Source organism: Rutilus rutilus, assembly GCF_951802725.1.
Source record: "Rutilus rutilus genome assembly, chromosome: 2".
In the NCBI taxonomy this organism is placed as follows: Eukaryota; Metazoa; Chordata; class Actinopteri; order Cypriniformes; family Leuciscidae; genus Rutilus; species Rutilus rutilus.
Window position 1 is genome coordinate 37,024,208 of NC_140210.1, and position 72,089 is coordinate 37,096,296.

Sequence of the window (72,089 nt, forward strand, 5' to 3'; positions counted from 1 at the left end):
ATTTCTCTCGATCTGAAAGACGCGTACTTTCAGATACAGATAACACCCTGTCACAGGCCATTCTTGAGATTCGCCTTCGAGGGTCAAAGTTATCAATACACCGTCCTTCCGTTCGGCCTGTCTTTAGCACCCCGTACATTCACGAAGTGCATGTTCTCACTCCCCTGAGAAATTGGGGTTTGCGAATTCTGAACTATCTGGACGATTGGCTGATTTTGGCACAGTCAGAGATGCAACTTATATCACACAGGACAGTGCTTCTCAGCCATCTGGAAAGCCTGGGCCTCACGGGTCAACTGGACCAAGAGCTCATTACTGCCCAGTCAGTTTCTTTTCTGGGAATAGAACTGGACTCTGTAGCAATGACGGTCCGTTTGTCAACACAGCGCGCGCGCCGTGTTCAACGCCGGGCCGCATCTTTCCAGAAGGGCAGCACCGCTCCTCTGAAGAAATTTCAGAGAATGCTGAGCTGTATGGTGACAGCGGCAGCAGCACTTCAGCTGGGCTTATTGCATATGCGCCCGCTGCAACACTGGCTGAATGCTCGAGTGCCTCATCGAGCTTGGGCTTCCGACGACAGACGAATCAGAGTGACTCAGAGCTGCGTTTCAGCACTAGAGCCCTGGTTAGCGGCCAACTGGTACCAACGAGGAGTGGTGATGGGATCTGTCTCGTACCGAAAGGTCATCTCGACGGACGCCTCCAACTTAGGTTGGGGCGCTCTCTTCGAGGGCAGACCGGTCTTTGGCCTGTGGTCAGACCGAGAGAAACGCCTTCATATAAACTGTCTGGAGATGATAGCAGTCGAGAACGCGCTGAAGCGCTTCCTCCCATACATATGGGGCCACCACGTTCTAGTCTGATCAGACAACATGTCTGTGGTGTCCTACGTGAACCGCCAGGGCTGTGTCAGATCCAGGAATCTGAACGATGGCCCAGACAGACTGTCCAGGGACAACATTCCCCCGGGAGAATGGTCCCTGCATCCTCAGACAGTCCAGCTACTATAGCGCCTATTCGGCAGGGCGGAGGTCGACCTTTTCACGTCAAAAGACAACGCTCACTGCCCAAAGTTCTTTTCAAAGGGCCCAAACCTGGCCCAGCCTCCCACTGTATGCTTTCCCTCTGATCTCGCTGTTACCACAGGTAATCAAGAGAATCAGGGAAGCGCGCCACTCAGTGCCCCGCGATGGGAGAATCAGACTTGGTTCCCAGAGCTGATGCGGCTGTCACAGGTAGCCCCATGGCCGATCCCGGCGAGAAGAGATCTGCTCTCTCAGGCCAGCGGCTCAATCTGGCATCCCCACCCAGAGCGCTGGTCTCTGCATGCGTGGATAATCAACGAATACTCGTTGCTTTGCCAGAAGGGGTCGTGAACACGATCACGCAGTCTAGAGCTCCTTCTACGAGAAGGCTATATGCGTCTAAATGGTCTGTGTTCTCCTTATGGTGCACCGACATGAATCTAGACCCACGTACGTGTGGGGTTTCGTGGGTGCTCTGCTTCCTTCAGGAGCTGTTGGACAAGGGCAGGTCCCCCTCCACGCTCAAAGTGTATGTGGCGGCTATTGCAGCGTTCGCTATGCCAACGCACGGCCAGTCAATAGGAAGGAACGAGCTCATCATCCGCTTCCTCAGAGGAGCCAGGAGGATGAATCCCCCGCGGCCCCCTTCGGTTCCTATTTGGGATCTTTCTTTGGTCCTAGAGGCCCTGAAGACGCATCCCTTTGAACCATTAGACTCCGTGGATCTAAAATATCTGTCGCTCAAAACCGCGTTTCTGATAGCTCTGTCATCAGTCAAACGCATGGGGGATTTACACGTGCTGTCTGTCAGCGCCGCGTGTCTCGAGTTTGGACCAAATTACTCTAAAGTCATCCTCAGACCAAGACATGGCTATGTCCCCAAGGTGATTGGCACTCCCTTCAGAGTGCAGGTTATCTCCCTATCGGCTCTGCCAGCATCCGGTAGCGAGAGCGATGTTAAACTCCTATGCCCTGTCAGGGCGCTGAGAGTTTACATTACGCGCTCCGCCGCCTTCAGGTGCTCGGAGCAGCTCTTTGTTTCGTTTGGTGGGCGCACCAAGGGTCTCGCCGCCTCGAAACATAGCCTGTCCAGATGGATAGTCAAGTCAAGTCAAGTCAAGTTTATTTATATAGCGCTTTTCACAATACAGATTGTATCAAAGCAGCTTCACAGTATTAAATTAAAATAATACATCAATGTTTGTTTCTAGTGGAAAACGTCCACGTTTGGTAATGCTGATCAATAGTATTGTTGATTGATTAATTAAATTAAATATCCCCAAATATCCCCAACGCAACGGATAGTGGACGCTATCGCAGCAGCATACGCGTCTAAACACCTGCAGTGCCCGTTGGGCATCAGGGCCCATTCCACTAAATGCATGGCCTCGTCGTGGGCTTGGTCCAGCGGGATTTTTATTCATGACATTTGTATGGCAGCAGGCTGGCCCTCCCCCTCTACATTTGTCAGGTTCTATAACCTGGAAGTTCCCGCCTTGCAGGCTAAAGTTTTGTCAGTCTAACGGGATGTATGCTCTGCCCACTGTGTCTGTGCGCAGTTTACTCTCATGTGACTTAGCTCTCCTGGTTGAGCTGCACTATTAGGGTTGATGTTCTATAATAGACCGGCAGCGCTGCTCTGTATTCCCCCAGTGTGCTTATGTACTTGTGTTGGCCCGCGTTGCTGGCCACCTGATTCCCACTATTTATGTTCCCCGGGCTCCCCTGGGACCCCCTGGGACTCATATAGTGGATGCTCGGCGCGCACGGCGTTGACAAGGGGTTCCGGTAGCGTAAGCAACTTATGCAATACGAGAGAACCTCTCGTAAGAGAACGTACTCGGTTACCTAATGTAACCTCGGTTCTCTCTAGAAGAGGGAACGAGTATTGCGTAACCTGCCGTGCTCGCGCCTCGAGCTGATTGCGCTCAGTCGAATGAAAACCAGGGAAGCAGCACCCGAGCCCGTCCTTATATACACTACAGCCACGCCCATTCTGGCGGGCTCTGACGTGTTTGATTGAAATGCAACATCTATGCAAAATAATCCTTGAAAGATTTCTCATTTAAGGCCATTCCTGTTTGGAATATGTGATTGTGTATTGTCAACAATAAGCAGAAACATTTGTGGATCATTAATTTCAAAATGTATCCTCATTCTCTTTCTCATTAATAATCTGTTATCTGCTTGACAAATAATATGCTACTGCCCACTGACATGCTTTTAAAGCTATTGTTATCAAATTTGTTTGGCCTTCAAACACCTTAAAATGCATATGCATATGCATATGTAGGTCAGAGAAATCCAAATCCCCCCCAAATCAAGTACCTCACATTTGAATGCGTGTCTGTGGGGCAATGTGGGCTGGTGTGGCTACAGTGCCAGGGCTGAATTTCTGCCCCAGTCTGCCCCTGCAGGCCTACAATATACATTATTCTCTGTGTCGAATCATGTTATCTTATTACCCACCCCCAGCCCCTGATGTTTTTTAAATCTAGAAACGACCCTGCATACATCTCTCATACACATACATGGACACCCATTCCTGTTACCCATTGTTCATTTCTGTTACCAAGTGTTCATTCCTGTTACTATTTTTTTTTTTTTTTAATATAGTTAAACCACTGTTTTTATCAGTTTTGTTTGGTCCATCATTTATACAATTGTTTAATAAATTGAATTATTAAAAAAGATATAAACTTGAGTCTTCGGTCTTTTTTAAAATGAAGAAATGGCTTTGTGTTTTTTATTAAAATACACCTTGTGTCATGATTCTGCCTTCGTGTACCAGATCTTCTCTTGTCTTGAGGCAGGATCATGGCAGACTCATGTTTTATGTGTAAGCACATGGCCATTTGTTTGGGCTGTGTGCTTGCGTTGTCTTGTCACCTTACCCCGCCCCCTTGTTATCTCATCTTGTAATTATTTTATCATCACCTTCACCTGTGTTCTTGATTAGTTTGCTCCCTATTTAGTCCCCTCATGTTTTCTGTCCTGTGTTGGTACATTGTCAATCATTGTGTGTCAAACATTGTGTGTATAACTCTGTGACTGTCCTGTGAGTACTTTGTCTGAATCCTGTTTTCTGAGAATTGAGAGATTGTATTGCTGTTTTGTTTCCTGTCAAGTCAGAGTCCAGTCTTTGTTTATTATCTAGTCTTAGTCTAGGTGAATTCCCCTCCAGTCCTGTTTTGCCCCCTCGTGGGTTTTGTTTTCTGTTTTGTGTCATAATAAACCTTGAGTGTCTGCATATCGTCTGCATTTGGGTTCTCTCCTTCAACCACATGACACCTTGCCTTTATTTAATGTTTTACAAGGTTTCTAAGCAGAAGATGGACGCATGTTTTCTCAGTCCTGTTACCGAAACTCACGTGCCATTTTAAAAAGCATGTTTAAAAGTATGTCAATTAATTCCTTTGTTTTCCTCACAAGAAAGTGTTTATTTTAAAGAAATTGTTGGTTATATGTTCAAATAATTGATATTTGACAAAAAAATCACTATATATTAAGTTGCCTGAGATTGACCAACACACATTTTGAATAGTTAAATATGTGTAGTATTAGATTCAGTGTTGAAAAAAAGATGAAAAAAAATTAAGTTTCATTTTGAAGAGTTACAACAAGCAAATGTGACCCATTCGGTGGAATGGCCCATTTAATTCTCTATAGATCATTAGGTCCATGGACCTGCTGCATATTTAAAACTTGACTGAAGAAGTGGGAAAAGCTGTTGGCCGTTGTGACAGTAGGGGAGAGCGGGGCACAACGTAATGTAGCTGGTTTAAAAAAATTATAAAATGTAATAAAGACTATTAGTGACCTTCATCAGAACTTAATTTTTTTGTGTTTTCATATTTGTGTTCTGAGTTATAATCAGGTACAATGTACATAATTCTAGTGGGAACCATTCATGCAGAGTATTGTTTTGGGGTATGGGGCACGATATTGGTGACGCAAATGATACCTCGTTTGATGCAAGGGGGTAATCCAGCACCCGGAAAGCGTACCTTCTATGGGGGCCGCCATTGGTTTGCAAGCCATCACCTGCTGTTAGCATTCCATTGACTCCCATTCATTTTGGCGTCACTTTGACAGCGAATAACTTTACATCTGAGGCGTTTAAAAACTCCATTTGTCCATTGTTTATTTTTAAAGAAACAGGGCAATGTATAAAAGGCTCCATTACCTTGTATCTTACACTATGGCTCCGTAGAAGTTGTTTTTGTAAAAATAGGCTAACAATTGTGTCATAACCACGCGACTCTCTGTCGCACAGTAGAGAAATTACCGTATAGACAGGAGGAGAAGCTCACAAGCAATCGTGGGGTTGTGGAGGCATAAACACCGATAAAGTCAAGGGAGAAGCCTATAGAGAGTCATAAAGTTGCTCCTGCTCCTAGCTCATGGACAGCTCCTACTCACGCTCTCCGTCTCTGCAAGTTTCGGAAGGGAATGATTCAGATTTCTCTTGGCACAGCTACTAGAAGACAGACAGGTTGCTCACGTCAAATGTACGTCGTCAAGCTCGGTTTGAGTCTGCGCAGTATGCTCAGCCATCAGGAAGTGAGTGCTTCTAATTGACTTCTCTTTTCTCCGTTGAAGTCTATGGGGTCGCTGTGTCCATTTCTTTTACTGTCAATGGTTCGATGTGCAAACAGCGCCATCTTTAGAAGCACATTTGCTGCTGACGGGGTCGGGTGTGCTCTCCCTCGTTCTTCTAGCTGGTAGAACATCATACGTTCACAAAAGGATGTAGATAAACTGCCCACAGGTTGTAATTCAAGCCCTGTAAGTAGTAATTTATATGCACAATTGTTTCTATTCCCGTGTTGTTTTCTCCGAGGCAAGAGTAATGTTTCTTCAACAAAAAACAAATAAATTCTCCTCCTGAGCATCAGAAATCCATACATCTATTATAACTGTATTTTTGGTATTATAACCCCGGCTCTAAACCATCAGCCATTTCAACTGAAAGATGAAGGCTGTGATATTAGCATTGCCCAGAGGAAGCCATAGGATAAGGAATCATTTATGCCTAATGTTATTAATTTGGTTTCTATACATTTGAATGGAAATAAATGCATTGATTGGTCTATTCACAATGGTAAAATGAATGATTTTAATGAATGTAATGCATGCATGAATATATCCACACAAAACAAATGACCCTCAATAACTAAAAAATTGTCGATTTTATAGAGCTAATCAATATAAATATTGATTTAATAATGATAAAATATAGTTTTTCAGCCATAATTATTAATAACCGCCATTTTGCATAGCGCTATAGCGCTTATGTTAAAGTATTAAAATATTGGTAATTCTAGCTTCACGCTCATAGTTTTGATTAGAATACATCACATCCGGTCGACCAGTCGCATACGGTCTAGCCGCAGAAGTTCAGATATTTAATTTCAGCGCATCCAAAGCTCAAATCGTATCCGAAATTTCCGCATACGCACATGATCGGAACTCCCCGCAGCTCCCGTACGACTCTCCATTGGAAATTAATGACTTCCGGTCCGACGGCTGTCGTTTGTCGTGTGCAGTGGAAATCAGCTCCGTAATATGCAATACGCCCCCAGCAGACGTCGTACTACACCGATGAAAAGCGTTTTGGAAGAACAAAAATGGCAGAGAGAATAGAACGGTTGATTTTGTCAGTGTCAGAATGTACAATTCTGTATGATCTCTCTGATGAGGGTTATAGAGACATTAATCGGAAGGCTGCTGCATGGAGGAAAGTTGCCTAGGACGTTGACATGTCAGGTCGGCTAAATGTGATATAGAGCTTTTAATTGTATTAACTGCCCTAATAACGTTAGAAAATCATGAAAATTTTAAAATTACATGACAACTTATCGTTATAAAATCATTATTTATTTTATTAAAAGTTAAGAATTCAGGTTTGTTTATCAGTACCATAGCAACGCTTACTTCCACTTGAATTGTCGGATAGGAACCGTCCGTAGCCTTTTGCAAGAGTTAAACTTTTTGAACGCATCCAGATGACCAACTGACACGATTTTTTTTCAGACCCGGTTCGGACCCATACGCATGCGGCCTGCGAATCTCCATAGGAAATAAATGACTTCTGGTCGTTTCGAAGCCGTATCGGAGCTGATTTCAACTGCCAGTGTGAAGGCGGTGTGACACGATTTTTTCCGCACTGCACTCGTTCGGACCTGGTTTGGACCCATTCGCATGCGGTCTGTGAATCTCCATAGGAAATAAATGACTTCCGGTCGTTTCGAAGCCGTATCGGAGCTGATTTCAACTGCCAGTGTGAAGGCGGCGTTAGTGTCACGCGATGTGGTGCAATGTACCCCTTATCTCATGTAAAAATACACGGCGGTATCCTTCGGTAGGTAATCCAAGGCACTTTCCACAGCCATAACTGATGCTTTTCTGTTCTATCATGAATTTCGTGACACTTCCATAACGCGTTGTTCCCATAACAGAGATTTTAGCGATGTCAGAGCCCGTCTACGGAGAGCCTGCCCACTCCCTATTAAGCCCTATTGTACCGGATTTTGGTTGTAGTACCACCAGAGTTCCACTGGGGGCGATCGCCATGAGTGCAAAATGAATGGGAGTCAATGGGGCTAGACAGCTAAATTTGTCTCTTTCACCCGATTGCCGTTGAGAAATCTCAGATCTGATTGTAGATTTTGCAAGTTCAACATGGGTTTTAGGTCGAAAGTTGAATGAACGAGTACTTATGTCCTTTTGATTTCTTACAGGTTGAGTTGTTGTTGCCCATAACACGCTAGCATTCTGCTAATGACGTCAGCATTCTGACGTCATTGACATTTTGAAAGACTTTTTAAAGCAAATAAGTGACTCTAAAAAATCTAACACCCAGCAATGTGTAATTTCTTTGCATCTCCTTTCGAATACAACATTCAAATTACTAGACAAAAAATTATATCCTGAGAAAAGTGGATTTTGAGGGGTATACCGCCATTGACCTCCATTCATTCTGCACTCGTCCTGTGAGCGCCCTCATATGGAATCAGAGTGGAACTGCAACCAGTTCAGAAGCCGGAAGTGTAGTGAGAGTGAAACTTCTCGCCATATTAGACATTCTCTGGCGATGTTTAAAAATGTGTCTTGGCTTGATACACAGTCTAATGGTCTAACGAAATCCATAACTCTAACGAAAACCAAATTTTAAACATTTTACTGAAGCAATTGTATGGGCCTTACACTTCTATCTGAGCCAATGCAGATGAATAAGCAAAGTTATTTCAGGCTCTGTTCAGGGCAAGACCACCCTGATTGTAAAGCCTAACGTGATTGGTTGTAGCGTGAACGTGCTACGATTGGTCAGCTTAATGTGGCCATTATCTGATTGGCTTGAATAACGGTGGGTGGAATGTGGATTTGTCTAATTTGCAGATAAATCCACAAATAAATGGACTCCACACCCAAACTAGATCACAGAGGAAGAGATCCACTGTTTTTATCCATTTCTTCACTGCTGCATGGCCTGCAAAATGTCCGTCACTACTCAGAAGCTTTGGGTAGAAAAATGTGCTCAAACAGTATACTTTAAGGCCTTCCTGCTGATCATTGCTCCTCTTCATTATCAGAGACAAATAGAAGTTGATAACCTTGAGAACATAAGAGTAAAAATAATCATGATACACATATCTATGACGGCCAACATTAGAGCTTTTTAAAATGATCAGATTAATCAGACCAATGCCAATATTTAAAGAAATCAGAGATTGTTGTGTCCAACTTGATGACTGTGGGATTTTAATGCAAACAAGCGAAACAGTGATAGATATATAACAAAGGTTATTAGCTACAATATTATTAATCCTGATATCTTTATTTCACAATAAAAAGCATGACAAGTTAACTAAAAGAATTATGCTGGATGAAGTCAATGTGAATGATACTGTCAGGGTGTGTGCAGGCAGAAGAAGAGGAAGGCAGAAGGCTCCAATACAAAGTGTTTACTTACAAATATTACTCAAGCAATACAAAATGGCAGGATACACACACAGGTTGAGACGTTACATAGACGATAACGGACCAAGACTGACTGAACAGAGGAAACTAAATACAGACACTGATGAACAAACCAGGTGAACACAGATGAAGGTGATTGACAAGACACAGGTGATTAATGATGGCAGACATGGCAACGGATAAGTGGCGGGAAAACAAAGACATGTGACTAATAAGACTAAACAGGATCCAGGGATCCAGAGGGCCACGGCGGAGCTGGAGTGACCGAGGACCCAGGTGGAGCCGGAGGGAGTAAGGAGCCCAACTGAGCCTGAGTGACGAGGCGAAGTCGGAGGAGGGTAGTCCCGGGGCGAGGGCGGGTCGACGACTTTTTGTGTGCTTCTGCCAAAGGTATTTTGACATGAATTACTTCAGAAGTGGCAGTGGGGTTCTCTTTTATTGACTTTTATTAAAACAGCCTCTTTATAGCTGCTTGTTTTTCACTTCTAAAACTTTTTTCATATCTGTCAAGAACAACATTCCATAATGAGTATCTGTCAGAAACATATCCAGTTAAGTAGTCCCATGTATGATGTTGCAACACCCTTACATGAGACAGAACTAAAGGGTGCACTCTTTTCACCATTACCTTTATAATGGTAATAAAGCTATAAATATTAAATGAGTGCATTTAAATGAGCCATGACAGTCAAATTTACCTTAATATACATCTGACATATAGTTTTGCTAGGCAATCAACTTTCTTGCTGCTTTGAATGTGAAATCTTCTTCTGCTGATATATTCAAGTTCAGTATACTGCAGATTGAAAGACAAATGATTTCTACATCACTACATTTCATTTCTAGGGCCGGGCAAAAAATAGTAGTAATAATAAAAAATAGGTATGCCTACAATTTTGTCTAGAAGTAAATTAAAGCAATAAGCCCCATGAAGCAGTGTTTTACAGAGAATGTAGAACAGCTAAGCTGTTCTAAATTCACTGTAAATCATGGCTTCACAGGGCTTATTGCTTGGCGCGCTCAATGCGTCACAGCCCGTCATAAGGGGTGTGGCTTAGCGTATATAAGCAGGGCTCAGAGGCTGCTTCACTGGTTTCTGTCGCATGAAGCGAAATGAGCTCGTGGCGCGAGCACGGCGGGTTACGCAATACTCGTTCCCTCTCTAGAGAGAACAGAGGTTACGTTTAGTAACCGAAACGTTCTCTTACGAGAGGTTCTCTCGTATTGCGTAAGTAGCTTACGCTGCGGGAACTCCCTTGTCAACGCCGTGCGCGCCCAGCATCCACTGAATGAGTCCCAGGGAGAGCCCGGGGAACGTGATAGCAGAGAGCCGGGCGGCCAACAGAGGGCTATCGCAGTACACAAGCACATACTATGGGGGGAACGGAGCGGCACAGCCGATCCGAACTGACAATTCCCTACGCAGTGCAGCTCAACCAGTAGAGCTAAATCACACAACGTAGCTCGCGCACAGATAGTGGGCTGGCTTACGTGAGACTTAGACTGATAACACTTTCACCTGCAAGGCGGGAACTTCCAGGTTGTAGAGGGGGAGGCCAGCCTGCCGCTGCACAAATGTCATGAATGGGAATCCCGCTGGACCACGCCCACGATGAGGCCATGCCTCTGGTGGAGTGAGCTCGAATGCCCAGTGGGCACTGCAGGTCTTTAGACGCATAAGCAGCAGCAATAGCGTCCACTATCCATCTGGACAGGCTGTGTTTCGAGGCAGCGAGACCCTTGGTGCGCCCACCAAACGAAACAAAAAGCTGCTCCGAGCGCCTGAAGGCGGCGGAGCGTGAAATGTAGTTTCTCAACGCCCTGACTGGGCAGAGGAGATTACTATCTGCCTCGCTGCCGGGAGTCGGCAGGGCTGAGAGAGAAATGACCTGCGCTCTGAAGGGAGTGCCCAATATTTTGGGAACATAACCATGCCTCGGTCTGAGAATAACTTTAGAGTCATTAGGTCCGAACTCGAGGCACGCGGCGTTAATAGATAACGCGTGAAGGTCTCCCACTCGTTTGACTGAAGACAGCGCTATCAGAAAAACGGTTTTGAGCGTGAGGTATTTCATATCCACAGTTTCCACGGGTTCAAAGGGATGCGCTTTCAGGGCTTCCAAGACCAGTGAAAGATCCCACATAGGAACCGAGGGGGGTCGCGGGGGGTTCATCCTCCTAGCTCCCCTAAGGAAGCGGATGGCGAACTCGTTCCTTCCTAATGTGCGGCCCAGCTCTGAGACAGAGAACGCTGAAAGGGCCGCCACATAGACTTTGAGCGTGGAGGGGGACCTGCCCGCGTCCAGCAGCTCTTGAAGGAAGCACAATACTTGCGATACCCCACATGTCTGTGGATCGAGCCCCTTGACAGTGCACCATTTGTTAAACACCGACCATTTAGACGTGTAGAGCCGCCTCGTAGAGGGGTTGTATGATCGTGTTCATGACCTCTTCTGGCAGATCAGCGTGTAATCGTTGAGGCTCCATGCATGCAGAGACCAGCGCTCTGGATGGGGATGCCAGATCGAGCCGCGGGCTTGGGAGAGAAGGTCTCTCCGCACCGGTATCGGCCAAGGGGCTGAGTCTGCCAACTGTATCAGTTCCGGGAACCAAGCTTGGTTCTCCCAGTACGGGGCTATGAGGAGCACTGTGTGGCGCGCTTCCCTGACTCTCTTGATGACCTGAGGCAGCAGAGAGACCGGGGGAAAGGCATATAGCGGGCCGCTGGGCCAGGTCTGGGCCAGCGCGTCCTCGTTCTTCGAGAAGAACTCTGGGCAATGAGCGTTGTCTTTTGACGCAAAAAGGTCGACTTTCGCTTTGCCGAAACGGCGCCACAGTGACTGGACTGTTTGGGGGTGTAGAGACCACTCCCCAGGGGGAACGTTGTCCCTGGACAGTCTGTCGGGGCCCTCGTTCAGGTGGCCAGGCACATGCGCGGCTCTCAGCGAGCGCAGAGAGTGCTGAGCCCACACGAGGAGGCGTTCCGCCAGGGCGCAGAGCGTCTTTGATCTGACACCGCCCTGGCGATTCACATAGGCCACAACCGATGTATTGTCCGTGCGGACTAGAACATGGTGACCGTGGAGGAATGGGAGGAAGTGTTTGAGCGCTCTGTCGAGACAACTTTCCGCTGTGAGATCACCCCCATAATCACTCCTGTGTGATACCATTCGGCTGCCAGCCAGGGCTGCAGGGCTGAAATGCAGCCCTGAGTCACTCTGACTCGCGAGCCGCCGGCCGCCCAGGCTCGATGGGGCACGCGCGCTTTCAGCCAGCGTTGAAGCGGGCGCATGCGCAGTAAACCCAGCTGGAGCACTGCCGCAGCTGAGGCCATATGCCCCAGGATACGCTGGAATGCTTTCAGCGGAACCCGGCTGCCTATTTGGAAGGATGCGGCGAGGAGACGGATGCGGCGCGCGAGCTGCTCCGACAATCTGGCCGTCATAGCCACCGAGTCCAGTTCTATTCCAAGAAAGGAAATTGACTGACGGGGCGAAAGCGAGCTCTTGGTCCAATTGACCGAGAGGCCCAGACCTTCCAGATGGCTGAGAAGCGCTGTTCTGTGAGACACAAGTTCCGTCTCTGACTGCGCTAGAACAAGCCAATCGTCCAGATAGTTCAGTATTCGCATTCCCTGTCTTCTCAGGGGAGCGAGAGCCGTGTCCATGCATTTCGTAAATGTACGGGGTGCTAAAGACAGGCCGAACGGCAGGACTGTGTATTGATATACTCGACCGTCGAAGGCGAATCTCAAGAATGGCCTGTGAAGGGGAGTTATCTGGATCTGAAAGTACGCGTCCTTTAGATCGAGAGAGATAAACCAGTCTCCTGGGCGGATCTGCGCGAGGATTTGTCTGGTTGTAATCATCTTGAACGGCCGTCTCATGAGGGCCTTGTTCAGATGTCTCAGATCTAAAATAGGTCTTAACGCTCCGTCCTTCTTGGGTACAAGGAAGTAACGGCTGTAAAAGCCTGACTCGCTCAGGGAAGGATGAACCTGTTCTATAGCCCCTTTGCGCAGGAGCTTCTCTATTTCTTCTTGAAGCAGGTGCGCTGCTTCTAAACTCACTTTCGTCTCCGTCTGCGCTAGAAAGGGGGGGGGGGGGGGGCGACGAGCGAATTGAAGCGAATAGCCGTGTTTTATAGTGTTCAACACCCATTCTGACGCGCCCTGAATAGCTTCCCATGCTTTTGCACACATAGCCAGGGGTCTCTGGGTTCAGATCGCCGCGCTGCGCGGGATGGGGAACCTGTATCAGAGAGGATGGGGTGCCGGTGCTCAAACACGGGGGCTGGTAAACAGTGTTGGCCGGCTGTACAGCGTTCGGTAGCTCGGTCCCGGAGGATGGAGCGCGTTTTGCTGTCAAACACCCCTGGCGCGAGAGCGGCGTGGGGGTTATAGTGTCTGGAAGTGAGTGCGCGTGCTCGTGAGCGGGCGCAGAGTTTACACTTATAACACGGCCAGTGTTTGGGAGCTTTAGAGGGTCTGTAACCCGAGGTAACCGTATGGCAGAGCGAGCAGCGGGTAGGTGTGAGCACAGAGTTGTGGGCACATTTACTACACTTAATACTCGAGCGGCGTGTTTCCGCTTTATGAGAGAGCGCTTTGAGCGCGTTACCATGGGAACCATGTTTGTGTGAAGCAGTGAACACATGGGAGTGGGCACATTTTCTACACTTAAGACACCCTCGGCCTGAGCCGTTGCAACCCGAGGTAACTGAATGGCAGAGCGAGCAGCGGGTAGGTGTGAGCACAGAGTTGTGGGCACATTTACTACACTTAATACTCGAGCGGCGTGTGTCAGCCTTATGAGAGAGCGCTCTGAGCGCGTTACCATGGGGATCGTGTTTGTGTGAAGCAGTGAGCACATGGGAGTGGGCACATTTTCTACACTTAAGACACCTTCGGCCGGAGCCGGAAAACCCGAACTTATACTCTTTCTGAGATTTATCTGGGCCGCCGTGAAAACGGCGTTTGTGTGCAGGCGAGCGAGTGGTATTACTGGCTCGTTGGCTGCGGTGTAAGCTGCTGCAGTAGCCTGAATCGAGGGGACTGACAGAGCTGGGCGCTTTGATGGCGGTCCGGCCGTAGCGGGACTCAACCATCTCTTCCTCCTTGTAGATGCTAGAAGGACTTTGCGGGCTCAGACTTCAGCGTTATCTTGGGCCGCGGACCCCGGGGGGGCGGCGGTCTGTGACGGCTGGTCGAGCGCGATCTAGCGCTTTCGCCGCCTCCAGCCAAGCTGCTTCCGCCCTGCACTCGATGGCTGTACTTCAGATCCTGTTAAGTACTACGGATCCGTTAAGGCTGAGTGATCCGGGCCCTTCTCATCCAGTTCACGGAGGAGGTCGGCTTGTAGGATCTGAAGTACAGCCATCGAGTGCAGGGCGGAAGCAGCTTGGCCGGAGGCGGCGAAAGCGCGGCCGGCGAGAGCTGAGGTGGTCCTGCAGGCTTTGGACGGCAGGGCAGACTTTGAGCGCCATCTAGCAGACGGCGGGCAAAGGTGCTTTGCCACCGCCTCCTCCACGGAGGGGATACCAGTATAGCCTTTCTCGGCGGCCCCGTCCACCTGGGAGAGAGCCGAGGAAACTGGAGAGCGGAGTCTAGCGGAGAAGGGCGCATTCCAAGACTTAGAAAGCTCCGCGTGGAGCTCAGGCAGGAAGGGTGCTGACCTAGAGGCTGGCGCTTGGCGGCGGCTAGGCAGAAAACACCCGTTGAGCCTATTAGGTGCAGGCTCCTTCGGTGGGGACCAGTCCAATCCCATTCGGTCGACCGCTTGGGTGAGGAGGCGGAGAAGCTCCGCGTCGACACTGGCGCGGGACCTGCCAGACTCTAAAGTCGAGGAGGCGGAGCGGTGAGAGCCCGACCATTCCTCACTGTCAGAAGCAAGCAGAGAGCAGCTGTCAGCGGCGTCATCTGCTTCGTCTCCTGGGGCGACGGCAGTGTGGGCAGAAGCCGGCCGCTGCGCGTCGGTGAAGGGCGGGGGAGAAGGAGAGAGCAAGGCTCGCGGGAGGGGCTCCGGCGAGCACTCAGCTGTTACATCCGGTTCAGGAGGCCTTTGAGAGCGGCGTTTCTTCTTACGCGGCCCAGAAGAGGCAGCCGGAGAAGGTGGAGGATCGTCAAACATAGCGAGTCGAGCCCGTAGGGTCGACATCGGTATGTCCTCACACTGTTCGCAGCCGCCCTCAGAGAGAGCGCGGGCTGCGTGGTCGAAGCCCAGGCAGAGAGCGCAGATCACGTCACTCTGCACGAGCCACAGGATGAGCGAGGCATTTGCAACAACGCCTCGCGCTCTTTTAGATGCAAGTGTGTCGCGGGGCGAGCACACAAATACACACACACAGAGCAGAAAAGGATATATTCGCCGGACAGCGAAGCAGGCAGGGAAAGCTGAAGGCGGCGAAGGCGGCCGGCTTCCTCAGTCTGAGATCCTCGGCGTGCTGGTCGCTTGATTCGACTAGCGATGCGGAGTCCAGCGATGCGGAGAGCTTCGCTGAAGAGACAGAAATCAGTGAAGCAGCCTCTGAGCCCTGCTTATACTGTATACGCTAAGCCACACCCCTTATGACGGGCTGTGACGCATTGAGCGCGCCAAGCTGCAGTTGCCGCAGGGCAGCCAATGGGCACGCTAGTAAGCCTGCCCTAGGTCTGCAGGCTGCCGCACTGCGTTGACAAGATTATTAAAAATTAAGGATCATTTTTTGGCTTCAGTATCTCGAGAAAGGAGACTTTCCCGCAGCGTAAGCTACTTACGCAATACGAGAGAACCTCTCGTAAGAGAACTATGCCTGTGATGTACTCTTCTGAAGATTAACATATTTGAAAAGATGATGGAAGCCAGTCTGGTGGGAAACAGCAAACAAAGTAATATTCTTTTAAAGTAGTTTAGTACTTTAGGCTACATTGTCCTTCTTTATTGTTCATTCATTCTATCTGATGCAAATGTAACTCAGTTAGGAGGACAGGTATCTCATGTGAAACCCCTGTAAACACACACAGGTATCTGATGCACATGTAATTCAGTTAGGACAGGTATCTCACATGAAACCCCTGTAAACACACACAGGTATCTGATGCACATGTAATTCAGTTAGGACAGGTATCTCACATGAAACCCCTGTAAACACACACAGGTATCTGATGCACATGTAACTCAGTTAGGACAGGTATCTCACGTGAAACCACTCCTTAGGAATCCTACAGCATCTTTTACAAAACCGTCTGCCTCGTCAAAAACAGTTACAGATTTCGCTGTTTTGTCCTTGAGTGTCAATGGTTGTTTAATGTTTACCAGTTTGCTCTTCATTGTCCACCAGTTCTGTATCTAATTTGAAAAGACCGCGGGAAGAAGGCACTATACTCTGCGCATGTGCGCTGACCTGCAAATTATTATTTTTTGGGGGAAAGCGGTGTGATGGCCACACCATCTGATTCGCCCCGTTTGCGTCGCGGCACTGAAACCCCTGTAGGCTACTTTAGTGAATACCGCGCGGCTTAGGACTTTCTCGTCCATCTTTTTTTACAGTCTTATGTTTACAATCCACAGATGCATAAGGGGATTTGCAAATGCACAGAAAGCGGTTCACAAATAAATACCAGGCAGTTGTGTTTGTGACAAAACACATTTGTAATTTTTTTTTTAATTATTTGTGAATTTTATGAATTTTTGTAAAATTATTTACATTTACTTGTGGATCTTAATCTATTTATCTGTGAATTTGATACATTTTTGTGAATTTCTTTACATTTGTTTGTGAATCTCAATCTATTTATTTGGAATAATGCATAAATTCTAACCCCATACCAATACTTATTTTTGGTGATCTGTTTGTTTTTGGACCAAATTACTTACTTTTAAGATGTGGATTGAATGTATTTTTTTAGAAATTCTCAAATAATACTTTTTGCCAAGGTTTATAACATTTTATTAATTATTATTTTAATAATTTTAATAATTCTTATATGAATTATATATATATATATATATATATATATATATATTATAATTATTAATTATGTTATGTTTTTCACTCTTGATGTTTTAGAGTTCCACCCCTTCATTGCTGAGCACTTTTTTTCTGCATCGTGGCCGATTTGTAGCGAATTTTTGTGTTTTTGTCAATTTCCCATTCATTTCCTATGGGGGTCATTTTTGACTGAAGACCAAAATCGTGACTATTTTTTTACGACCACTTAGCATGCTCGGATCATGAACTCAATTTTTTTTTGTGTTCACATACCTAATGCCAGAAAAGTCACATTCCGATGAAGCTGTGATTTTTAAAAATTCAAAACAGATTTTTGTAATCTGAATTTATTGGTGTGCATGTGTATAAAAGTGTGTTTGTATGCGTGTGTGTGTGGGTGGGTGTGAATTTTTTGCACTCTTGATGTTGCAGAGTGTCACGCCTTTACTGCGGTGTACTTTTTTTTAGAATCGTGGCCGATTTGTAGATTGTACAGACAAAAATTCTGAGAGTTTTTGTGTTTGTAAATTTCCCATTCATTTCCTATGGGTCGGTCATTTTTGACCGAAGACCACAAGTGTGACTATTTTTTTTAAGACCACTTAGCATGCTCTGATCATGACCTCAATTTTTTTTTGTATTCACATACCTAATTCCATAAACGTCACCAAGTATCATAACCTTCCGATGAAGCTGTGATTTTAAAAAATTCAAAACAGAAAATTATTCGGTCAGAAGTGACCGAGGACCATCAGAGGGTTAAAGGCTGATTTACTAATTCTGCCGCTGCGTCGGACCAACGCCTCTACGCTGTAGGCTACACGTTGGTTTTCATACACCTGCGTCGTTGTCTGCGTTGACGCGCAATTACACATGCAGAGGGAGCATGTGAAACCGAGGGAGCGGTTCAAACAGACCAATCACAGCGCTTGCGTCCGCGTAGAATTGACGCATTGTTACATTTTTGGAGAGGTGCAAGTCAGGGGACGCCCAAGGGTACGCATGCTACACAAAGCCTATGACGTAGTTGAGTTGCAGAAGTATAAATTGGGCTTTAAGTGAGTAATAGAATTTTAGTTTAGTTCTTGTAATTTTCTTCTTTTTTTATTGTATTACTAACTGTTTCAACTCACTGTTGTTTGTTAATAACTGGAAACATGTCAATAGTTTGTGAAAAGGGTCCATTGTAAAAAAATAAATAATAATTCATTGTTTGCACATAAACTATCTTACCCTTTGTTCCATCAGAGAAACCAAAAAGTAGCCTATGTGTTTTCTAGTCTGATTTGGTCACAGCATTACAAAACATTCTGAGATGTACTTTTCTGTGTGAATGTAAAAATGTAAAAGTTGCTTTTAATAGTGATCGGAGAGTGATCGGAGAGTGATCGGAGAGTGATCGGGCCCCCCCCCCCCCCCCCCCCCCCCCAATAAGGTAATGTACAATATCCTTAATAAATCTGTTTAGTCAATACATCCAAACATTCTCGCTGAGTGCAATATAAAAACAGCAATCTGTAATGGCAAAACTGAATTTTCAACAGGCATTAGTGAACACACTGGCTTAAAATAACTCCAAGATACAGTCAGAAATGTCAAAAATGTTACAATCATCTCCGGTCTCCCCCTAAGCCATATAGCCGTCTACCAGAGTCAACGAATCAAACACTCTGCTTAAAACCCCCACACTGACGTAAAGTAATTTACCTGTCAAGCAAAGCAATCTTGTAGTCTGTTTTGAAGTGCTCTCTCTCTCTCTCTCTCTCTCTCTCTCTCTCTCTCTCTCTCTCTCTCTCTTCCTTTTCTTTCTTTTTATTTGAAAGACGAAAACAGCTTAACCCCGCACGGTCTCGTGGCTTCCGGACTGCCATTTCACTCAAAAAAAGAAAATAAAGAAAATAAAGCACTTTTAATCAACACGGGTAATGGCTTCTGCCATGTGAAAAATATTTACTTTAAAGTTTTACTTAAAAAAAAAAAAAAAAACCTGAACAAGAGAATGCAAGATTATCGTTATATCTACATCGTTTTATCATTACAATTTGATCATTGTATTGTTATTATTTTGGGAACCAAACAAGAACGTTATATTCTAACCTTCCTAGAATGTTTTTTTTAGAAGGGATAGCGGGGCACAACCTAACGCTTTTTAACTTAGCCTATTAAGTTTGTGTAAACCTACTTAGGGTTCAGACTCAGAGTATTTATTTGTTCCCACATTAATCTCACACGTCAAGTAGGCCTACAATTAAGTGGTTTTGTTTCATTAATACAGCGTATACTGATATAGCCTACCCCGAAAGAATGGAAGTGAAATGTGACAACATGCCCCATAGGTGGGGTACATTGTAACATGACCATATGACAGCTAAAATATTTTCTCAATAAAATACAATTATTAACTTATTTATTTATTTATTTTATGTAAAATAATGGCAATTTTTAATAATTAAAAATAAACAAATGTTTGAATTTGACAACAAACACACCGGAAAACACAGCTATGCCGCATAGTTCAAAACGTTTTCTTTTTTTTTCATGTTTTTTCATAAAGGTATAGAATAGCATAGTTCTAATAGGGGCACATTGTAATGCAGGGTTACAACATGCGCAACTGGGATTTAAACCCGGCAAGAGTCTTCGGCTATAGTTAGATCAGCATTAAAGGGGTGGTTGAATATGATGACATGCAATATAAAAATATCTGGGGTATTTTGAGCTAAAACTTCACATACACATACTGTTAAATTACAGATATAAGATTCAAATAATATCAGATTTGTCTCATTTTAAATAAACACAAAAAACAGAGATTTTTTTTGTTTTTAACATAAGTTTAAAAAAATTATTTTGCTATGGTTAAATAAATGTTCAGTGATATTTTCCAAAGATTTTGGAACTTTGGTGCATTATTTTTCTCTATATAGTTTTGATATGGCAACTAGTAAATACACTAAGTTTCATCATGTTATGTGTAGAAGTATTTCAAACAAGTGTGTTACAACTAGCCCTGCATTAGGTTGTGCCCTGCTCCCCCCTTTTAAATTATAATTAGGCACTGTTCCTAAATTTTAATTTGAAATTCATGTGATTCATGACTTATGTTAACTATTAAACAATGGATCAACAAACATACAAATTGTGTGCTCGTATATTGATTTACTATTAATGTTCTGGGAACATCCTGGGAACCAAAACCTAACGTTCCCAGAACATTCCAAAAATATTAGCTAGTTCTTGTTTTATACTCTTGTTACCAGATGTGTCTATTGAAACAAAGAAGTCAGACGGCACTACAAAATGGCTGACACCCCATTTAGGAAATGGAGTGTGATGAGTGTCAATGATGAAAATGCTTTATAATCATCATAAACTTTCTGTCTTTAAATATTGCCTGTAAAGCTCTGCATTGTATATTCCAGTGATGGATTCAACAACATTCTTATAATGAACAATTGCTTTTATTTATTTTTTTAACTACAGTTTAAAACATTCACGGTGACTTTGTGGAAACTTTTCAGTAGGGAGCAATATATTATATTAGATGAAGATAAAGTACATGGAGTGTAAATAAAAACGTGATCAACACATTCTACATTTGTCCCTTAACATTAAATGTACGCCCAAATAAATTGTTTATTTGGAAAACAAGATCATCATCACTTTATATGACAGAACTTTCAAATAAATAAAATTTCATAAATAACAGTTTTAAAAACACAGTTGCAAAGGTCCTGTATGCCCAGCAATACAGGAAAAATAAGGTATCTTTTAAGCATCAATGTTTTGATCTTGAATATCTCTAGAAGAGGCTGTTTCGAGTGGTGTACTGAACGTTGTATGACTGTCTTCTGTGCCAACGTCTTCTGACTGCTGCACAGCATCCACAGAGTAAACACTAAAGACATAAACAGACAAAATGAGAGTTAACATCCTGAGAGAGAACACTTTACACTTTAAAACATTTTTATTCAGCTATACAATTATAAACCTCATTTAAAAGGCAGATCTATGGATAACACATCCCTGCTGTCATGAATCTCTTCACTACCTATGCACATATTTGACATTCAATCATCATAAAACTTACGCAAAGGAGAATCCAGCAAGGTATAAGCCCGAGGACAATAGCCACAGGGACAATGATCGCCACAATCCATGCTACGTTTGTGCCGTTGTTTGAGGTTGTAGTGTTTATAACTGTAGGGTAAACTGTGGTTGGAGCAGGTGTGGCGAGAAAAATGGAGACCAAGCCAAAACCATTGATATCATCGTCCGAAAAAACATACACAACATTGGCCTCAATCACGCTGGAATTACCCCTGTGGAGAGATAAAAATGTACAATGAGAAATGAAACAAATAAATCAACTGAATTTACAGTGCATCTTCCCTCACCCATGTACCAAAAGCTACCCACTGATATAAGCAGATCTCTTAAGAATTCCTGCTCAAAATAAAGGAAAAAATTACTGAGCCAGAACTTACTTGAAATTGATATTATTGAAATTAAACTGAGTAGTTATTGTTTTATTTAGGATCTTGGACACCTGAAGAGAGCAGAAATAAACACAGATTCATTTGTTTATTACTATGGTGTGGTTAATGCCATTGAAATAAAGCAATTTTAATTTCAGGGCAAGTTTTTTTTAAGTGTCTCTAACTTACAAATGTGTTTATATAGGTCTCGATTACTGTGTAGGTTTCATTCCTGAAATCAACTTTCTCAGACATGGATACATTGCTGATTTCAAATCCAAAGTTCAGAGAGAAGGAGGTTTTGTCGATTTCTTTTGGAAAAAAAGCAAAACAATAATTAGCTGTGTGGTTATATGTGGATGATAAAATTTCACATTAATTACTAGAGGGCAGTGCTGGTTTAAACATCTTCATTCAAATAAAGCTGTAAAAGCTTACTACATAATGCACACCCTTTGCATACAAATGATATATTCACAACATCAACAACAAAGGAACGTAAACTCACCATTATAGGTGACATTCACAGAGCTCACAAGGTCATCCAGCTTTTTTGCTGTGAGGTCTCGTTTACTTCTTAGTTTCATTCCAATTAACAGAGAGTTAGCCACTTGTAGAACCATACTCTGACTTGGTAAAGTGCCCCGTGTTTTAAACACAAGGCTAATGTGTATAATCACCTTCCCAAGCCTGCAAAAGATGGTACATTTATTGATTTAGATGATAAAATTCCATGTCACCATCTATAGTAGTTTTCACGGCAACAAAAAGGTAAAATCAGTTCAATACAATGTGTTTAACAGTAAGCGTTACAGGAGTGGCAAGATGGAAGTTTGCAAAAGATCAAATGTAATGACTGGAATTGCAAAATTGGACTGCAATTATTGCTCTTACAAGTTCGGTGGAGAGGTTGTGCTTGGCGTTAGAGTGCTGGCGGTCGTTAAGTCTGTAAAATAAAGTAATAATTAGTGGAGGACAATCCTGCTTTAAATTACAGTATTTGGTGCTTGTGGAGAAATGTATTTAAAACATGGCATAGCAGGTGTGGATGTGGTAATACCTCCAGTCAATTTGAGAAGTTCCTTGACAAAGGTGTTGTTTGTGTTCATGTGACTTTCTGAGAAAACATATTCAACATTGGCCTGAATCACGGTGTTAGCATCCCTGTGGGGAGATTAAACATGCAATAAAGATCAAAAGTAAACAACACAAGTCATCTACTCGCATACTAAAAACTACTCACTGACAAATACAGATTGAGACATTTCTGCTCAAAATAAAGTAAAAAACAACAACAACAACAAAAAAAAAACACTCAGAACTTACTTGAAATCAACTTCTTTGATATTAAACTGAGGAGCTGAGGGGTCATTTAGGATTTCAGTCAGCTGAAGAGTGGAGTAATAAATATAGAAATGAATGCATTTATTAATATATTAAGGTTAGAATAAGGCATATTCATTTTCAGGTCAAGTTTTTGTGAAAAATTACTGTATCAAAGTGTTTCCAACTCACCAACTTATTTATAGAGGTTTGGATTGAAATGTATGTATCATTCCTGAGTTGAATTTTCTCCGACATGGATACATTGTTGATTACAAATCCAAATTTGAGAGCATAGGAGGTATCATTAATTCCTTAAAATATATATAAAAAAATGTTAAAAAAAATAGTTGCGTGGTTATATGTGAGTGGTAAAACTGCATTACACATTCATTCTCAGAAGGGTATAATTGACTGAAACATTTATTATTTTCCCTGAAAGAAAGCTATTGTTACAGGTCAACACTATTTACACTATTTGCAATCAAATGTCAAATTTAGAACAAAAAGGAGCCTAAAGTGGAGAGAAATACTCACTTATAAAGGTGACATTATTAAAGCTCACATCCGAAGTTTGTGTTGAGCCAGCTTTAGTTCTTAAACGTGGGTTGATCAAAGAGTTGACCAGTTGTAGAACATTAGCCTCACTCGGTATTGGGCCCAGTGTTTTAAACACGAGGATAATATTTATATAAACCTTCCCCATCCTACCAAAGATGATAAAAAAACAGGAATGTAAAACCATTCAGACAACAACTGTCTTTTAGAAAATTAAACTGGAATAATTGCTCTTACAAAGTAGGTGGAATAGTTGTGCTTGTTGTCAGAGTGGTGGCTGTCGTTAAGACTGTAAAATAAAGTTATGATTAGTTGAGGATGCATGCGGTTACACTATTTGGAGTCAGTGGAGCAATTCATTGTCAGTTTTGACATACCCATCTGTGAACGAAGCTCATTTAGGAAGCTGACTGGTTGTATGGCATCTCCATCCTGGAAGGTGTATTCCATCCTGCCATCAATCTGGTTTGAAGAGCTCCTGTGGGAAAAATCAGAAGATACTGTTTAAGGACTTCAATCCATATTGCAAAAAAAAACTATTTATGAAAATGACCTAGAAAAAGTATTTTTCATTTCGGATTGCTTTAATAAGCTAAAATATGCGGGGACAAAGTGAAGATTGCAAAGTCAGTTTGCATCTTACGTGAAGTTGGATGAATTGGGCTTCAATGTTGGAATGTTAGGTTCATTCAGAAGAGTGTTCAGCTGCAAAAGAAAATCAAATAATTCATTCAACTCTGAAGAAGCTTTATATCAGATTCAGACTTCTGTATTTTTTAATGATAAATCTTTACCGCATTATTGACAACATCCTGCACTTGCGTGTAAGTGTTGTTTCTGAGCTCAGGGACTTCAGACATGCTGATATTACTCAGATTAAACGTAATGACGACGGCATAGGAGGTTTCTGAGATTTCTGTTGGCAAACAATCACATATTTATTCAGTCAAAGCTTGACATTAAATCACTGGTTGAAAATTTGTAGCTGAAATACTTTTCAATTCAAGATGATGAAACTTACTCTGATAAGTGACATTCACCACCTTCACTGATTCATTGAGCTTTGATTGTCTGGATTTCAGGAGAGTGTTGACAGCACTGAGGACCAGAGCTTCACTGGGGACTGGAGATGAGGAGTTGAACAACAGCTTGCTCTTGACCACTGCTGAACCAGATCTGTAAAGAGCACCGCTTTTCATTAATACAGTTCCCTTTTTTGTAATGAATTTAGGACTCCATAAAAGGTTTACATTTTTGCAAATAGAAAATAAACACTTGCATTGGGCTTGGAGAAGTCGAGGGGAAACTGGTTATTGTGTCTGGAGACACTGTTGTACTGGTCAGTTCTACAATGAAAGGCAGAAACACAATAAAACTCAGATTCAGAGCAAAAAGGTTTTTTTATTATTCATATAGATATCGTGAGTATTGACATACCCATCTGTGAACGGAGCTCATTTAGGAAGCTGACTGGTTGTATGACATCTCCATCCTGGAAGGTGTATTCCATCCTGCCATCAATCTGGTTTGAAGAGCTTCTGCATGAAAAATCAAAAAGATGTTTAGAATGAGTTTCAATTCATTTGTGCAATACAGATTTATTGAAATGTTCAAGCAAATGTAATTATTACAATTTTTGCTTTTTTAATGTCCTGAAATCGAAAACTGAACATAATGAATCAATAATTAGATTCCAAGATAGAAGTAAGATTGCATCTCACGTGAAGTTGGAGGACTTGGGTACAAAAACTTGTTTCCCAGGTTCATTCAGAAGAGTGTTCAGCTGCAGAAGAAAAATCAAACCATTCATCAAACTCTGGTGAAGATTGGCATTGGAACTAAATCTATTTACAGTGTTCATTTTTATATATTTACCGCATTATTGATAATATCCTGCAATCTCTGGTCGGTGTTGCCTCTGACATCAGAATCTGCTGGCATGCTGATGTTAATCAGGTTAAATGTAAAGATGACAGCATAGGAAGTTTCTGAAATTTCTGTTTGGAGAGAAATTTGACATTTTTTGGTTAAAAGATTTCCATTCATGAATCTTTGACTAAATACCATTTCAAAAGCATTTCAACCTTAAATGATGAAACTTACTTTGATATGTGACATTCACCACCTTCACTGATTCATTGAGCTGTGACTGTCTGGATTTCAGAAGAGTGTTGACAGCACTGAGGACCAGAGCTTCACTGGGGACTGGAGATGAGGAGTTGAACAGCAGCTTGCTCTTGACCACTGCTGAACCAGATCTGTAAAGATAACCTCTTTTGTTTAATACATTTCACATTTTTACAATGAAAGTACTCCATGAATGATAGTGAACTCTCAAAATGGTAAGTCAACACTAACATTAGGTTTGAAGGAGCCACAGAGGAACCGGTTGTTGATTCTGGAAACACTGTTGTAGTGATCACTTCTACAATTAATTGTAAAAACAAACAATTAGTCTTTTGTGATTTACAGAAACATTTTTTTGTTTGTTTACCTTTTAGATTTTTGTATAACCATAGATCATCATTATTGACGTACCCAATTGTGATCGAAGCTCATTTAGGAAGCTGACTGGTTGAATGACATCTCCATCCTGGAAGGTGTATTCCATCCTGCCATCAATCTGGTTTGAAGAGCTCCTGTGGGAAAATCAGAAGATACTGTTTAAGGACTTCAATCCATATTGCAAAACAATTCATGAAAATGACCTAGAAAAAGTATTTTTCATTTTGGATTGCTTTAATAAGCTAAAATATGCGGAGACAAAGTGAAGATTGCAAAGTCAGTTTGCATCTTACGTGAAGTTGGATGAATTGGGCTTCAATGTTGGAATGTTAGGTTCATTCAGAAGAGTGTTCAGCTGCAAAAGAAAATCAAATAATTCATTCAACTCTGAAGAAGCTTTATATCAGATTCAGACTTCTGTATTTTTTAATGATAAATCTTTACCGCATTATTGACAACATCCTGCACTTGCGTGTAAGTGTTGTTTCTGAGCTCAGGGACTTCAGACATGCTGATATTACTCAGATTAAACGTAATGACGACGGCATAGGAGGTTTCTGAGATTTCTGTTGGCAAACAATCACATATTTATTCAGTCAAAGCTTGACATTAAATCACTGGTTGAAAATTTGTAGCTGAAATACTTTTCAATTCAAGATGATGAAACTTACTCTGATAAGTGACATTCACCACCTTCACTGATTCATTGAGCTGTGATTGTCTGGATTTCAGGAGAGTGTTGACAGCACTGAGGACCAGAGCTTCACTGGGGACTGGAGATGAGGAGTTGAACAGCAGCTTGCTCTTGACCACTGCTGAACCAGATCTGTAAAGAGCACCGCTTTTCATTAATACAGTTCCCTTTTTTGTAATGAATTTAGGACTCCATAAAAGGTTTACATTTTTGCAAATAGAAAATAAACACTTGCATTGGGCTTGGAGAAGTCGAGGGGAAACTGGTTATTGTGTCTGGAGACACTGTTGTACTGGTCAGTTCTACAATGAAAGGCAGAAACACAATAAAACTCAGATTCAGAGCAAAAAGGTTTTTTTATTATTCATATAGATATCGTGAGTATTGACATACCCATCTGTGAACGGAGCTCATTTAGGAAGCTGACTGGTTGTATGACATCTCCATCCTGGAAGGTGTATTCCATCCTGCCATCAATCTGGTTTGAAGAGCTTCTGCATGAAAAATCAAAAAGATGTTTAGAATGAGTTTCAATTCATTTGTGCAATACAGATTTATTGAAATGTTCAAGCAAATGTAATTATTACAATTTTTGCTTTTTTAATGTCCTGAAATCGAAAACTGAACATAATGAATCAATAATTAGATTCCAAGATAGAAGTAAGATTGCATCTCACGTGAAGTTGGAGGACTTGGGTACAAAAACTTGTTTCCCAGGTTCATTCAGAAGAGTGTTCAGCTGCAGGAGAAAAATCAAACCATTCATCAAACTCTGGTGAAGATTGGCATTGGAACTAAATCTATTTACAGTGTTCATTTTTATATATTTACCGCATTATTGATAATATCCTGCAATCTCTGGTCGGTGTTGCCTCTGACATCAGAATCTGCTGGCATGCTGATGTTAATCAGGTTAAATGTAAAGATGACAGCATAGGAAGTTTCTGAAATTTCTGTTTGGAGAGAAATTTGACATTTTTTGGTTAAAAGATTTCCATTCATGAATCTTTGACTAAATACCATTTCAAAAGCATTTCAACCTTAAATGATGAAACTTACTTTGATATGTGACATTCACCACCTTTACTGATTCATTGAGCTGTGACTGTCTGGATTTCAGAAGAGTGTTGACAGCACTGAGGACCAGAGCTTCACTGGGAACTGGAGATGAGGAGTTGAACAGCAGCTTGCTCTTGACCACTGCTGAACCAGATCTGTAAAGATAACCTCTTTTGTTTAATATATTTCACATTTTTACAATGAAAGTACTCCATGAATGATAGTGAACTCTCAAAATGGTAAGTCAACACTAACATTAGGTTTGAAGGAGCCACAGAGGAACCGGTTGTTGATTCTGGAAACACTGTTGTAGTGATCACTTCTACAATTAATTGTAAAAACAAACAATTAGTCTTTTGTGATTTACAGAAACATTTTTTTGTTTGTTTACCTTTTAGATTTTTGTATAACCATAGATCATCATTATTGACGTACCCAATTGTGATCGAAGCTCATTTAGGAAGCTGACTGGTTGAATGACATCTCCATCCTGGAAGGTGTATTCCATCCTGCCATCAATCTGGTTTGAAGAGCTCCTGTGGGAAAATCAGAAGATACTGTTTAAGGACTTCAATCCATATTGCAAAACAATTCATGAAAATGACCTAGAAAAAGTATTTTTCATTTTGGATTGCTTTAATAAGCTAAAATATGCGGAGACAAAGTGAAGATTGCAAAGTCAGTTTGCATCTTACGTGAAGTTGGATGAATTGGGCTTCAATGTTGGAATGTTAGGTTCATTCAGAAGAGTGTTCAGCTGCAAAAGAAAATCAAATAATTCATTCAACTCTGAAGAAGCTTTATATCAGATTCAGACTTCTGTATTTTTTAATGATAAATCTTTACCGCGTTATTGACAACATCCTGCACTTGCGTGTAAGTGTTGTTTCTGAGCTCAGGGACTTCAGACATGCTGATATTACTCAGATTAAACGTAATGACGACGGCATAGGAGGTTTCTGAGATTTCTGTTGGCAAACAATCACACATTTTTATTCAGTCAAAGCTTGCCATTAAATCACTGGTTGAAAATGTGTAGCTGAAATACTTTTCAATTCAAGATGATGGAACTTACTCTGATAAGTGACATTCACCACCTTCACTGATTCATTGAGCTGTGACTGTCTGGATTTCAGAAGAGTGTTGACAGCACTGAGGACCAGAGCTTCACTGTGGACTTGAGATGAGGAGTTGAACAGCAGCTTGCTCTTGACCACTGCTGAACCAGATCTGTAAAGAGCACCACTTTTCATTAATACAGTTCCCTTTTTTGTGATGAATTTAGGACTCCATAAAAGGTTGCAATTTTTGCAAATAGAAAATAAACACTTGCATTGGGCTTGGAGAAGTCGAGGGGAAACTGGTTATTGTGTCTGGAGACACTGTTGTAGTGGTCAGTTCTACAATGAAAGGCAGAAACACAATAAAACTCAGATTCAGAGCAAAAACTTTTTTTTTTATTATTATTATTCATATAGATAACGTGAGTATTGGCATACCCATCTGTGAACGCAGCTCATTTAGGAAGCTGACTGGTTGTATGACATCTCCATCCTGGAAGGTGTATTCCATCCTGCCATCAATCTGGTTTGAAGAGCTTCTGCATGAAAAATCAAAAAGATGTTTAGAATGAGTTTCAATTCATTTGTGCAATACAGATTTATTGACATTTTCAAGCAAATGTAATTTTTTAAAAAATTTTTGCTTTTTCAATGTCCTGAAATCGAAAACTGAACATAATGAATCAATAATTAGATTCCAAGATAGAAGTAAGATTGCATCTCACGTGAAATTGGAGGACTTGGGTACAAAAACTTGTTTCCCAGGTTCATTCAGAAGAGTGTTCAGCTGCAGGAGAAAAATCAAACCATTCATAAAACTTTGGGGAAAATTGGAATTGGAACTAAATCTATTTACAGTGTTCAATTTTATATATTTACCGCATTATTGATAATATCCTGCAATCTCTGGTCGGTGTTGCCTCTGACATCAGAATCTGCTGGCATGCTGATGTTAATCAGGTTAAATGTAAAGACGACAGCATAGGAAGTTTCTGAGATTTCTGTTTGGAGAGAAATGTGAAATTTTTTTGGTTAAAAGATTTCCATTCATAAATGTTTGACTAAATACCATTTCAAAAGCATTTCGACCTTAAATGATGAAACTTACTCAGATATGTGACATTCACCACCTTCACTGATTCATTGAGCTGTGACTGTCTGGATTTCAGGAGAGTGTTGACAGCACTGAGGACCAGAGCTTCACTGGGGACTGGAGATGAGGAGTTGAACAGCAGCTTGCTTGTGACCACTGCTGTTGTTTGAGTTGTTGCATTGTTTGCAGTTGTTGCAGCTCCAGATTCAGTCATTGGAGTCACAATTGTAGTTGGGGAGGCACCAGTTGTTGACATTGACAATGACATAGTGGTTTCTTGAGTAACAATTATGACTGTTGGTGCACTGGTTGCAGTGGTTGCTAAAGACATAGTGCTATGAGTTTCAAATGTATTTGGAGCTGGATTGTGTGTCGCTGAATTTTGAGTTGAATTTTGTAAAGATGTTGTCATAAATGTTGTAATTTCTGAGAACATTGGCATGGTTGTGGGAGTGAAAAATGTTGTGGTAGCAGGTCTGGTTGTTGTCGTGAAAAGTGAAGAAGTTGAATATAGTGCTGTGGTTGGAGCATCTGTTGCTGGAGGTGCAGTGATAGGTGCTGAGAATATAGGCATATTTGTGGGAGTCACAGCTGTGGTTGTATAAGATTCAATTGTTATTGTTGAAGATGGTGTCTCTGTTGGTGCAGTATTTTCTGTGGCTGGAGGTACAGTTGTAGGTTCTGAGAATACAGACATGGTTGTGGGGTTCGCAGCTGTGGTTGTTGAAACTTCAGTTGTTGTTTCAGCAGCATTTGTCGCTGTTGTAGTTGGTGAGGATGTGAGTGTGGTTGTGAGAGTCACATCGGTAGTTGTATAAGTTTCAATTGTTATTGTTGAAGATGGTGTCTCTGTTGGAGCAGTATTTTCTGTGGCTGGAGGTGCAGCTGTAGGTTCTGGGAATACAGGCATGGTTGTGGGGTTCACAGCTGTAGTTGTTGAAGATTGTCCAGATGTTGTCTCAGCAGCATTTGTCGCTGTTGTAGTTGGTGAGGATGTGAGTGTGGTTGTGAGAGTCACATCGGTAGTTGTTGAAGATTCAGTTGTTGAAGACTGTCCAGATGTTGTCTCAGCAGCATTTGTCGCTGTTGTAGTTGGTGAGGATATGAGTGTAGGGGTCACATCTGTGGTTGTATAAGATTCAATAGTTGTTGTTGAAGATGGTGTCTCTGTTGGTGCAGTATTTTCTGTGGCTGGAGGTGCAGTTGTAGGTTCTGAGAATACAGACATGGTTGTTGGGTTTGCAGCTGTGGTTGTTGAAGCTTCAGTTGTTGAAGATTCTGCAGTTGTTGTTTCAGCAGCATTTGTCGCTGTTGTAGTTGGTGAGGATGTGAGTGTGGTTGTGAGAGTCACATCGGTAGTTGTATAAGTTTCAATAGTTATTGTTGTAGATGGTGTCTCTGTTGGAATAGTATTTTCTGTGGCTGGAGATGCAGCTGTAGGTTCTGGGAATACAGGCATGGTTGTGGGGTTCACAGCTGTGGTTGTTGAAGATTCAGTTGTTGAAGATTGTCCAGATGTTGTCTCAGCAGCATTTGTCGCTGTTGTAGTTGGTGAGGATGTCAGTGTGGTTGTGAGAGTCACATCTGTAGTTGTTGAAGATTCAGTTGTTGAAGATTGTCCAGATGTTGTCTCAGCAGCATTTGTCGCTGTTGTAGTTGGTGAGGATATGAGTGTGGTTGTGGGGGTCACATCTGTGGTTGTATAAGATTCAATTGTTATTGTTGAAGATGGTGTCTCTGTTGGTGCAGTATTTTCTGTGGCTGGAGGTGCAGTTGTAGGTTCTGAGAATACAGGCATGGATGTTGGGTTTGCAGCTGTGGTTGTTGAAGCTTCAGTTGTTGAAGATTGTCCAGATGTTGTCTCAGCAGCATTTGTCGCTGTTGTAGTTGGTGAGGATGTGAGTGTGGTTGTGAGAGTCACATCGGTAGTTGTATAAGTTTCAATTGTTATTGTTGAAGATGGTGTCTCTGTTGGAGCAGTATTTTCTGTGGCTGGAGGTGCAGCTGTAGGTTCTGGGAATACAGGAATGGTTGTGGGGTTCACAGCTGTGGTTGTTGAAGATTCAGTTGTTGAAGATTGTCCAGATGTTGTCTCAGCAGCATTTGTCGCTGTTGTAGTTGGTGAGGATATGAGTGTGGTTGTGGGGGTCACATCTGTGGTTGTATAAGATTCAATTGTTATTGTTGAAGATGGTGTCTCTGTTGGAACAGTATTTTCTGTGGCTGGAGGTGCAGTTGTAGGTTCTGAGAATACAGGCATGGATGTTGGGTTTGCAGCTGTGGTTGTTGAAGATTCAGTTGTTGAAGATTGTCCAGATGTTGTCTCAGCAGCCTTTGTCGCTGTTGTAGTTGGTGAGGATGTGAGTGTGGTTGTGAGAGTCACATCGGTAGTTGTATAAGTTTCAATTGTTATTGTTGAAGATGGTGTCTCTGTTGGTGCAGTATTTTCTGTGGCTGGAGGTGCAGTTGTAGGTTCTGAGAATACAGACATGGTTGTGGGGTTCACAGCTGTGGTTGTTGAAACTTCAGTTGTTGAAGATTCTGCAGTTGTTGTTTCAGCAGCATTTGCCGCTGTTGTAGTTGGTGAGGATGTGAGTGTGGTTGTGAGAGTCACATCGGTAGTTGTATAAGTTTCAATTGTTATTGTTGAAGATGGTGTCTCTGTTGGAATAGTATTTTCTGTGGCTGGAGATGCAGCTGTAGGTTCTGGGAATACAGGCATGGTTGTGGGGTTCACAGCTGTGGTTGTTGAAGATTCAGTTGTTGAAGATTGTCCAGATGTTGTCTCAGCAGCATTTATCGCTGTTGTAGTTGGTGAGGATGTGAGTGTGGTTGTGAGAGTCACATCGGTAGTTGTTGAAGATTCAGTTGTTGAAGATTGTCCAGATGTTGTCTCAGCAGCATTTGTCACTGTTGTAGTTGGTGAGGATATGAGTGTAGGGGTCACATCTGTGGTTGTATAAGATTCAATTGTTGTTGTTGAAGATGGTGTCTCTGTTGGAGCAGTATTTTCTGTGGCTGGAGGTGCAGTTGAGGGTTCTGAGAATACAGACATGGTTGTGGGGTTCACAGCTGTGGTTGTTGAAGATTCAGTTGTTGAAGATTGTCCAGATGTTGTCTCAGCAGCATTTGTCGCTGTTGTAGTTGGTGAGGATGTGAGTGTGGTTGTGAGAGTCACATCGGTAGTTGTTGAAGATTCAGTTGTTGAAGATTGTCCAGATGTTGTCTCAGCAGCATTTGTCGCTGTTGTAGTTGGTGAGGATGTGAGTGTGGTTGTGAGAGTCACATCGGTAGTTGTTGAAGATTCAGTTGTTGAAGATTGTCCAGATGTTGTCTCAGCAGCATTTGTCGCTGTTGTAGTTGGTGAGGATGTGAGTGTGGTTGTGAGAGTCACATCGGTAGTTGTATAAGTTTCAATTGTTATTGTTGAAGATGGTGTCTCTGTTGGTGCAGTATTTTCTGTGGCTGGAGGTGCAGTTGTAGGTTCTGAGAATACAGACATGGTTGTGGGGTTCGCAGCTGTGGTTGTTGAAACTTCAGTTGTTGAAGATTCTGCAGTTGTTGTTTCAGCAGCATTTGTCGCTGTTGTAGTTGGTGAGGATGTGAGTGTGGTTGTGAGAGTCACATCGGCAGTTGTTGAAGATTCAGTTGTTGAAGATTGTCCAGATGTTGTCTCAGCAGCATTTGTTACTGTTGTAGTTGGTGAGGATATGAGTGTAGGGGTCACATCTGTGGTTGTATAAGATTCAATTGTTGTTGTTGAAGATGGTGTCTCTGTTGGAGCAGTATTTTCTGTGGCTGGAGGTGCAGTTGAGGGTTCTGAGAATACAGACATGGTTGTGGGGTTCACAGCTGTGGTTGTTGAAGATTCAGTTGTTGAAGATTGTCCAGATGTTGTCTCAGCAGCATTTGTCGCTGTTGTAGTTGGTGAGGATGTGAGTGTGGTTGTGAGAGTCACATCGGTAGTTGTTGAAGATTCAGTTGTTGAAGATTGTCCAGATGTTGTCTCAGCAGCATTTGTCGCTGTTGTAGTTGGTGAGGATGTGAGTGTGGTTGTGAGAGTCACATCGGTAGTTGTATAAGTTTCAATTGTTATTGTTGAAGATGGTGTCTCTGTTGGTGCAGTATTTTCTGTGGCTGGAGGTGCAGTTGTAGGTTCTGAGAATACAGACATGGTTGTGGGGTTCGCAGCTGTGGTTGTTGAAACTTCAGTTGTTGAAGATTCTGCAGTTGTTGTTTCAGCAGCATTTGTCGCTGTTGTAGTTGGTGAGGATGTGAGTGTGGTTGTGAGAGTCACATCGGTAGTTGTTGAAGATTCAGTTGTTGAAGATTGTCCAGATGTTGTCTCAGCAGCATTTGTCACTGTTGTAGTCGGTGAGGATATGAGTGTAGGGGTCACATCTGTGGTTGTATAAGATTCAATTGTTGTTGTTGAAGATGGTGTCTCTGTTGGAGCAGTATTTTCTGTGGCTGGAGGTGCAGTTGAGGGTTCTGAGAATACAGACATGGTTGTGGGGTTCACAGCTGTGGTTGTTGAAGATTCAGTTGTTGAAGATTGTCCAGATGTTGTCTCAGCAGCATTTGTCGCTGTTGTAGTTGGTGAGGATGTGAGTGTGGTTGTGAGAGTCACATCGGTAGTTGTTGAAGATTCAGTTGTTGAAGATTGTCCAGATGTTGTCTCAGCAGCATTTGTCGCTGTTGTAGTTGGTGAGGATGTGAGTGTGGTTGTGAGAGTCACATCGGTAGTTGTTGAAGATTCAGTTGTTGAAGATTGTCCAGATGTTGTCTCAGCAGCATTGGTCGCTGTTGTAGTTGGTGAGGATATGAGTGTAGGGGTCACATCTGTGGTTGTATAAGATTCAATTGTTGTTGTTGAAGATGGTGTCTCTGTTGGAGCAGTATTTTCTGTGGCTGGAGTTGCAGTTGTAGGTTCTGAGAATACAGACATGGTTGTGGGGTTCACAGCTGTGGTTGTTGAAGATTCAGTTGTTGAAGATTGTCCAGATGTTGTCTCAGCAGCATTTGTCGCTGTTGTAGTTGGTAAGGATATGAGTGTGGGGGTCACATCTGTGGTTGTATAAGATTCAATTGTTGTTGTTGAAGATGGTGTCTCTGTTGGTGCAGTATTTTCTGTGGCTGGAGGTGCAGTTGTAGGTTCTGAGAATACAGGCATGGTTGTTGGGTTTGCAGCTGTGGTTGTTGAAGCTTCAGTTGTTGAAGATTCTGCAGTTGATGTCTCAGCAGCATTTGTCGCTGTTGTAGTTGGTGAGGATGTGAGTGTGGTTGTGAGAGTCACATCGGTAGTTGTATAAGTTTCAATTGTTATTGTTGAAGATGGTGTCTCTGTTGGAGTAGTATTTTCTGTGGCTGGAGGTGCAGCTGTAGTTTCTGGGAATACAGGCATGGTTGTGGGGTTCACAGCTGTGGTTGTTAAAGATTCAGTTGTTGAAGATTGTCCAGATGTTGTCTCAGCAGCATTTGTCACTGTTGTAGTTGGGGAGGATGTGAGTGTGGTTGTGAGAGTCACATCGGTAGTTGTTGAAGATTCAGTTGTTGAAGATTGTCCAGATGTTGTCTCAGGTTCTGGGAATACAGGCATGGTTGTGGGGTTCACAGCTGTGGTTGTTGAAGATTCAGTTGTTGAAGATTGTCCAGATGTTGTCTCAGCAGCATTTGTCGCTGTTGTAGTTGGTGAGGATGTGAGTGTGGTTGTGAGAGTCACATCGGTAGTTGTTGAAGATTCAGTTGTTGAAGATTGTCCAGATGTTGTCTCAGCAGCATTTGCCGCTGTTGTAGTTGGTGAGGATGTGAGTGTGGTTGTGAGAGTCACATCGGTAGTTGTATAAGTTTCAATTGTTATTGTTGAAGATGGTGTCTCTGTTGGAATAGTATTTTCTGTGGCTGGAGATGCAGCTGTAGGTTCTGGGAATACAGGCATGGTTGTGGGGTTCACAGCTGTGGTTGTTGAAGATTCAGTTGTTGAAGATTGTCCAGATGTTGTCTCAGCAGCATTTGTCGCTGTTGTAGTTGGTGAGGATGTGAGTGTGGTTGTGAGAGTCACATCGGTAGTTGTTGAGGATTCAGTTGTTGAAGATTGTCCAGATGTTGTCTCAGCAGCATTTGTCGCTGTTGTAGTTGGTGAGGATATGAGTGTAGGGGTCACATCTGTGGTTGTATAAGATTCAATTGTTGTTGTTGAAGATGGTGTCTCTGTTGGAGCAGTATTTTCTGTGGCTGGAGGTGCAGTTGTAGGTTCTGAGAATACAGACATGGTTGTGGGGTTCACAGCTGTGGTTGTTGAAGATTCAGTTGTTGAAGATTGTCCAGATGTTGTCTCAGCAGCATTTGTCGCTGTTGTAGTTGGTAAGGATATGAGTGTGGGGGTCACATCTGTGGTTGTATAAGATTCAATTGTTGTTGTTGAAGATGGTGTCTCTGTTGGTGCAGTATTTTCTGTGGCTGGAGGTGCAGTTGTAGGTTCTGAGAATACAGGCATGGTTGTTGGGTTTGCAGCTGTGGTTGTTGAAGCTTCGGTTGTTGAAGATTCTGCAGTTGTTGTTTCAGCAGCATTTGTCGCTGTTGTAGTTGGTGAGGATGTGAGTGTGGTTGTGAGAGTCACATCGGTAGTTGTATAAGTTTCAATTGTTATTGTTGAAGATGGTGTCTCTGTTGGAGTAGTATTTTCTGTGGCTGGAGGTGCAGCTGTAGTTTCTGGGAATACAGGCATGGTTGTGGGGTTCACAGCTGTGGTTGTTGAAGATTCAGTTGTTGAAGATTGTCCAGATGTTGTCTCAGCAGCATTTGTCACTGTTGTAGTTGGGGAGGATGTGAGTGTGGTTGTGAGAGTCACATCGGTAGTTGTTGAAGATTCAGTTGTTGAAGATTGTCCAGATGTTGTCTCAGGTTCTGGGAATACAGGCATGGTTGTGGGGTTCACAGCTGTGGTTGTTGAAGATTCAGTTGTTGAAGATTGTCCAGATGTTGTCTCAGCAGCATTTGTTGCTGTTGTAGTTGGTGAGGATATGAGTGTGGGGGTCACATCTGTGGTTGTATAAGATTCAGTTGTTATTGTTAAAGATGGTGTCTCTGTTGGAACAGTATTTTCTGTGGCTGGAGGTGCAGTTATAGGTTCTGAGAATACAGGCATGGTTGTTGGGTTTGCAGCTGTGGTTGTTGAAGATTCAGTTGTTGAAGATTGTCCAGATGTTGTCTCAGCAGCATTTGTCGCTGTTGTAGTTGGTGAGGATGTGAGTGTGGTTGTGAGAGTCACATCGGTAGTTGTTGAAGATTCAGTTGTTGAAGATTGTCCAGATGTTGTCTCAGCAGCATTTGTCGCTGTTGTAGTTGGTGAGGATATGAGTGTAGGGGTCACATCTGTGGTTGTATAAGATTCAATTGTTGTTGTTGAAGATGGTGTCTCTGTTGGAGCAGTATTTTCTGTGGCTGGAGGTGCAGTTGTAGGCTCTGAGAATACAGACATGGTTGTGGGGTTCACAGCTGTGGTTGTTGAAGATTCAGTTGTTGAAGATTGTCCAGATGTTGTCTCAGCAGCATTTGTCGCTGTTGTAGTTGGTGAGGATATGAGTGTGGGGGTCACATCTGTGGTTGTATAAGATTCAGTTGTTATTGTTAAAGATGGTGTCTCTGTTGGAACAGTATTTTCTGTGGCTGGAGGTGCAGTTGTAGGTTCTGACAATACAGGCATAGTTGTTGGGTTTGCAGCTGTGGTTGTTGAAGCTTCAGTTGTTGAAGATTCTGCAGTTGTTGTTTCAGCAGCATTTGTCGCTGTTGTAGTTGGTGAGGATGTGAGAGTCACATCGGTAGTTGTATAAGTTTCAATTGTTATTGTTGAAGATGGTGTCTCTGTTGGAACAGTGTTTTCTGTGGCTGGAGGTGCAGTTGTAGGTTCTGAGAATACAGGCATGGTTGTTGGGTTTGCAGCTGTGGTTGTTGAAGCTTCAGTTGTTGAAGATTCTGCAGTTGTTGTTTCAGCAGCATTTGTCGCTGTTGTAGTTGGTGAGGATGTGAGTGTGGTTGTGAGAGTCACATCGGTAGTTGTATAAGTTTCAATTGTTATTGTTGAAGATGGTGTCTCTGTTGGAGCAGTATTTTCTGTGGCTGGAGGTGAAGCTGTAGGTTCTGGGAATACAGGCATGGTTGTGGGGTTCACAGCTGTAGTTGTTGAAGATTGTCCAGATGTTGTCTCAGCAGCATTTGTCGCTGTTGTAGTTGGTGAGGATATGAGTGTGGTTGTGGGGGTCACATCTGTGGTTGTATAAGATTCAATTGTTATTGTTGAAGATGGTGTCTCTGTTGGAAAAGTATTTTCTGTGGCTGGAGGTGCAGTTGTAGGTTCTGGGAATACAGGCATGGTTGTGGGGTTCGCAGCTGTTGTTGTTGAAGATTCAGTTGTTGAAGATTGTGCAGTTGTTGATGGAGCAGCATTTGTTGCTATTGTAGTTGGTGAGGATGTGACTGTGGTTGGGGGTGTCATAGCTGTGTTTGTAGATTCTTCATTTGTTGATGTTGAATAGGCTGAATCTGTGGTTGTTGAAGATTCAGTTTCTGTTGTCATTAAAGATGACACTGTGTTTGAACCTGTAGGTCTTGTTTGAAATTCTGTAGAATCTTCATTTGTTCTTGAAGATACCGTTGATGTTGAATCCATAGTTGTAGGAGGTGTAGTTGTGAAAGTCACAGCTGTACATTTTTTATTTGGTTCGGGGGTCATAGCTGTGGTAATTGACGCTTTAGTTTTTATTATACAAACTTCACTGGTTGTTTGTGAATCCGGTGTTGTTGGGGCAGTTGTAGTTGGGGAGGATGTACCTCCACAAACTGTACACCATACACATACTGTCAAGAAAAAAGAAACAATCATATGTCATGATTACCATGATCTTTCAAAATTCAATTTAGATTATTTTTGATATGGATGAACATTATTTAATAGCTTTTGATTACATTTGTTTATTACATCTATATTTATCAATTTCTCAGCACATAATATCCATATTTAATGTAGAGTATACTTACATATGGTGAGAAAAACTGTCCATCTGGCATTTTTTGAAATGAAACACCCCCTAAAATAGAAGAAAAGAAAAAATCATTTATATTATGTATTTAAGCAATTTCAGAACATTTACATTCAAAGAGCTTAATGAGTTATGAGTTATGTGCTATATTGTTTCTGTTGCAGAATTACCGATCTACAAATGTTAAATCTTTGTAGTAATAAATCTATGTAGTAAACTTTCCTCTAGAGAAGATTTAAAGAACCAAAATCGTGAACAATTGTCAGGTTTTCAGAGAAACTGAAACATTTTACCTATTAATTCTGTCACAAAGTAGATTTGAAAAGGTTTAAACTGAGGCATCGATGACAAACATGCTTTTATCATTCTAAAAAGCCAGGTCAAACTACATGGACAAGTTTTCAAAGCACTATTTGATCAATTTTGCATGCTTATGTCTCAAAATGTCCTTCTATTTTGAAATATTTCTCATGACATATATTTGCATGTAATTGTCTGAAGCAGCTCATTTGGCATTTAAAATGTGTACAGTTCTATTGGTTCTTGTATTCCCTGGGAATCAAACCCATGACCTTGATATCAAGTTATATTGTTTGTGCTACAGGAATGCACAGAGCTTTCAAACAAACATTGAAACAGATTGCAGATAATAAGACACAAGGCACTGCGGTGCCATCCCAATCCGCATTATACATTAATACTTAGATGTCAAGCACATCACAATGTAACTATGAGTTTCAGATTCATGATATATTTTGCAGTAGTTCTGTATAATAAAGTAACTAGTCATTATTCAGAAGAGCTAAACTTTGAATTAGTCACACAACTCTCAGCATGTATGCCCTGAATTTAGATGAAAGCTGTTCCCGATTAACACAGAGAAAATTACTGATCCAGATGACAATGAAAAAAGTGATTTGGTTCTTAAATGCTTTTTTTTTCTTTTTAGACTAATCAGGCCCTGACGCAAATTATACATTTGATGTTTACTCATGGCCTTACTATGACTGTCAAATGCTATTGTCTTTGAAGTCCATTGTTTTTTTCTATTTGTCATTTTAGGTTTCAAAAGGCTGCTCATGTGTAATTTTGATACCAAATATATAGCCTCAATGCACACTTGCCAAATACAGTGGACTATACCCAGCAACCTACAGTATATGCCAAATGTTACAAATACCACTGCATCGCATTTGTTGAACTTTAGTTAACTTCAGGCGAAGTGGTCAATAGCAACATGATAATTTACCCAAAGGGTTGGCTGCCTCTGCTTGTTGACTTTAACCCTAGTGGTGTATGCTTCCTTTACTAGTTTGTTCATTTTAGTAATTTGGACTTCTTTCAACATGTTTGTTGTTTAACATTAAACATATGCTGCTGCTGCTGCTGCTGCTTGTTGCTGCCTGTTGTTACATCTTGTAATTTACAAACTTGAACTATCTCAATGAAGAGTCATAGCCGTGAATTTACAGGGGGTTAAATACAAAATAAATTAAAAAGTTTAAAGTGCTTCAAGCTGTTAGCTTCAAGTGTTGTATGGTGATGTTATCTATTTTCATGTTATATGTTGGGTATTTTAGTAAAATAAATAGGATTTTAATAGACTTTTAACTATTGATTTATTCATGATTATTTATTTATTAACTTATTTATTTATCTATCTATCTCTGTGTATCTGTCTGTCTATCGTTCTATCTTTCTGTTCATAATGCCTATAAATCTTAAAATTTTAAGACTTTGGTCACACTTTATATTAGGTGTCTTTAACTACTATGTACTTATATAAAAAAATAAGTAGTCTACAATGTACTTATTGTGTTCATATTGTATTGCAAAACACTTCTGCTGCTATTGATGTGGGATACAGGCTCAACAGTGTAATCATAGATGCAATTACAGAATTACAGTATTATTACATATGTAATTACAGAAATTAATTACAGCTGTAATTACATGCAGGTATTTTTTTAAATATAAGTACAAAGTAAAAACATTGATGTACACAATAAGTGCATTGTATCAAATTATTAATTTAAATGTTAGTACATAGTAGTTAAGGTCTTGACAAACTTTGCTTTTCTAGTTAAAAAATGTGATCCAATGTTTTCAATTCACTTTAATTCATATTTAAAAAAAAAATTTTTGTAATTTAAAAGGCATTCCAAATTCAATTTTGAATGGTGCACAACCCACCTTTGACATAAAGTTGATACAAGTTGACAAGAAATCATACAAGCACAGGGGCTAATGTAATCATATAACATATTTACATAGTATACATTGAATAACGTATTATTATAAGCTACATTATGTCAATCCATTCATATGTAAGAATTTCCTACCTCCATATGCTGTTCAAAGTCATAACCATGTATACCAAACGGTATTGCAGCGCTCTATGTGATTTGTCTTCTGAGTTCAAAAGTGAAAAACTGAATAGTTCAATTTTGGGTGCTACTATATCAAAGGCAGATTGACGTGTGTAGGGTGTGGTAAAAAGTGTAGTTCGGTTACCAAACCCTGTAGTACGCAATACAGAAGCATACCGATGGTATCACTCCCACAATGAAGGGTGTAAATACAATGCTGATTACTGCTAAGGTGAATGTCAAGAATTAATTTCTGTCAGGATGATAAACGGTGTTTTGGTGACAACAATGTGTCTATTTTGATGAAAGATAAATAAATAAAAGATAAAATAAAACCTATAGAAGAATTTCTGAAATAGATGAACAATAAACCAGAATTAATCAGATTTTATTTGCTACACACATTACATAATCAGTGGTCCTAATTGTTGTAGAAGCCTATAAATGTTTCATTATAAAAAGTTTTGAAGTTTGTTTCAAAGTTATAAAATTATGTTTTAACAGACAATTTAAAAGGCTATATTGTCAGTAACAATGATTTAATTAAAACAAAAAAAGGGGGGGGGGGGGTAATTTATTTATTACTAATATTTTTTTTTTATTTGAATAGTACGTTCATGGTAATACTATGAATGATTTAGATACATTTGATAAAGCACTAGGCTGTTCCTAAAATTGTGGCTACCCTCTCCTCTGAGCCCAAAGAGTAGACCCGACCCCCACCTGCCATGGGACAGCCTTCTACCTAGATTTGATAGAAGAGAGGAGGTGATAATCATCAAATGTAAAATTATAATCCTCAAATGAACAATGAAATCATTATATTGTATAGGACTTTCTGCCAAACTCCCTTTATAGGCTAAGGAGTGATATCATGTGTAATATGTTAATTTAATTGTGTGAACAGTATATTGATTCTGAAAAAAAAAAAATTAATCTCATTAAAAAAAAAGAAAGAAAAAAGAAAATTCTTTCTTATAATTATAGATTTAGGGTGAGTCTCAATGTTTCTTTCATGCATACGCACAGATGGACGTCTATCAGATAAAAATGGAATTGCTCTCATGTTTTGTTCTCATACTGGTATAAGGTGTGTCTTGGAATGTTCAATAAAGTGCGCGCACACACACACACACACACAAACACACACACACACACGCACACACAGCACCTTAAACAGAAGGCTATTTGGAATGAACAATCACTAGCCCTAATTTTATTTAGACTATATATAGGTACAACAATACAACAGTGTATCAACTGACTTGTAACCTAAAGCAAGCGCTATTAAAGATTTAACTAATTGCTTTTCTGTCATTTTAATCACTTCTGAATCAACCATCTTAGGCTAAATGTTCGCACCGCTTGTTCACGTGCTATAAAGGTTACTGCGTCTTATAACCTGCCTTCTATTGAACGGCTTGTAAAATAAAGCCAGCTGATAGACTATTGGTGGTGGTTGAGGAGATTCCCCCTTCCATGTAAAGCGCTTTGAGTACCTAGAAAAGCGCTATATTAATGTAATGAATTATTATTATTATTATTATTATTATTATTAACTGAGCATAATTTACAAGACATTTTGTAATTATATAGCCCCGTTGATCAATGTCATGTGAAATTTCATATGCCAGTAAAAGCCAGTGAATCAGCCGTATTTCAGAACTTTTTTTGTTCTGAAAATGTCCAATAATTCGTTACATTTATATAGCGCTTTTTCTGAGACCTCAAAGCGCTTTACATAGATGGGGGAATCTCCTCAACCACTATAAATCAATAAAGAATTATAGACCCGCTGTTGTATTTTGGTATCTGCTCATGTTTATTATATCCTGCTTAATTAATTATAGCACCTAAAAATGCCAAAGTTCAGAGTCACATATAATTCCAGCCTAGCTATAATATTAAAACACACACACACAAACACAAACATCATTATAAACAAAGGGACAACCATAAGAAAATGTGTAGCCTAAACATAAAAATAATCATCTAAACTTACAAATGTAAACCATTTAGTCAAATTGTTGACCATTTACTGCTACACAGGTTCATTCACTTAGGCTACTATATTTGCTTATACTGTTTGTGGACATGCAGACTATTCAGTTCACATGCAAAAAAAAAAAAAAAAAAAAAAAAAATTACTATTCTTTTCCTATGATGTCAAACTTCAATCAGAACATTGCTTTTTGTGTAGGTGTAGACTGCCCTGAGTACAAATATCTCACTTGGGATGGGCCAAGTGCAAAGATTTAGCAATAGTTGCAGGTTCACTCCTTTTATTAGATTATACAGCAGTCAATATGAAATTTGTCTAATTATTATTGGTCATTTATAATTTAAGATAAGTAATATAATATTATGTACTATATTACTTACATTATGAATAAAACTATAATTAGTGATTGGCTCAGCAACAAAAAACATGAAAACATGCCTGAAGCAAAGACGTCAGCGTCCTTCCATGGAAGATCTGTGTTTTTTGAAAGACAGTTTTTTATTTTTTAATTATTGTTTTATGCAAAACCAGTTTGACCAGCTTTCATGGTAGCAGTTTAATGCATACGAATACTGGAGTGAGACTGCGGTTAAAGTTGCTAGGCTATACGAATAAACAGTAAATCGCAATATCAACATAAGCTTGGTTGCCACATTTTAAAACAGGTCATCTGATAATGAAACGTACCTACATATAAAGAAAAGGACTGCACCCTTAAGGAAAATTGTTCTAAACAGTACCAGTTCTTCAGCTTTTAATAATAGCAGAACCCTTTTTGGTTCTAAATAGAAACATTTTTATAAGATTTAATAAAGAACCATGCTTTGAAAGTGCAATATAGGACCATAATAGTGTTATCAATTACCTTTTAAATAATAGTTTTTTTTTTTTTTTTTTTTTTTTATTATGTTATGCACACACACACACACATATATATATATATATATTAAATTACGTTTTACCCCTCTATCTGCCCGATCTATTAAGGTTTTAAATAAAAATAAAAAAATAAAATCTCAACCGCATTTTTCAATTAGGTACTTGTTTTATTGACAAGTGAAACTGTAGCAAAAATGACAGTGCTGTAACAATTGTTATTAGCTGAATACATTATAAAAGACAAATGACACTGAACATGAATAGGCCTACGTAAAGAACCAAAACAAAATAGAAACAGAAAAAAGATGTGAAGACCAAGTTCCATTGAAATATCTTTAGTCCTCTGTGATGACTTTAAATCCATAATTTTGTGTATTTTATTGTGTAATTCAGTGGCAGTTTTAAGTCCAGTCAAGTCAGCTATTATTTTTATAGCACAAACATACCAAAATAATTGACTAAAAATTCAAGTTAATTTTATCTAAAATGTACAGTTATATAAAATAAAAAAATCACTAAAGGAATTTAGTATTTGACTAACCAATTATTTATTTATAATACACTTAATATATTTGTAAAATTTCTATCAAAATATCTGACAATGGAGAATTAAACTGCTCTGTTTCAAGAACCACAAATATGACTTAATTCAAATCAATATTATTAATATATTTAACACTAAATTAAAACAATGCCCCCCTCCCCCACCCTCTGACCTGAAGACAACTCAACGGTTGAGTGAGAGCTGGCTGTTTGAACTCTCTCCAGTCTCCAGAACAGTTCTGTCTTCTCTTCTCAGCGGTGCAGAATTGGTGCATTTCCTCTGTGAAATTCAGGTGTGTGTGTGTTTTATTTTATCTTTTATTTTATAAAATCATTACTGTGCTTTAAATCATTTTATTTAATGCAAAACAGCATACTGGGACGCAATGTGAGTCACCTAAACGAGTGTCATGTCTGTCTTTTCGCTGATTTAAATGCCTGATGGCTTGCATAAAACACACAACTTTATTCCTAAAGATAATGAATATAACTAATTTGGATGATAAAATGTTCTCAGACCTGAGCATTGTTTGTTTATTGGCAGGTTATGGAGTCGCAGTATCTTTCGGCTATGAGTGAAACGCAGGACAGTGGTCTGAAGTTCGAAGTTCACCCGCAGAGCGCTAGTCCATCTCCGGCACGAGAACCAGCGCTGATCTGGTGGATAACAGACCGGTTGATTACACTTGAATTAGGCCACCTGAATGTTTAAATGTTTCATTTTTACTTCTAAAATGTTTGTTACATGAGTTTAAATGTAGGCAATATTGTATGCATGTTAAAACAGTGTAAAATATGCTGTATTGATGTAACGTTATTAGATTAGATTAGATTAGATTCAACTTTATTGTCATTACACAAGTACAGGTACAAGGCAACGAAATGCAATTTATCGACAATAAAGGCCAATGTCATGTATACCGGTGGTTGTATGGAATACTATTTTACAAAGGTTTAGAGAAAATAAAAAGTTAATATTACTCATAAATAAAAACAGTTAATATTACTCATAAATATTGTTTTTTAATGTTTTCCCCAATTATTTGTACTCAATTTCATTTGTTAATGTACCAGATGCAGTAACTCAGATCTACTTAATTTGTTTACTTACATTTACTCAGTTCATACAGTTTATTGCAACTGATTTCACTGTTTTAAAATGTAATCAATATTTTTGAGTGTAAAAGATGTTGATGTTTCACCCCCAAAAAATTTGTAAATCACAGTAAAACTTTTTAGAGTGTAACGAAAAGGTTTTTTTTTTTTTTGTAAAATGCAGCCTACTAAAAAGTACAGTACTACTGTAATTAGAAAAAAAATGTGCTTTTGGCTGTTATGTCAAACAAATACCATTTGAACAAGTTTGGGCCCTGTTATAGTAGTCCTTACAGTATCTCAAATTTCATAGTTATACATTCCCCTGCTGTATTACAGCAATAGCCTAGCTGAGAGAGTATCTTTTTCACATTTCATATGTAGATATTATTATTAAGATAATTGTAACTGAAACATACCCAGAGGAATCGAAGAGCGTAGAAAAATATTGTTTTCCTTACAACAAGTAGGTACTCCACAAAGCAAGTAGGCCCAGACAGACAGACAGACAGACAGATTTACCAGAAAGTCATAATGTTATGTCTATAGTGCTCTAAATCTAATATAAATATAATGATGAAATTTAGATCTAGCTATATTGATTGTACAGTGTTGTCTTGCAAATAAAGCGATCAGGCTTTGCTTTGTGTATTTCCTTGTGTAGAAATCAGGTATAGGCTACATATAAATGTGGCCAGTAATCTGGTTTCCTTAGATGTCAATTTCCATTGACCACTAGCTAGCTCTTTTGCAATTGTAAATATCACTGTCCAGTCCAAATGCCTTAACCCTCATGTTGTGTTCAAAACCCTATAACACCTGTGGTCTTCCCGGGTCAAAATGACCCGCCTATAAAAAATAGCTTATAAATCACTCATTATACCATATTTTCACCCAAAATAATACATATTTTTTTGAGTAAAAAAAACATTATTTTTGAATAATTTTGGAAATATTAAATGAAATCTGAAGAAAATTGGCACTGTTTATCACACTAGTCTACTTTAATATTTCACCAGGAATTTTGTTTTGAAAAACTTTTATTTTGTACAAAATGGCACATTGTCACACTTGTGGTCTTCCCGGGTCAAAATGACCCGCCTATAAAAAATAGCTTATAAATCACTCATTATACCATATTTTCACCCAATCTTGGATTCAATCTTTTTGTCAACTTGTTCTCTTTCAATTAGGACTGGTTTTATATTTCTATTTGCATCTGATTAACCGTAGGCCTCATTTATTAGAGAGTAGGCATCTCATTTTTTGAGTAAAGAAAACATTATTTTTGAATAATTTTGGAAATATTAAATAAAATCTGAAGAAAATTGGCACTGTTGATCACACTAGTCTACTTTAATTTTTCACCAGGAATTTTGTTTTGAAAAACTTTTATTTTGTACAAAATGGCACAGAATTACACTTGCGGTGTTCCACTGGGCCATTGAGGGCCATTGTTTCAATGGGCCATTGAAAGTGAATGGGAGAGACTGAAACATTTTCAGGAGCATGTTCATTGTTTATGTACACATATGAGCATGTGATGGATTATGGTGAGTTTGGGCTCTTTTTAATCTTAACAATCTCATGTAAATAATGATGTGCCATTTTCCACAATTTATGCATGCTTCATTGAGTTACGAGTTAAAACGCGACATAAGTGCTAGGCTACATCTATATTCAAGGCTCTGTGAGCGCCTGTGGGGGTTTGTGTGTTACAACTCCATTAGGAATATCTTTAGATCTGAGTGATGGATTATGCTGAGTTTGGGCTCCTTTTAATTGTGATAGTCTACTGAAAATAATGATGTACATTTTTCTACTATCTGTGCATGCTTCGTGAATTTATGAGCAAAAACCAAACGTGAGAGCTTCATGAGTATATACTTGGCTAGGTGCGTCTGTGGTATTTTTTGTGTTAGAACGCCATGAGGAATATCTTTAGATCTTATTGATGGAATATATTGAGTTTGGGCTCTTTTTAATCGTGAGCTCCTGCTGTAAATAACGTTGTGTCATTTTTCATGATCGATGTATGTTTCATGAAGTTACGAGTAAAAAGGCCAAGTCTAAGCTACCTTGCTTGGCTATGTGAGTCTGTGTGTCTGTAGTATTTTTTGTGTTAGAACTCCATGAGGAATATCTTTAGTTCTGAGTGATGGATTATGTTGAGTTTGGACTCATTTTAATTGTAAGCATCTGCTGTAAATAATGATGTGTCATTTTCCACAATCGGAGCATGTTTCATGAAGTTACGAGCAGAAATGTGTCTAAAATTCCATCATCCATATATGGTTTACACATGGGTCTCTTGAAGGGCTTCTTTTAGAAAAACCTAGCTCAAGTTTAGTAAAACGCCTGAAACAATTATGCTTGCTGTATTCTACTAATTGAGACCTTTCAAATTACATATGACACAGGACTATCTGAGCTGTATGATGTATTTGACATATTGCTGAATGTAGTACAAAAAAGTAGTTTATAAATTATGAATTTGTTTTTTTCTATTTATCAGCAAATAACTCAGCACTACTTAGGAGTTCATCAAATTGGCTACATTCATTGTAAATTTCAGACTCTAAGCTTTCAAATGACACCTATTTTAAGTTGATCAAGGTAATAGGTTTGAAAAATATTATGATTATTTATTTCGCAGCTAGGTGGCGCCTGCGGGGGAACACTCAGTTTTAGAGTGATAACTCAGCTCTCGTTAGGAGTTGATCAAAGTGATTAGATGCATTAAAAAGCTGAGATTCTAAACTTTAAAATGATACCTATTTTGTGTTGTTCCATTCATTGTTTGCATTGGTCTCTCCCATTCACTTTCAATGGCCCATTGAAACAATGGCCCACAATGGCCCTCAATGGCCCAGTGGAACACCACAAGTGTAACTCTGTGCCATATTGTACAAGATAAAAGTTTTTCAAAACAAAATTCCTGGTGAAAAATTAAAGTAGACTAGTGTGATCAACAGTGCCAATTTTCTTCAGATTTTATTTTATTTTTCCAAAAATTATTAAAAAATATTTTTTTTTTTTCACTCAAAAAATGAGATGCCTACTCTCAGATAAATGAGGCCCACGATTAATCAGATGCAAATGGAAATACAAAACCAGTCCTAATTGAAAGAGAACAAGTTGACAAAAAGATTGAATCCAAGATTGGGTGAAAATATGGTATAATGAGTGATTTATAAGCTATTTTTTATAGGTGGGTCATTTTGACCCGGGAAGACCACAAGTGTGACTATGTACCATTTTGTACAAAATAAAAGTTTTTCAAAACAAACTTCCCGGTGACACATTAAAGTAGACTAGTGTGATCAACAGTACCAATTTAAAAAAATAAAATAAAATAAAAATCCCCAAATTATTAAAAAATTATGTTTTTTTTACTCAAAAAATGAGATGCCTACTCTCAGATAAATGAGGCCCACGATTAATCAGATGCAAATGAAAATACAAAACCAGTCCTAATTGAACGAGAACAAGTAGACAAAAAGATTGAATCCAAGATTTGGTGAAAATATGGTATAATGAGTGATTTATAAGCAATTTTTTATAGGCGGGTCATTTTGACCCGGGAAGACCACAAGTGTAACAAGGTAACAAAACCCCCCCCTAAAAAAGTACGAAAATTTTCAAAAAACATTTGAGAAGTAGTTATACCCTTTGGGAACAAAGTCACTAAGTTTCAGTCCAATGCAATAACATTAACTAGTATTTTTGGGAAAAAGAAAATCTTCTCCGGGTCAAAATGACCCGAAGACCACATGAGGGTTAAGCAGGTAATTATTTGTTTTACTTCCATTTTTGCTGTTTCCCCCTTTTAGTGACAGCCACGTTGCAGAATGTTTCGCCACTCAGTCTGTCTGACAGAAGGGGCGTATCGACTGGAAAGTGACGTCTGTACATACCCACTATACATACAACCGGCGTAGCGTCATAGAACGTCTCTGAAAAGGTTCACGCCCACTTTTAGGGGAAAACAAACCGGCGAGCGCCATACACAGTATCGGATTGAGGACGTGTACTAACCCTTACAAACATGTAATTTGTATTTAAACATTTTTTTTTTCACACAATAGGCTACCCCTATTATGTATTTGTATTTAATTAAATTTTTCCACACAGTATTTTGTATTTTTATTTTATTTTAAATACATTTCCATGTATTTATGCCCATCTCTGCCTGCCATTATCATCAATATCTTGCTGTTATGGAAATATCATGGATTACGGATGATGCTATCGAAAGCTAAATCAGGCTAGTTGTATGGCTGGACAGAAAAGTGCACTCAGTAGCTACTCTAAATATAAAGACATAATATTATACATTTAAAGATGTTTACTTCTTAAAACCGAAGTAAAATCATTCACTGGCTGGTGACTCGATGAGGTACGAGTAAATGTCCGGGTAAGACACTTCTGGCCACTGGGTGGGGTTGTTAGACCAATTTGACGCTGGTAGGGACATGTTTTTAAGTTGCCCAAATTAAGTTTATAAATGTATCGTTCACACTCTATGGAAGGCAGGGTGGACATATAATTACTCGACATATTTCATCTAAGTGATTTCTGAAGTTATACACGTCTGCCGGCTGTGTACGGACGTTGTTTTGTGCCGCTATTTTGTATTGAAGTCTATGGGAAGTCTGGTTTGTTTTCCCCTAAAAAGGGGCGGTTACGAAATTTACAGTTAAGTTCCCGGATGTGCCGGTGTGGTATGTATATTCACCTTATTCCGCCCCGCCCACTTTTAATACTTCGCGCTTCCGCAATTTTGTCATCCGACTTCCGCTAAACTGACACGGCACATCCGGTAGCTATTTCAGTAGTTAGAAGATTGTTTATAGTTAGCCAAAACTTTATCAAAATGACAAATAACGTTAATACCGTAAATGTTTTAAATTGGGAGCACGGAGAAAACTTCGTACGACTATCAGTTCGTCTCACATTGTCTCATCCATCGTCATTGTTAACGTGGCCAGAGGTAACGGTAACCTATGGGAATATTTAACTACGTCCTGTCAGAAGGAGTTGACGGAGCAGCAATAAAAAATTATTTGTAAATAATAAGGAATGAGAATATTTAGGGTTAAGGATAGGAGATTAGGTAATTGGTTAAATATGAACGATTAAATAAGTTGTATTAAATCAGTTGTAAGAAGTGTTTGATGTTTTCAGGAAGCTAGAGACACCTTCTACTGACCTTCATGTAGAAAAATTCCACCATTTAAATTTCATAAGTAATAAACCAAGATGGTATTCATTTGCAAACTTGACGTGACTTATTCCTTCTAACTAGAAGACTTAATTCATTTAAGTTTTAAGGAGAATCTACAGAGCTCACATTATATTGTTTTATAATAAATGACTGACAGGTAAAATCTGCTCACACTGTAAGGTTTATACAAATAACTATTCATAACAGGTAAAATCTGCTCACACTGTAAAGGTTTATACAAATAACTATTCATAACAGGTAACATTGGTCACATTGTAAAGGTTTATTAAAAAAACTTCCCAACAGGTAACATCTGGTCATTGTAAAGGTTTATAAAAATAACTATTCATAACAGGTAACATCTGGGCACATTGTAAAGGTTTATAAAAATAACTATTCATAACAGGTAACATCTGCTCACACTGCAAGGTTTATAAAAATAACTATTCATAACAGGTAACATCTGTTTTACAAGATTCACAAGGAGGACAAGTTTCACCTTCCTTTCATAGAGGAGATCGGTAATGGTGAAGCCTCTGTCTGCCATTACTTCATCGCCTGGACGAAGTTATGTGCACGATATTGAAGAAAAATGCGATAACTCATTAAACAATGCGATTTTTGATACGATAATGCTTAAAGTATATAAAATTAACTTAAATTAGATTTAAAATTATATAGCCTACATGTGTTTCACATTTTTTTTGTAACAAGAAAACATCCCTTCAACTTGTGAAAGTGAACATCAGTGTTTTACTGTATATAAGAAGTGTTATTTTAACATCAGTGTAAACCACGGGGTTCAGGTTATCCTACATTAGGTCTATTTAACAACAGAAACTGAATAATCAAATGTAAAAGTAAAACACTGCTTAGTTTTCCACTGTATGAATTATATAAACTGATTAAAGCTTATTAAAGCAAAAAAAAAAAAAAAAAAAAAAATGCATATTGCGATATATACATTTGCGATATTTTGATATATTGTGCTCTACATGTTGTGTTTGGAAACTGCTCTCTGAAACACTTCTCCTCCATAATGTCAAGCCAACGCGAAATCACCTTGCTTACAATGAACTGAGAAACACCAAACCTTTCAGCAAGATCACCCTGCAATAAATTAAAGGGTTAGTTCACCCAAAAATGAAAATTCTGTCAGTAATCACTCACCCTCATGTTGTTCCAACCCCGTAAGACCTTCGTTCATCTTCGGAACACAATTATATGACTGACAGACAAGAACGGTTTGACCTAAAAATATAAAAATTGAAACTACTGCGGAAACAAAGACACCTACATCTTGGATGCCCTTGAGGTAAGCTAAAACATATCAAAAATTAATTTCAAAGTGAACTATCGCTTTAAAAGATTTGAACGACACGTTTAATTCATCTATCTGTGCAATATCTTGATATTGATTAAACTTGCTCATTTTGTGGTCTTTTTGAAGAAACTGCTGCCCATTTATTTTGTGAATACATTTAGGGTTGATTTAAGTTCTTATATTTAACCCTACTAATGTGACCCACCGTTTTATCCTTAACGATATTATTTATTTTTATTACGAAATCCCAAAATTGTCATCTCTTTGTCATCTCACAAGCAAAAGTAGCTAACTGCTTTATTTTTTTCCTCTTTTTCTTGTTGAATTTAACTGTCGTTTCATCCCTCAGGCCTAGGCCTATAAATAACAAAAAATGTTTTTTTAAAATGTATTATAATGAATTATTTAAGAAAATATATTAAGATATTCAACCTTGTAGGTTCTTTTTTCCTGTGTAAAAAATCTCATATTATGTATGCAAACCCATATATATATATATATATATATATATATATATTATGGGTTTGCATACATGAGATTTTTTACAGATCTCATAACATCAGTAACTCGACAGCCCTACCTAGAACGGGTTTCCTCAGCGTTTGTAATGTCTGCACAAAGGGCAGCTTTTCGAAGATTCTCCTTTGGAGTAAAACTGTTGATTTTATACTTGAAAAATTTAAGTATCATTAATATAAAAAATTAATATTACCTCAGAATGAATTGCATTGCTATCCCACCCCAAAACATACAATAACAACAACGATAAATGCTGACCAATACTTAATTATATTACTTTTTACTGAAAATGATATAATTCAATAAAACAAACAAAATGTAATGTATGTCATATGACATAGCTATGCATGATTGAATACACTCTAGATGTGTATATAATGAACATATCTACATTTTCTTTCAAACAATTAAATAAAACATTAATTAAATAATTATATTTTATTTACTGACAACAATGAGAAATATTAATAAATTAGTAAAAGAATGAATGAAAGTCACCATCACACAATAAACAAATGCATAAGTCAACATATGAAACAAAGCTTTATTCAAACTACAATCTGTAGTTTGCCTTTGGAATTAAAATAGCCCCACATCATCACATAGCCTTCTCCATACCTAGAGATTGGCATGGAGTACTTTCCATAAGATCATCTCTCAATGCAAATCAAACCAGCTATTAGGCTAACTGAAATAAAACCATGCCAATCTCTAGGTATGGTGAAGGCTATGTGATGATGTGGGGCTATTTTAATTCCAAAGGCCAAGGGAACTTTATCAGGATGCATAGTATCCTGGATCCATGAAGTAACTGCCCTTTAAAAATAAAAATCTGCCTGCCTCTATGGGAATTTAACATAGGGGTGTCCAGACTTATGCACCCTGTATTTTAAGGAAGAACATTTATTAATTTACGATACATTATTCATTCACAAAGAAAATTGGTGTCCTTAAAGGTTGGATTTTTCCTCATTTTTAGCGCAATTTTCCACCGGACAAAATTGCGATTGTTAACTCATGATTTCTGTTCTGTCTGTGCGCACCAATCTTGCACTTCTATCTACTCCTCAACCAGACCACCTAGAGACTTCGGGTTTTCGGCATTATGTTAAGGAAGGTCTAATCTCGGGAACGCACAAAAAAAATCCAGCAAAAGATTTTGGATTTCCTGGAAATTCCAGAAAAAATTCAATTTTTTGCAAATTTCTCGGCAACCATAATAGCTATCGAGTTGAAACAAATTGCAATCGATAGCTTCTAAAATGTACAATAATATTAGAAAAAAAGAATTGATCAAAAATCTTTGCTTTATGCTTCAAAAATTTATTAAAACTTTATATGAAGGGAAATAAGAAAAATATTGCCTTTTCACCTATAAAACTATTGTTCCACAGAAATACGTCAGGAAGGTATTCACAAGAGTCATGAGCACAATTAATTCCACTGAATTACGGCAAGAAATCAATGAAGGTATCCAGGGTTCGAATTATGATTTCATCTTTGTGGGGGTCTCTTAAAAAAGTGTAGCCTAGCCTATGAGCAGGCGCGGCGTAGCTTAATAATGTAATATAAAAATATAAAAATTTGTAAATATAATACAAATTTAATAAAAAAAAAAAAGCGTTGGTAACACAATTCAATTTAAATAGTACATTTGGTTTAATTTGTCGTTTAATGAGGTCTAAGATGTTGTGAGTTGTAGAATTTTCACGTGAGTAAATAAATAGATCCGACAATTTTAAATGTGTACTTAAGTGGTCCAGTGATAGAACTTTTGCCAAGCGTGTCAGAGGTTCTGGGTTCGAATCCGTACTCATATAGTTTTTTTTTTTTTTTAATCAAATCCGATTATGTTTATCAGTGGTTGTATATCAGGCAGAGATACGTTTGTGTGCATTTTGTTTTGTAATTTCACTGGAACGAATAGAGAGTCTCCACAACGGATTGAAGCGAGTGAAGACTGTGCGCGAGCCACAAACAAACACAGTATCCGCGCCACTGATCGCAGCGGCAACGAGCACTTTGATCACTTGATTTAAGCATAAGGATGTAGTGTGATGACGATCCGAGATCCCGTGAGATCCATGTGTTTGGTATCTTGTCCTATCTTTTAAGTCACGCTACAGTAGTCCGAAGGAAAAAGTGCTTTATTTGTAATTTAAAATAATGGTGCTGATGATTTTTAGAGACCCCCACAGGTGTATGATTTTACTGCTTTCATGGGAGCTCATCCTCTCTCTATGGGAGCTCAGCTCCCACTGGCTCGCACGTAATTCGAACCCTGAAGGTATCGATCAAGATTTGGAGAAGGAGCAAGAATATATGAGAAAACGACAAGAGGTTGTTGCAAAATAAATGGAAGAACGTTCAGCAAAGCGACAAAAGATGGCGACATCCACACCAACGGCTTCCTCATCAGGCGTATCTGATTTCTACGATGACTCGTGGCTTTCAGAGGATGTTTTGGCAAATATCTCGAAAGCAGAAGAAGAGTTTACAAAGTCACAAGCCAATAGTCAAGCAGAAAAGAAGGAAGAATCTGAAGAGGACAAAGCAGAAAAGGAAGCTGATACAGAGAAAATCGAGGATATTGAGTGAACACAAGATGTAAAAAATAATGAGCTAATAAAAAAAATGATGTTCAACTAGTCAAGTGATTGTGCCTTTTTTATTATCCATTGCTGATTTGATTTCAGAAAGTTCATTTGAATTTCAAGAGAAAGTTATATTCTTGAGCAACTTATTTTCTCTTTCATTTACTATCTCTTATGGCGCTTTTCCACTACACAGTACCAGCTTGCCTCGGCTCGGCTCGGCTCGACTCGACTCGGCTCTGTTTGGTTTTCCAATGTGTAAAAGTTGTACCTGTACCTGCTTCCAGGTACTTTTTTTCGTACCACCTCCGGCGAGGTTCTAAGCGGGCTGAGGCGATACTAAAATGTGACGTGAAATCATGGCAGACTGCTGATTGGTCAGAGAGAATCGTCACTATTCACTGTGTCATCATTGCACGCGCCAGACGCAGTATCCTGAATAAAAAACAGCAAAAACAAAAACAAAAACATCCAAAAACAGCATACACTCGATTTCCTCCATTGTCCTGTGTGTGTAGGTAGCGGGTGTGTCTCGCGCGTCTCGCGTAAAAGATTAAGTCACGGCAGTTTCCTGCGGCGTCGCTATGACGTCCAGGTACTATTGTGGAGGTACTATCTGCAATGGAAAACGGAGCGAAAAGCGAGCCGAGCCGAGCTGAGTCGAGGCGAGGCGAGGCGAGTCGAGTTGAGCTGGTACTGGTAATGGAAAAGCGCCATTAGTGTTGTGATCCCATGACGTGAGAAAATTGCGCTAAAACACTCACTGAGTTTTTATTACTTGTTTTAATTAAGGCATTAAGTTCAATTTCCAAAAGATGATTTTTTATTCCTCTTTTTAGTCAACTTTAGCATGGGTGTCTAAACTTATGCATAGCACTGTATGTGTTTTGCAAAAATCCACCGCTCCCGATTCTGCTGGTCCAATCAGCACAGGGCTGTGTAAGATCTGACTGTCAATCACAGTTCGTGCACGCCACAGATCCCCCCTCCCCTCTCGCGCACGTTACAACATCACATGCACACGCCTGAAGTTCGCAGGTGTGTTGGATTGTACGAAGCATGATGGCGGAGAGAAAATCTACTAACAAGCTTCCAATTCCTCTGTTAGCAACCAGAGCTAGGAGGTCCAAAACAACCAAGGAAAAGAAAGTGATGCTTCGATGCTGAAGAGACGGGTGCGTTCACAGAAAATCTGGTGCACACGCACTGACGAGCACAAACTCAATGGGAGGGTGCTTGGTGGTAGTGGGGGAGGGGCATGAGAGTTGTAAACATAAACATTTTTTTGGCTAAGTCCCCTCAATCTGCCAGACGTGCCGCCTGCAGCTTTAAATGAGGTTTTGAACAGAAAATAAAGCTAAAAACTCACTCGTTTGCACTCTGCCCCTTTCTTGTTTGCCAACGGCTGCAAAGTTACAAATTACTTTATACAGTAAGCAAATGTAAAATCAGTTGATACAATATCTTATAGGTTAGTACCAGATAATTCCAGAATTGTTCCAAACATAGAGTTCTGTTCTGGTGTTATCTGAATGATGTAGAGAAATAAAATAGATTATTTGAAACATTCTTTTCTTAATTCCTAAAGGCCGCTCCCAGGCAGGAGGAGGGGTGGCAAAGGGATGCAGGGTCTCGTTTCTTTCTCAGGGAACAAGGGTTACAGTCGTAACCCGAGACATTCCCTTTCGAGGGGACTCATGGGGACGACACTATGGGGAACGAAATACCCACTATGCCACAACTTAACCTGCCTGTCCCAGTGTGAAGCTGTCCCAGGCACAACTAGGATGAGAGCACTCATGCACCGGGTATAGAGGGGAGGTCCAGACTATAAAATCTCATGAATGTGTGCGGAGTGGCCCAGCCACCCGCATCACATACCTCTTGAATAGGTGCCCCTGAAAGGAGGGCTCTAGAGGACACCATGCCTCTGGTAGAGTGAGCCCTCACAGCCAAAGATGAAGGCAAACTGCGCACCTGATAGGCCAGGGAAATAGCCTGAACAATCCAGTTGCTGATGGTCAGTTTAGAAGCGGGGAGCCCCTTCTTGGGTGACCCGAAACACACCAGCAACTGGTCAACCTGCCTCCAATGAGAAGACCTCTGAACATAGATGTTAAGTGCTCTGACAGGGCAGAGCAAATTAAGTCTCTCATCTTCCGCCTTCACATGAGGTGGGGGATGAAATGCTTGGAGAACCGTCGACCTCGCCATATTAGATGGCACCTTAGGGACATAGCCCGGTCTAGGGTGCAAGATGACCTTAATCCTCCCAGGAGCAAACTCCAGGCACTGCGAAGATATGGAGAGCGCCTGGAGATATCCTACCCTCTTAAGAGAGGTAATGGCAAGGAGAAAGACCACCTTAAGCGATAGGTTCTTGGCCTCAGCCGACTCCAGAGGTTCGAAGGGGGCCTCGACCATAGTAAAAACTCACTCGTTTGCACTCTGCCCCTTTCTTGTTTGCCAACGGCAGCAAAGTACAATGAACATTATTACTTTTTACAGTAAGCAAATGTAAAATCAGTCGATACAATATCTAATATTCTAATAGGTTAGTACCAGATAATTCCAGAATTGGACCAACCCCTCGAGAACCACTGCCAGGTCCCATGTGGGAACTCTGGTACGAGTCGCAGGTCTCATACTGCAGCCCCCGTGGAGGAAATGTACGACCAGCTGATGTCTTCCCAGAGGCCCACATTCCACAGGAAAACATTCCACTTTAGGCTGTACAGCTTCCTGGTGGACAGAGCTCTGGAGCTGAGTATGGTCTCGACTACTCCTGCTGACAGGCCAGCCTCTAGGTACTGTGCCCCCTCAGGGGCCAAACCCATAGCTTCCACAGCTCTGGGCGAGGGTGGAATATTGAGCCATCTGCCTATGACAGCAAATCCCTCTTGATGGGAGTCTCCCATAGGGGACCTGCCAGGAGTAATATCACGTCTGAGAACCATACTCAGGCCGGCCACAACGGGACCGGGAGCAGAGCGATCGGGGGAAAGGTGTACAGATGCAGCCTTGGCCACGCCTGCACCATGGCATCCAACCCCAGGGCTGGACAGTGTGTCGTCTCTCGAGACCACTTCCACTGGGCCGAACCTCTCGCATATCGACTCCACCACGTCGGGATGAAGTCTCCATTCCCCGGGCCTCAGCCCCTGCCTCGACAGGATGTCTGCTCCCCGATTCTTGTCCCCTGGGACATACATTGATCTGAGAGACAACATTTTCCCCCGGGACCACAGGAGGATCTGATGCGCCAGTCTGGATAGAGGGTGCAATCTCAGACGCCCTGGTGGTTTAAATAGGACACCACTGACGTATTATCTGTTCTCACAAGAACGTGGTGACCTTTGAGGTCTGGGAGGAAGCTCCTCAGAGCCCGGAAGACCACCAACATCCCTAGGCCGTTTAAATGCCAAGAAGAATGCTGGTCCTACCACAGACCTCTTGTAAAGCGGCCGTCCATGACTGCGCCCCAGCCCGTGAGGATGGATGCGTCTGTCAAAACGGCTGCCTGGCGACATGGCGCTCCCAGCACAGGACCTTGGGACAGAAACCAAGGTTTCTTTCACATCGATAGAGAACGAAGGCATCTGCGCTTAACCCTTATCATGCGGAATGGATTTCCCCTCGAGGAAAACCCTTGGTTTTCAACCACAACTTTAGGTTTCTCATGTGCAGCATGCCAAAATGTATCACGTTGGACGCAGCTGCCATGAGCCCCAACAGTCTCTGAAACTGTTTTACAGAGATGACGCAGCCTAGCCTTATTCTGGTCACCATGGCCAGGATAGACTCGTACAGGAGACGTACAGGAGACATTCATGCCTGCATCATAGTCGACATGCAGTGTCAACATGCTCTTTTTCGTGTTGAGTCTCAACCCCAAGCTCTGAATGTGGCCAAGGATGACATCTCGATGCTGAACTGCCAGTTCCCGAGACTGGGCCAAAATGAGCCAGTCATCGATGTAATTTAGCACATGTATGCCCTCGAGCCTCAACGGGGCCAGGGCTGCATCCATGCACTTGGTGAAGGTGCGAGGTGAAGGTGCGTCCTTTAGATCTAACGTGACAAATCAGTACTCTGATCTAATTTGGCTCACGATAATGGGAATGGTGAGCATCTTGAACCTGAATCTCCTCAGAGACCGATTCAGATGTCTTAGATCTAAAATTGGACACAATTGGACACGCTGGTGTCGAGTGTTTTGTGAGAGCTCTTCACGATACCCTGAAGCAGAGGACCGGCAGGGAATAATCGAAAACGACACTCGGTGTGGGGACGCAAACGCTGCCTGGCCACAAACCTGTGGGTCAGACAGAGCAGCGTGCATTCGCTGGAAACTGATGTGTCCCGAAGCGTCAGTGGCGGTGGAAAGCTGACACCAGGGCTGACACTCTTGTACACAACCAAGCGCTTTCCGGCGCTTGCGCAGACTAAGCCAGAACACGTGCACAGGAAGCGCGCGTTCTGGCTTAGTTTGCGCAAGCGCCGGAAAGCGCTTGGTTGTCTACAAGAGGTATAAACGATATAAATACTGTTCGTTTTCTCACACAAACCGCTCGTTTCGTGTCTTAGGCCATCAATGTGTACTTACGATGGGGAATTGTTTAATTTGGACTTCTCTGTGCATGCTCTTTGAGGTGGTGACCATAGACCTGCATTATATGACTGACAGACAAGAACGATTTGACCTAAAAATATCAAAATTGAAACTACTGCGGAAACAAAGACACCTACATCTTGGATGCCCTTGAGGTAAGTTAAAACATACCAAAATTTAATTTCAAAGTGAACTATCCCTTTAAGGCCTGCTTATTGGCACTGATTATTTGGATCAGGTGGCGTAAGTGACGCGTCCCTTTAAATGTGTCGTGACTCGTGAGACATGAACAGAAAAACATTAATGCGGTGTGAGTTGAAGAGTGAGCCTCTTGGTGTAATGGCTGTGTAAATGGGAGAACGTGAGTCTTTTTGGAAGGTCATGCCTATTTGTGTTAATACTAGTGGTGGGCAGATCGAGGCTTCGTGAAACAATGAAACAGTTAATGTTCATAAGCAAATGTGCCATATTGTGTCGAGGCTTCGAAACAATCCGACACCCGTCTCAACGGTGACAGCTAGTGGTCACTTGCAGGTGTTGATCTGAAACAACCTTGACAAGGAGCCATTAAAACATTTTTTTATTTTTTTATTATTGTATTTTTCTAATATGTGAAGCTTGTAACCTGTAGGCTCCTCACTGTGCATAATGTTATTTTGGTCATGAAAAATGAATATTAATAAAAGAAATCAAGCCACAATGTCTCACTTTTTTTATAGATTTTTTATTAAAAAGTATGAATTTCTCTGCTGTGGAAGGACTTAGCCTACTTTTTTTTTTTTACAGATTTCTCCAGCCTTTGAAAAAATCCTCTCACAAGGGACACTTGTTGCTGGCATGCAAAGATATTTTTTAGCAAGGACATACAAATGAGGAAAGATTACTGCTCTCTCTTTCCAGTAAGTTAGGGGATCATGAGTTCTTGCAAAAACGCATCGTTGAGGTATTTTTTCACTTCCACTGTGGCATCAGCTGTAGCATTGTGTATCATCTGGGTTTCACGGATACGATTATCAAAAAGTTCCCATAAACTGTCCTGTGTTTCTACTGGTGTTGATGTTGATGATGATGATGATGGGCCTGATGTTGACATTTGTGGCTCTGAATGCAAATGAAAACAGCAATTAGTAACAAATCCTAAACTGACGGCATATATGAAGTATAAATTACATGAATCAGATTACATAACATAATAGCAGGCCTAGGTACAGGGGGAATGCTACCATCTTCTGCACCCTGCAAAATGGCAGGATGAGTGCTCCTCAAATGGCGCATCATGGATGATGTATTGTGAAAGTGAAAGTGAAAGTGACACGTGACGGCCAAGTATGGTAACCCATACTTGGAATTTGACCTCTGCATTTAACCCATCCAAGTTAATGCACACACATTAAGAGCAGAGTAGTGAGTAGTTAACACACACACACTGCAAACGTGGATACACACACCCAGAGCAGCGGGCAGCCTTTGTGTGGCGCCCGGGGAGCGATTAGGGGTTAGGTGCCTTGCTCAAGGGCACCTCAGTCATTTCCCACCGGCTCTGGAATTGAACCAGCAACCTTTGGGTTACCAGTCCAACTCCCTAACCACTAGGCCATGACTGCCCTTTGTTGCAGTATAGCTGCTGATCACAATACATAGGCTACATCTCACTTTATTTGGGGTTTCTAAATGGAAATGCTCCCACACCACAGATGTACGGCATCTCTTCGGTGGAGCCTCCATTTTTATCTATCTATCTATCTATCTATCTATCTATCTATCTATCTATCTATCTATCTATCTATCTATCTATCTTAATCTATATATGGGCTCTCACGCATTGAGCGTGAGACTCACGCTACTGACACTTTTCACACGCTCTCACGCCACACATCCATTTTCTCACGCACAGAAAAATCGCGAAGCAAAGACACGGAGACCGACAGACAAAACAGAGCAGGTTATAAAAAAATCTCAGCTCTCAGATTCTGTCAATTTTATTACGAAATTCAAACACTAAATACCGTTTTGGTAGCCTACTTGTAAATGTGATGTGACAGATCCCTAGCGGCACGTGAACGATCATCTCTACTAGCTAATAGTAAATAAACACGATTGAACAACGTTGAAAGATAAAGTACAACTTACCGAAATGTATTTTCCTCATACATAATATCGATCAATCAGTGTTTTTCAACCGTGGAAAGGCTGAACAGCTGGAGAACAATTATGTCACATAACATTTACCTCAGGAAATCCATTTAATGACCATAATATAGGCTAGCACGTTAGTTAAAGTTAAGCTAGAAAAAGGAGCTATAGAGAGTATTTAGCTAAATATGTGTAGGCTATTACATATTTAATATATTTTTACTTATATCATTAAATAAGGTTAATAATAAAAAAACGCATTGTATTTAATTTGAGTTATTTTTAATCTTAAATAATACTAGATAGGGCTCTCTATATGTTTACAGCATTAGGTGAGTTTTTTTTTTTTTTTTTCTTGAGAAAAATTTACACCTATCTTGTGTAGGTAGGCCTACCTAATATTTATCCAGATAAGTCAATATTGAATCAAATCACAAGATCTGAGCTTTATTGTGAAATTTGTGTCAAGCAATAATAAAAAAAAACATAGCTTACCAGTTGTCACTAAACCTAATACAATTGTTGTAGCCAATTTTAATGTGTTATATGTTTTTTGTTGGTGGTTAAGTTGCATGAGGGTGACGTTCTTCCACCTGCACACCAGGGGGCATAGGCAGGGCATCACAGGCTATATGAGGAAGTTACAGGTGAATAGCGTCAGGGAATTAGGATCTGGGAAGCCACACAGTTTTTCAACCGTGCATGCGTGTGATGGATTTTGTCATGTCCAGCTACTAACATCATGTTTAATGTTGCTTGCAAACTTACGAGCTCGAGTTACATCAGCAATGCAAGCAGCAGTGTTTGTAAGTCATTTTACTCTGCATAAAATAAAATGAAAAAACGAGTTCCATGGCAGACCTGATTTCTTGCACCGTACGCGTTGGAGACGACTTCAAATTCCCTCAAGTGTTTTTTTTTTTGTGGTACGATCGCCACTACATTAAGTTGAAAAACTACGCTTCAATGGACGGATCACGCGGATGTTGGAGGGCAGAAGCACAGCGCGCCAGCTGATTTCAATGAGTGAACGCCGACAGGAGAAATTGGACACTGAGAATTGAAAGTGGGCTAAAGCAACGCTGGAGAATAACGGTAGGATTGTTTTGGAATTGTTATAAGCTGTATGGAAGAGATTGGACTTCTCACAATCAGGATATAGGTAAATCCTGTTTCAATTTTAAAATAAAGACATTGGCATAATGAGTAACGTGGATTTGAATGCACCTGTCAATCAAAGTGAAAGGGTGAATGAACTTGGTAAAAGACCAGTTAAACTCATGATTAAAGCTTTGGAAGAAAAAATATTATCACTTCAAAAGGAAAGGAACCTTAGGATAAAGAAACTTTATAAACTAAGAAAGGAAGTTGAGCAACCGATGCTTTCAAAAGAAAATGTGTCCGAGGTACAGATTCTATATGATACTTTTTTAAAGTTGAGTGTGGAAACAACAGAACTGCATGAATCATTGAAACCTTGGCTACCAAAAGAGGAAATGTCAAAACAAAATAAATGGTTTGAAATCGAAATGAACAGTAATACAGAAATAATTAAAAGAATTAAAGAGTGGTTGCTTGACATTAAGGAGCAATGCAAGGATGTTGATGATGATGGTGATTTTGATGATGATGATGAAGTTGACAGTGCTGCGCCACACATGACTGTGATCACTGATGAAATCGGTCCAAATGACAGTGTTTCAAATGTTGGTGGTAAAAAGTGTACATCAGCTTCTTGCTCCAGCCACAGGTCTTTAAAGTCATCAACCTCCTCTGCATACCTAAAAGCAGAGGCTGAAAGGGCAGCTCTTCTTGCTAGGGCAGCTACCCTAAAAGAAAAGCATGAACTGGAGGTACAGGAGGAACAAATTAGACAAAAGAAGGAGGTGCTTGAACTGCAAAGTCAAATTGCTGCTCACACAGCAAAGGTTAAGGTGCTTAAGTACAGAGGTTCTGATGTGCAAAGCTCCAGTGCACATTCTGATGGAATGAATTCATATCTGAAAAGGTCAAAGTACAAATCCTCTCTGAGATCCTCTGCTATGGAATTTGTTCCACAAAGTTCAAGCTATCATTTCAATCATCCACCAAAAGGAGGCAGCAAAGCCACAGTGTCAACGGGGGCACGACCTAAAGAAACTATTTTTCAACAAGGTGGAACAAAAGTTCATGTTCCGCTTCACAAACCAAGCATGCCTCAACAATCCCAGCAAACCAATCACACCACATATCACACACAGGAAACGGCCATGCTTTCCACGCAGGAGTCCATACAGCGTGATGGTTTAGTGCAAACCAACGTGGAACAAGGAAATATTCTCACTATTATGCAAAGGCAAAACGACATCACTGCTTTGCTAGTACAGCAGCAGTCTTCACTATCATTACCCCCAAGGGATATACCAACCTTTGATGGAGACCCTCTCGAATACAGCACATTCATTAGACCATTTGAAAATGGAGTAGAAGGAGAGGCTGCTAGCAATCAAGATTGTTTGTACTTTTTAGAGCAGTATACCAAAGGACAACCTAAGGAGTTGGTCAAGAGCTGTCAACACATGCCACCTGAAAGGGGGTATCAAAAGGCCAAGACACTTCTTCAGAAATGCTTTGGAAATGAACAAAGAATTGCCACAGCTTACATGGAGAAAGCTCTGGGATGGTCACCAGTGAAAGCAGAAGATGTCAAGGGCTTGCAAGCCTTTGTTTTGTTTCTACGGGTTTGTTGTAATGCAATGGAGGACATTAGCTACATGATAGAAATGAATATGCCATCCAATATGCGTGCTATAGTCTTGAAGCTACCATATAAGTTGAGGGAAAGGTGGAGAAACACGCTTATGAGTTGCAGGAAAGGCACTGTCGTCAAGTGGGTTTCAGTGACATTGTCAGTTTTCTTGAGAGGCAAGTATCTATTGCCTCTGATCCACTCTTTGGAAACATTCAGGACACATCCATCTTACTATTAAAATATAACGTTGGACATAAAGTCTCACAGGTTCGCTTCAAGGGAAGGGGAAGCAGTTTTGCTACCTCTGTGGAAGCTGTTAATACTGGAAACACACATCAAGTGCAACAAGAGAAAAATGTTACTGATAAGTCAACAAAGGTGACGTGTCTGCTGTGTGAGGAGGGCCACAGATTGGAGTGGTGCCCCAGAATGGAGAAGAAGCTGCACAGAGAGAAAATCGACTTTCTAAAGGTGAAAGGTGTTTGTTTTGGGTGTTTGACTGTTGGACACATGAGCAAAGACTGTCATAGACGTCTAACTTGCAAGTTGTGTAACCTGAAACATCCTACCTGCCTCCATCCCAGCAAACACAGAACGTTCCCCTAACGTTCCCATATGGTTCCCATTTGGTTATTTTTTTGGGAACCAAATAAGAACGTTCTAGGAACGTTCTCTGTAGGTTATTTTTAGGTTTAATTTTTATAACCTAAAGAGAACGTTCTGGGAACGTTCCCTGCAGGTTGTTATTTAATAACCTAAAGAGAACCTTCACAGAACGTTCCCTGCAGGTTATTTTTAGGTTTTATTTTTATAACCTAAAGAGAACCTTCCCAGAACGTTCCCTGTAGGTTATTTTTAGGTTTTATTTTTATAACCTAAACAGAACCTTCCCAGAACGTTCCCTGTAGGTTATTTTTAGGTTTAATTTTTATAACCTAAAGAGAATGTTCTGGGAAGGTTCCCTGCAGGTTGTTATTTAATAACCTAAAGAGAACCTTCCTAGAACGTTTCCTTGCAGGTTATTTTTAGGTTTTATTTTTATAACCTAAAGAGAATGTTCTGGGAACGTTCTCTGCAGGTTATTATTTTAATATCACTTACTATTAACAGGCAGATTACCAACTGACATAGTCGTCAGTGCGGTCCCCTAAGGTTATAAGATATTTTGATATTGATATTTTAAATTATGTTATATATTTTAATTCTATATATTCATTTAAATGCTGCGTGACTTTGAAGTGTTTTAATGCGCATGTGCGTGATCAAACACTGGAGCACGTGCGCTGCGCGAGAGCAGATGGAAACGTGACGTCATCGACAACTGACAAACAACAAAACTCCCGTCTCTCGCTGTTGGTTTCACTGCTTTCAGGTAAGTTTAGTCAACAAAATCTCACAAATAATACACACAAACGTTCCTGACACATTTCTTACGTGTAATTGACACGCTTCTGTTGAATATTTACTTTAAAGAAATGATTTTGTGTCTTTGAAAAAGTCCGTTAGCATCTACGCTAGCAGCTAACCGTTTTCAGAAGAGAACGTTAGGCCTTACCCTACGGTCTTATTTATGAAAGTTTGGGTTTTTAAACACATATTTAGTGTAGATAACAGTTTTTGATAGTTTTGCTGGTAATTTGTCAATGGGTGATTGGAAGTAAGCTAATTTATTTAACCTAAAAGAATGCACTGTATTGTTAACTTAATCAGTGACGTCACTTACCAATATTGCTAAAATGTGATTTCAGAATAGCGAGAGAAAAAATAAAACTCTACAACAAGGGGTGAGTTATTGTTTAATCATGATAATAATTCCATATGCATTTATTTCGCAATATATTATCTTTAAGATTTGTATATATTTATCTTTTCTGCATTTCACCTCTGTTCTAGCTTGGTTCCTTGTAATAAACCTATCCCATGTAATATTATTGGCTCTGTGACAAATAGCATGTTATGTTCTATCTAGATCATCATGCTATGATGGCCTGCTGCACCCCCTGTCCAAGAAAATCTCCACGGCTATGAACCATATGACTAGTAAGCAAAACCACCTCAAACATACAGTGCACTGCTGTTCAAAGGTTTGGGGTCTGTATGATTTATGCTTTTGAAATAAGTCTCACATTTTAAAATCATTAACGCCAGGTTTTTTCAGTGAGATTGTCCTTGAGAAGCCTGTAGGCTAAATCAGCTAAATAATAGGCGACTAATACAATATTATAATGGTCATAGTTATAATAATAATTAATTTAACTATTATGATAACATGATATCCTGATCATTAGTATATTTTATTTTATTTCTTTAGGTCTGTTTTGAATTATGTTGGCCAATGAGACTGACACCATACTGTCCAACTCAAAGGTATTTATGTATTTGTATGTTTTTTTTAAAAAAAATTTTATTGATCAATACTGAAATTCGCTGTACTTTTAAATGCTGAATGTGGTTCAGGGGGTCGACAACTTTAGGCAGTTATTTTTCACAGATTTATTTATTTAATGTTTATTTGACAGGGACAAATGCATAGAACATTGCTTTATAAAAAATACAAAGTAGATGCCATGCATACAGGTTTATAGCCATGACTAATTTGCAACCCCTAGATATCTTGGGCAGCTGTGGCTCATACTCTTAGCCTTTAAAAATGTTTGAATTGATATCCCCAATGCAATATCAGGGGGTAAATATATCATTAGAGTTCTTAAAGTTATGGCTTTGCTCTTGTTACCAGATGAGATATAATCCCTATTGTTTGGCCCTGTATTCTTCAGGACAAGACCTTGATGCCATCCACAGTCAGTAGATGAAGAAGGTGAGTTTAGCCAAATTCAGTTCTCTTTCCCTTTCTTTGAGCTTAAACGGACACGTGCACGCAAAATGAAGTCAAAATGCCTATCTTGGCGAGTTTCCTCGTAAACAGTCTTGTGTTTTAAACAGAAAGAAAACGAATGCGTGTCATTTATGTCTAGGATTAGGATTAGGATTTAGGTCTGCGCATTCGTCTTAAAGGGACAGCAGCCTAACTTTGTTTGTGTCGCCAACGGTGATCAAACATCAAAAGAGAAAATGACTTGTAGCTTTAGCAAAGATACATTTAATTAATTTATAGTTCTTTTATTTTTACAGTGAAGACTTATTTTACATTTTGATAATTCAATTTCTGTACCTGATAAGTTAGATTTAACTGAAAAACATAATGCACTGCTTATTTCAACTGTATTTTTCTTCTATTGTATTTATCTATGCTTGTTATTTATTGTAATTTTCTATGCAGGTTCACTCCTCTACAAAACCCCCCCAATAGAGGTTGTGCGGAGCGCCCAGCGGTCGAACCGGAAGAGGTCAAAGCATTTCCGCTTTTCACTTCCGTACACATCTGCAGTGGTAGGTGATCTCTGAGTTTACTGTTAATTTTAATAAGTTTAACTTATTATACTAAAATTCTTACTTCTGTTTTAATTAAAATGTCACGAATGCTAAAATATCAGAAAAGGGAACATCCGAACAGCAGTTTTTGTTGTGTGCCGATCTGCTCTATGTCGGGGAAAATGAGTAGTACAGAAGTACAAATAGGTTCTGTACTCATAAAGTGACGTCAACATCCGCGTCAGCAGTAGCATGAGCCGTCAGGCAAGTGTTATTTAAATAAACTCCTGATGTACTTACAAACTTTCCAATGCCTCGTTTAATGAGTACAGAACCTATTTGTACTACTGTAGAAGTTTGGTACCATTCTGGGCATTATTAGTGGGGTAATTTACGAGATTTAGCGCCTGCACTAAACCATACGGCAGGTATCTCTAAATAAACTCTAAATTTTTCAATATCGTGCAGCACTAATATTGAGCATATCTTAAAGTGAACCTGGAATAATAATTTGTGATACCAGATGAGATGTATGTATGATAGATTTTGAACTGTACTATTTTTTTTTTTTTTTTTTTTTTTTTTCAGGTTTTCTGGGATCCCACCGGAAGGCATCAAGACATCAGATGTTGGCCTGGACAGATGTACCTGTAAACTACACCGACCTTTGCTTTTGCATGGATGGCTGATTATTACCATGTTCTGTGAGGGTATCATTATAGCAAAACTGAGCACCTGTGACAGTGGAATTTGTAGGTGTAAAGTCACAGAGTTAAAAAAAAATTGATAGCAGTTTCAAACTTTTTTTCTCTTTCTCTCTCATAAACAACACAGCAGTTACAGGTTTTCAAATTCTTCATCGGAGGTGAGACTTATACGTTATATGTAGAGCGAATTCGCAGGTCAGAGTTCACTAGACTTGAATATTATTTTCTCAGTTTTTTATTTGACTTCAGAGTTGAAAGTGGGCTTAATGGGTAGTACCCTTACCCCTATATAAAACATTCCTTTTTTGATTTGTAGTCTGAAATAATTAATAGTGCAATATAAAGAAATGCAATGTAGTGTATTCAAATGTATACATTTTTCTATACACATTGATGCTGAAATATCTGAATAAATACACGATACCAGCAGCGCTCGTGCTCTCATATCTCCTACAGCTTGTGACACACAATCTTACCTCACTCTTTTCATTTGCTCCGGATGAATATTAATGCCATTACAGGGCTTGAATTTTGGCATGGGATTGTTTGTCCATGTAACGCGTTGTATTTTTATTTTCCTGTTAAATTTGCAGATGGTGTTGGGAGTTTAAATGTTTTGAGCGGAGTGAAGATTGGCACATTCATGTATATTGTATATAAATTAATACTTTTTCAATTTTGTTGTAAGTTATAGGCTACAGTTTGCAAAAAGATTGTTTTAATTAAAATGTTTGTGCAGTTTTATTTGAAATATTTTCATGTGTGAAATATTAAGTGTAAATTACTGTTACTGAATACCTGAATACATTTTGCTAATGCTGTTTTTAATGACTTATTTTAGGTTGATAATTAAACAATGAATCAACAAAAACATGGATTATGTGCTTATTTATTTAATACAAACTGATTGATTTACTTATTAATGATAGTTTCTGTTAATTCAATTTATTGTAATAATAATATATTCATAGGATTCTTAAGTGTTTGAACAATAAACAATGTAGAATGTGTTGTTTGAAGAACGTTCCCTATTGGTTAGCCAGGAAAGTTTTCTTTACGTTAATAGAACGTTCCTTATAGGTTAGGGGAACGTTCTGAGAACCTTCCGGGAACATTCCGAGAACCTTCCGGGAATTTTCTGGGAACGTTCCCCTAACCTATAGAGAACGTTCTATTAACGTAAAGAAAACTTTCCTGGCTAACCAATAGGGAACGTTCTTGGGAACGTTCTGGGAACCAAAAACTAACGTTCCCAGAACGTAAAATTGTTAGCTGGGATATCCATTCAAAGGAAAAGGAAACCAAATCAGAGGACACACACCAAGAAACAAGTCATTTAGTTTCTCCTAAGACTTGTGGCCATATAGGGGCCAGTGCACAAGACTGTGTTTTGCCAATTGTGCCTGTACAAATCAAGGCTGTGAAAGGTAGTAAGATGCTAAAAACGTATGCATTTTTAGATTCCGGTAGCACAGCCACTTTCTGCTCTGAGCGACTCATGAGGGAACTAAAGGTGAGAGGAAGAAACGCCAAGATCCTGTTGAGAACCATGAGCCAAGAAAAGTTTGTTGACAGTCATGTTATCTCAGGACTGGAAGTATCTGCACTGAATAGTAACACTTTCTTTGAATTGCCTGATGTATTTACACAATATGAGATGCCTGTGACTCGTGATAACATTCCACGACAAGAAGAGTTAAGTGCCTGGCCACATTTGCACTCAGTGGAAATTCCTGTCATCAATTCTGATGTGGAGCTATTGATTGGGACCAACGTTTCAAGAGTAATGGAACCATGGCAAGTGGTAAACAGCAAGGATGGAGGACCCTATGCTGTCAGAACCCTATTGGGATGGGTTATCAATGGACCACTAAGAGGAGGCAATGCTATTGGAAGCAGCTATCCTACCATTACAGTCAACCGAATATCTATTGCTAACATAGAGGAACTGTTGGTGAAGCAATATAACCACGACTTTAATGAGAAATCCACTGAGGAAAAGCCAGAAATGTCCAGAGAAGATCTCAAGTTTATGGAAATTCTGAACAGTTCAGTTGAACTCAGCAATGGTCATTACTGCATGAGATTACCTTTCAGGGAGGAAAATGTTATCCTGCCTAACAACCGTCATGTTGTTGAACAAAGGGCCCTCTGTTTGGAAAGGAGATTCAAGAAAAATGCTACCTTTAAAGAAGAATACACTCACTTTCTCAGTGATGTCATAAACAAAGGATATGCAGAAAAGGTCCCAGAAAATCAAAGGAAAGGAAAAGAAGGAAAAGTCTGGTACATCCCGCATCATGGCGTGTACCATGCGAAAAAGGGAACCTTGAGGGTAGTATTTGACTGTGGTGCAAGCTTTAAGGGGATGTCGCTTAACAGTCAGCTACTTCAGGGACCTGATTTGACAAATTCATTGCTTGGAGTTCTGTTAAGGTTTCGTCAAGAAGTTGTAGCAGTGATGGCTGATATCCAGGCAATGTATCATCAAGTTAAAGTGACAAAACAGGATGTTGATTTTCTACGCTTCCTGTGGTGGCCAGCTGGTGAATTAACACAACATCTTACTGAATATAGAATGATTGTTCATCTATTCGGTGCAATATCATCACCCAGCTGTGCCAGTTTTGCCCTAAGAAAAACTGCTGAGGACAACAGGGCAAAGTTTCCAGTACACGTGACGGACACCAATCAAGCATAATTTCTATGTGGATGACTGTTTGAAGTCCTTGCCTTCAGAAGCAGAGGCCATAGCCCTGGTGAGAGACCTGATAACTGTATGCCAATTGGGGGGGTTTCGGCTGGTGAAATGGATTAGCAACAGCAGGTCAGTGTTGGAATCTATTGATGTGGAAAAAGGAGCTAAGGAAGTGAAACAATTGAATCTCGACAGAGACAATCTCCCTGTCGAGAGAACACTTGGACTGCAATGGTGTGCAGAAACTGACACCTTCAGGTTCAAAATGGCAGTTCAGGAAAGACCATTGACAAGACGAGGTATATTGTCTGTATTAAGCTCAGTGTACGATTCTATTGGATTTTTAGCACCCTTTGCCTTACCTGCCAAGTTGTTGCTGCAAAATCTCTGTAGGTTGAACTGTGGTTGGGATGATCATATTTCCCCAAATTACCAACTACAGTGGGTGGGGTGGCTAGAAGATCTAAGAAAGCTCAACACATTTAGCGTACCAAGATGC

The 72,089-nt window shown here is 40.2% G+C and overlaps 2 protein-coding genes and 2 long non-coding RNA genes across 5 annotated transcripts; 1 reads left to right on the plus strand and 3 right to left on the minus strand.

The window, feature by feature from the left end:
• Window positions 1-20,421: 20,421 nt before the first annotated feature.
• LOC311279345 (uncharacterized protein) lies at window positions 20,422-28,846 on the minus strand (the record flags this gene model as incomplete). Its single annotated transcript, XM_084390768.1, has 29 exons — window positions 20,422-20,874; window positions 21,067-21,298; window positions 21,464-21,525; window positions 21,644-21,765; window positions 21,963-22,144; window positions 22,349-22,400; window positions 22,515-22,618; window positions 22,781-22,842; window positions 22,970-23,091; window positions 23,315-23,484; window positions 23,573-23,624; window positions 23,713-23,813; window positions 23,979-24,040; window positions 24,130-24,251; window positions 24,357-24,511; window positions 24,615-24,681; window positions 25,439-25,593; window positions 25,694-25,760; window positions 25,874-25,974; window positions 26,134-26,195; window positions 26,285-26,406; window positions 26,512-26,666; window positions 26,770-26,836; window positions 27,594-27,748; window positions 27,849-27,915; window positions 28,029-28,129; window positions 28,289-28,350; window positions 28,440-28,561; window positions 28,669-28,846. 29 exons carry the CDS (start codon window positions 28,844-28,846, stop codon window positions 20,779-20,781), a joined length of 3,177 nt encoding a protein of 1,058 aa, XP_084246894.1. The 3' UTR covers window positions 20,422-20,778.
• LOC311280513 lies at window positions 24,786-25,277 on the minus strand. The gene is made up of 3 exons (XR_014625692.1): window positions 25,211-25,277; window positions 25,057-25,118; window positions 24,786-24,873 (listed from the first exon to the last, which is right to left on the minus strand). It is a non-coding gene; the product is annotated as an uncharacterized lncRNA (long non-coding RNA).
• LOC311280481 (uncharacterized protein) lies at window positions 27,998-32,913 on the minus strand. Its single transcript, XM_084392650.1, has 6 exons — window positions 29,763-32,913; window positions 29,534-29,655; window positions 29,380-29,441; window positions 28,927-29,193; window positions 28,669-28,823; window positions 27,998-28,561 (listed from the first exon to the last, which is right to left on the minus strand). The coding sequence occupies exons 1-4, from the start codon at window positions 32,800-32,802 to the stop codon at window positions 29,064-29,066; spliced, it is 3,354 nt and encodes a 1,117-aa protein (XP_084248776.1). The 5' UTR covers window positions 32,803-32,913; the 3' UTR covers window positions 27,998-28,561; window positions 28,669-28,823; window positions 28,927-29,063.
• A 33,137-nt stretch (window positions 32,914-66,050) lies between these two features.
• On the plus strand, window positions 66,051-68,201 carry LOC311286655. 2 transcript variants are annotated; one of them, XR_014626608.1, is made up of 3 exons: window positions 66,051-67,180; window positions 67,551-67,631; window positions 68,094-68,201. It is a non-coding gene; the product is annotated as an uncharacterized lncRNA (long non-coding RNA). The 2 variants fall into 2 exon arrangements; XR_014626609.1 differs by having other exon boundaries at window positions 67,591-67,631.
• Window positions 68,202-72,089: the final 3,888 nt, after the last annotated feature.

Bases quoted from the DNA above. Each gene is read 5' to 3' on its own strand.
- LOC311280481 (XM_084392650.1), bottom strand. From the start codon at position 32,802: ATGTCTGTATTCTCAGAACCCTCAACTGCACCTCCAGCCACAGAAAAT. The intron at 29,656-29,762 runs GTAAGTTTCATC...CTCTCCAAACAG, and splicing joins GGTGAATGTCACATATCTGA to AAATCTCAGAAACTTCCTAT. The intron at 29,194-29,379 runs GTGAGATGCAAT...TTTTTCATGCAG, and splicing joins CCCAAGTCCTCCAATTTCAC to AAGCTCTTCAAACCAGATTG.